The following is a 70,789-nucleotide window of genomic DNA, read 5'->3' as shown; positions in this document are numbered from 1 at the left end:
TCATGTAAGAGCGCAGTCACAGGATTCATCAGCACTGATGGTGAAAGCAGAACCATTTCATGTGCACAGTGACGCAATCAGCGCAGTCATCACGCCACAAGGCCCACTTCCCGCATTCGTCCTCTTCCTCATCTGTTAAAGTGCTTCGTGTTTACGCAGGAAGACATCACCACAGATGCCAGCTTTGTACGTTTTTTTGCTACATCGACTTGGTTTTGTGGCCGAAGAAATGTGAAATCACTGTCTGACACGCTGTAACACCACAAACACCAGCGCCACATCCCACGTGTGGAAACAACTGTTTCTTCTGCAAAGTGTTTCTATGAAGATTTGATCTCTTGTTTTAATCTTTTCAATTTGCTACACGCTCTTTACGTGAACACTGGTTTTGATCCTTTCACTTTTAGGTTGTTCCTGAAGAAATCCATTATTTTTCATTTCTATTCTATGTTTCATAGTCAAATTGAGATGTTAAACCACTATGTAAAAAATATAATATTTGGAGCAATATCTATTTGACTAGGCCCATGTGTTGCATTAATTGTTTTTTTCTGAAAGCTTTACTATTTGAAGTTACACAGCAAGATGTCAGTGGTAGTAAGCTTAAGACAAATGAAGCCAGACTGATTAAAAGAGCGACCACAGTCACTTCACTAAATAATCACTGATGACTTTTTTTCTTGCTAGCTGAGTCTTGCTGTGAAAAGTCAATAATAAGAAAAGTGTAGTATTTTAAAATGTTTCTTCTTTTTTTTTTCAAAATGTTAAAAGAAGTTGATTTACAATGGGACCACGTGAAAAACCTCATCATGTTGGTAGAATGCTTCTTTGAGCCAAAAAAAAAAAGAAGAGATTTTTATTTCACACTGGTGTTGTGCAGATGAGCATCATTCGACCGGAGACACACAAGTATTGATTTCGTTCTGTGCAACGTGTTAAATATAATTGACAAAAGGGGGAGAGTTGAACCTCTTAAACTCTGCTGGCTCCGTCTCAGGTTGTGCTGCCAAATGTGAAATCAAACTAAGGCTAACAAAGTGGACATTTAGAGAAATATTTGGCATATGTTCCATATCTTTTTCTTTTTTTTTTTGCATTGTGTAAATCGGATTACAGTAACTCCACTCGCTTACATCCAGGGTTCTTGTGGTTCCTGCTGGGCCTTCAGTGCTGCAGGGGCCTTGGAGGGCCAGTTAGCCAAGACTACAGGGAAGCTGGTGGACCTCAGCCCCCAAAACCTCGTGGACTGTTCGAGCAAATACGGCAACCACGGCTGCAATGGAGGCTTCATGCACAGAGCCTTCCAGTATGTCATCGACAACCAGGGCATCGACTCTGATGCCTCATACCCCTACATAGGACGTGTGAGTCTCTGGTTTAATCCTGCTATTTGGATTTGGAAAATCTATTAAACTCAGACTCCAGGCAGTCTGTTTAGGACGTGTGGGAAACTAAGGGAAAAATAATTAAAACAAAATGTCAGCCAATACACATATTTGAATGCCATATATTGTGTTATGCGATGTTTCCAAAAAGAATCTCTCATCTATGATGTTTATGACCGCTTTGGCATTTGGCTGTCAAATCGCAGTGTCCTCACACCAAGCAAAGAGGTAATAACACAAAGTCATCACAGGCAGCACCTCGAAGGTGCAAACAACAGCTACAGCTTCAGTTTCACCGTTTCATTTCATGTAAGCAAAGCCAACGTCAGAGGGGCGCGCAGGGTGAGACCAGCGTAGCTGGAAAATAAGGCAAAGTGCTAATATGTGACAATGTTCAGACGTGACTGATTTCAGCTGACTTAACAGGAGATGTCAGATAGTCGGAATCTGTCGGGGACAGGGAGTAAAAGAAGTGTATAGAATATTAGTATACACACATCTTTGATGGTGTTTAGTACCCATGAAAACTCCATCTGTGTGTTACTACTTCACTTTGATTTTAAAATGTAAATATTTGTGGGCAGCGGAGACCTTTTCAGGAATAAGCTAATAAATGATGATTAAGAAGCTGCTCGATCATGTCAGTAGATCTCCATCAGCAGGGTTAGTTTTGCAAACTTCTCGTGGAATTATAGATGTTCAAATTCTCCCTTTTTTTTATGAGAATTAAAAAGACTAAACGGCCACCACCTTCTCCTGACTTAGACTTAGACAGACATACTGTGGCTCCCTGAAGATGATGGTGCACTTAATTGTCCAGAAAATGAACCGTTGACTAATCGATAATGAAAAGACGTGTCAGTTGCAGCCCCAGAAACTCCACCAGATGATGTAATGCTGCCTTAGAGCTGTTCTTTAGTTACATGGCTGAAAACATGAAAAGTGACAGTTTATGTATATGGATTTGGTCCAGTCAGTACTTACTAGACATGAAGGGATGATTGGTTATTAACTATAAGTATAAGGAATGATTATTGTTAGACAATAAAATGTGACACTGAGTACAGACATTGAACTGCGGAAACAGGAAATTGAGCACAAACTCCTGTTTACAGTTAAGAAATTCCTGTATGAGACAACAACGTGGGTGTACAAGAAGTTAAGTCGGACCCTTCAGGCTGTAGACAGCAACACTCTTCTCACTTGTCTGTGGTCTGCTGTTAATGTCTCTTTGGAGCAACAACAAATTAATCGGAGCGGACAACATGTTTGTCCTCCAGGCTTCATCTGGTCCGCTGTTTGTGTTTGTGTGGAGGAGGAGGGCAGTTGTGAGCAGATCTGACAGACTGCTTCAGCCTCGCGGAGGTGTTGTGGCTGTAATTCAGCCGAAAAATAAATAAAAACTCCGTCTGCAATGTGAAATGTTCTCATAATAAGCACAGTGGCTGGCGTCTGTGTCTCAAATTCATGTTTTGGCTCACCTGCCAACAACTGAAAAAAGTAAAAATCAACTGTTGAGAACAGGTTTTTAAGACCCAAAAGAATAAGTTAACATTCTTCATACATGAGCGTCCCCCTGCTTGGCCGGTCAGTTATGCCTGGTGCCAACATGTCACATCGGAACACAAGAACAATCTAACAAATGACTTTAGGCATCCCTCTTAGGTGCTTTTTTAAAACTATCAGGTGTATTTCACACAGGTCCCGTGCTAAATCATCACTTTTAACCTGTTTGTCCTCTCCAGTCACAACAGTGCCGCTACAACCCAGCGTACCGCGCTGCAAACTGCTCCCAGTACAGGTTCCTGCCTCAGGGAGACGAGGGGGTTCTGAAGCAGGCGCTCGCCACCATCGGCCCCATTTCAGTGGGGATTGACGCCACGCATCCCAGATTTACTTTCTACAGAAGTGGTACGTTCCACACGCTCAGCTGCACGGGCTCTTATCTTTACACACATGAGTGGGAACAGATGCAGAAAGATCCTGAGAGGGGGGGGGGGGGGGGGGGGGGGGGGGTCAAACAACAAACGTTACTGGAGGAGTTAGATTTTTCATGAATTCATATGAAAGCTCAAATTCAGACCTCTAGAAATCTTGTCTTAGCTCAGGTCCAGTGGTTTAACTTCCCACCTCACTGCAGTGATGTGCCGGTGTACTGTAGGACCCTGTGACATCACTGCTGAGTGTAGTTAAAGGTGCAAAAGAGCATTATTGTGGAAATGTTTAACCAGAGAGGGCAGCAAAACTCTGTTCTTCAGCCTGCTGTTCTGCTTTCAGGTTTTCTTAAACGCATCACAAACACAAGTGGATTATTAATAAATGTAATTGTGAAGGTTTACTAATATATATATATATATATATATATGTGTGTATATATATAAGGTTTACAATAATAAGTTACATGTGTTGATCTGTTATTATTTTGACCACCGTCATTTCAGGAGTGTACAATGACCCATCCTGCACCCAGAATGTGAATCATGGGGTGTTAGCTGTGGGCTACGGCACGCTGAACGGACAAGACTACTGGCTGGTGAAGAACAGGTGAGACATCTCTCTCTGTCTCATCATGTCGGTGTCTCAACACTTACTGCATTAATGTAGAGGTTACGTGGTGACAACACCTGAAACATCCACATGTTCCTGTCGGTCGCAGACTTTATTGCTCAAAAACTATTTTTTAACAGAGAGAGGACACTATCCTTTCAGTAGGAAAATGTTTTAATCTGAATTTTGAAGCACCTGTGTTTTATATCCACCTTATGATTGTGGACATGCAGCTGTGAAATGGTGGGAGGGGTCTGTCTGTTACATTATTGCGCACTGGGGAGGACTTGAAGCCTTCAGCCCCATATGATTAATAAAGTTGTCAAAAGCATTTAGACATTTTAGATATTTTATGAATGTGTGATTTTCTCTTCTTTTAATTTAATAAAAAATAATAATATTCACAAAAATGAGAGAAGAATAGTGAATAAATGACACGGGTGAGTCCTCTGGTCATATTCTTGGGTGTTTGCTGATGAATCAGTATCACAAAAACCTCAGTGTGTCCCTTTAAATTATATTATCCTGTTTTCTGCTTTTTTCTGCTTAGCTGGGGAGCTAGATTTGGAGACCAGGGCTACATCCGGATGTCACGGAACAACGACAACCAGTGTGGCATCGCTCTGTTCCCCTGCTACCCCATCATGTAGCCTCAGAGGGACCTGACGTCGCCTCCTCTTTTTTATGTATACAATATATTTTTACAGTTTTAGTTTCACACACATTATAACGTTTTTTTCTGTTTTGTTTTTTAAATTCCTTCTATTACACCTTTTATGACAAAAGCCAAAAAGGGAAGTCTTTGTGTGTGTGAAGTGTGTGTGTGTGTGTGTGTGTGTGTGTGTTTCACTGTGTAATAAAGTGACAGATGTACTCCTTCCTGAGGCTCAGTAGTAGTTAGACATGCCAGGGCTGGATCAATATATTGCTTTACCGAACAGTCTGGCCTTCAGTAAATATCAGGTCTGTGCTGTAGGTGCGATGAAGGTGAAGGTTTGATTTTACACCACCAGTTTTGGTTTTGCCACTCTGTTAAATCTGCCATGAAAACTGCCTGAAAAGATTCTGCTGACTCTTTGGGAAATTGGTTTGTTGGTCAATTTAGCTTTTACATGTTGCGACAAGAGAAACGCTAAAATCAATGCCTGTATGTGTAGTCGATATCTCTGTCCTGTGCACGTGCTGATGTGATAACATGTCCTCTGCCAGCTGCCTGCCGGCCAGCAACACTGTCCTCTGTGAGAGGGAAGCATGTTGGTGCATTTATAATCTCTACTGAGCCTCTCATCAAACTTCAGCTACTCCTCCAAAAGTCCATTAAAAGGAATAATTCTGTATTTTGGGAAAGGTGCTTATTTTCTTTTTGCTTAATGAGTTAGATGAGAAGATGGATGACACCGTCATATCTGTCTGTCAAATAGGAGGCCAGACGGCAGGTGAACAGTGACTGAACGAGATGTGGACAGAGAAAGTTTAACAAAATGTGCCGACGCTTGTAAAGCTCAGTAATTAACATGTCATGTCTGTGTTTGTGTGTTTTGTCTGATCGGTGTAAAAGCGAGCAGCTGTGATTCTACAGATGGATGATGGGCTGTCTCCTGACTGGAGTGTTGGGGTGTTGGTAGACAGTTTGTTCTTTAACCATAAGACAGAACCAAGTTAGCTGTTTACCATTTTAACCAGTTTTTATGGTGAGCTCTGCTAAGATAACCGGCCAACCGAGGAATGCGAGTACTATGGGTAAATATCTTTGAATCAATGCCTTGATTTTTTTAAAGGCTCCTTCATCCTCGAGGGAGTAAAACATGGAATCATTTTTACCTCTTCATCGCTGCCAGTTCCACCCGTGGTCCATCATCAGAAACTCATGCTGCGTCGACTTCAAGTGCTGTTTAAATACTTTACTAATTCTTTGAACTATTTGTGTATGACTTTGAACTATGGATCTAGAATTAGAAAAAGAAATAAAAGGACGTCTAGGGTTTGAATATGTTCGTGAAGCATCACTGTAGTGCTGAACGAAGCAGGTACTAAATATATTCTCTAAATAAGGCTATTTTACTTTTAGGGGAACACCAAGGCTCCTGAGGGTGACTTCTTGGTGAATGTAATCCAGTCTAAGAGTACGCTTTGACTGCAAGACAGCAATGTATTGGATAACAGTGTCAGTGTTGGCCTTTAAACACCCAGAGAGCCTCCCCACTAACGCCCCCGGCAAGGTCAGAATGAAGTCCACAGAGGACAGTGGTGGGTTACAAATGAGTCAGTTTTATTTTTTTAGTGCAACATCACAACAAACAATTTTCACATGAGGTATTCAAAGGGATTTTCTTTAGTTGTTGATACAAAATGTCCCACCATGATTGACGTTTAAAGTGTTGTGTATCTTTTTTTTTAAGCCTTTGGTTGGTTAGCCACATTCATTAGTAAGTCTAACACATGGACAAGAATGGCACGATAAAGCATGGTGGGTCGAGTCTAAGCTGAGGAAACTCAGACTCAATCAAATATAATATTTCCCTCAGCTCTTCCCCGTTTAAAGCTTTGTGTATGGATTTCAGTAATTCCTACTTACAACAGTGGGATCAAACAGTATTCAACTACACTAAACATTTTGGAAGAAAAAGGGGTGGGAGGGGTGGCTTACAAATGTGGAAAAATAGCTTCTGTCTCCTCCGACCTTTTTTTTTATTTCGGGGTGAGTGCTTGATTCTTGGGCTTTTCTGTTACAGCAAGTCACATGATTCTAGTTGTCGGAAAACAAGGAATAGGCAACGTTGATTACAGCAAGATCCTCCTTGCTTGGATTGTCACCTCCTTCTTTTTTGGTCTTAAGAATGATTTTATTTATATACAGAACATGGATCAATGGGACACTCTAGCATACTGGACTTAAGCTTTGGCTGGACGGGGGCCTCCGTCGGCTCCTGTTATGGATTGATTCCAGCACATTTGGTTTGGAGTAAAAGGCATGAAGAAGAGACAGATAGACAGACAAGATAGATAGATAGATAGACAGACACCCTGACAGGATGGATTCTTTGGTTAAGGAATATCTTTGCCACACAACATCTCACACAGTTGAGGTAGATGGGTAAAGTCTTCATGTACACACGGGATGGGGCAGGGACAGACAGGGGGACACTAGGGTTTAGAGAGTCAAAAGACTTCTATCTGAAGACACTGCCTCATGTCAGTTTCTCAGTTCCAGCTCAACATAATACTGTTTTTATGCAACATAAATAATCAGCACACAAAACCCCACTGGTGCTATTTTGAATCCTCTGAGTGCTACGGTAGCTCTGATAGGGAACTGCTAAAACTACCCATGATACATAAAGATTCAGCAGTTACCCATCAATCTTTGGTTGTTTTTTTGGTTTAAACATTATCAAAAAATGCAATTTTTTTGTTGTGTTTTTTTCTTTTTATTCTGAAAGTATATATTGGCTTTCAGTTCTGCTATTAAATTATTTCAGCTCCCCACAGAAATGCTCTGCATCAGCTTTGGCTGCCAGACTTGTTTCAGGGTCAAGTTTCTAGAAAAGCCACTAGGGGGTGCCGCAGGCTAAGATGGCAATGCGGATCACCTGCAGCAGCCAACTTGATTCACTCCCTTCCCTCTGTACAGACGGGGAAGAGCTTTGCTGCCTGACAGGAGCAGAAGGTGGCTCAATACAAAAAGCTCTGTCTCCATTTTAAGCTCCCAGTCAGAGAGACAAAGGGGAACCTGAAAGGTGTCACCTCAGCTTTGATACAATGACAGTAGTGAGCAGGGGTCGGCAGAGGAGCCTCCAAGCTCTTTTATTTTTAATTTCCCCCCCCTGTACAGATTCAACTGCACACCCCACCACTTGCCCCCCTTCGCTCTCAGCATGCTTACAATTGTTGCTCATTAAACTTTAATTCAGCTCCATGCCCGGCTACTCCAACACCTCTTCTTCCTCAAACAACCCCCTTCTTACACACACACACCACTACCACCACCCTCATTCAGGATGATTCAGCCTCCTCTCTGATCTCCCCCCACCCCCTTGAATGCCCCCTAAAGCCCACAGGTCTGGCCAAGAGCGGACCCCAGACCAGATACCCAGAGAGGAGACGGGATGAAAAAAGCCTCCCCTTTGAAGTCAGCGAAAAAGTCGATGGCCTCTTTCATGACCGCCCGTCTTTCAAGTGCACGCTGTGAAGGGGGCCCGGCAATCCGCCCCTTGCACTATTAGAGACAGACCGAGAGAGAGAGGATGGAAAATGGCCAAGCAAGCCTCGCTACAGTTTGGCAACATTTACACGAGGGTCAGAGAATCAGATCTTGGGTGATTTTTCTCCTGATACAGGCATCCACAAAGCAAAACACTGACAAATCAAATCACTTGTGCCTGTACAAATTGCTGGGGGAACCCTAAGAATGTAGAGGACCTGCAACATACCCTAAGAACCCCAGAAGATCAAGAATGAACCCTCATGCTCTCAAAAGGTCAGTGACAAACCCTATGATCCCCAAGATGCCTTGCAACAAAATCAAACATTCCTACAAGATGAGGAACAAACTCTTTGACCCTTAGAAGACCCCTTAGGACAAAGCCTACAAGCCTAAAGGCTAGGAACAATCTCTAAGATCTTCAGAACGGCCATAACGTGATGAGCACTCCTTAGTAACCCCAGAAGACCAGGGATGAATGAAGCCCAAGACCTTCAAAACCCAGGAAACAAAAACCCCAGATGCCCAGAGGATAAGGAGCACACCTTAAGGACCCCCACGGTCCAGGAACGAACCCTAAGAACCCTCTTGGAACTGAGACAACTGGCAGAAGGGCTTGGCATGTGGAGGATGGTGGGATCACACAGAGTTGGACATAGAGAGGAGTGTCTGCACTGCACTGGGGAGGGGGGCAAGTGAGGAAGATGGGGGGTCACAACCATGCATATCCCCAGGCAGACACACAGCACACATGTTTGCATGTGACCCAGAAGGACTCACACTCAATCGGGCCTTCAGACAGCGCTTTAAGTGGGTCCCCAGACACTTTATGCTCTCCGCCAGATGGCAGTGGTCTGAACACAACTTTACAAGCAACCTGTGAACCTATGGGATGCCACATCATAATCATTATTATCATCATTATTATTCATAGTATTATTAATTATAAATATTATCACAACATTCAAACAAGCTTTGGCCTTGGCGTTAAGAGCTGACCGCAGAGACATTTGCAAGAGTAAAGAAATCCCCATTATTCTACAAAAACAAAAACAAAGGCCAGGCCTTAAAGATAGAGAGATACGTAACATCACTGGGTGGGTCGGGCTGGATCAGGTTGGGATCGGGTACTGGGTTTGGGGATTCAGGCCGTACATTCAGGGAGGCAATGTTAATCTTTGGTATTACGATGGGATTCTACAGCTAAAAGTGCCCATCAGAAAAAGTCTTCAGTTTCACACAGACATACAGAGCATTGTTAAATAAATACTTACAGTATATAGATAGCATAAATAAATAACCAAATAAATAGAGAGAGGAAAGAAAAGGGAAAACAATAAATACACAAATGCAGTAATAAATACATTGATCAGATCAGCAATTGCATTTGGAACGTTCTTGGTTTGATTTAACTATTGGCTATAAGGAGGCATGTTAAAGCCTTTCCTTTGTGGACCAAAAAATGACCTTGTACGTCAGCAGGGCTGAAACAAACTGCCCTGCACCTCCAACATGGTTCTATAAATAGAGCGATGTGCTTGAAATCTGTACAAAAAGGGCTGAAAGAATCACATTCCTCCATTTTCTAGACATCTGTAAAAAAAGATTTTGTAATGGAGCAGAGGTGTGTACAGTTGTTTGGAAATAAGTGGAAAAAAAACACTACAATGTCACTATACATTGTGTCAGGTGTATCTCTTCCCCATGGAGCCTTGTGTTCAAGGGCTGTTTTTCATTTTTTCGTTTTTTTTTTTTTTTGGCTTGATTTTGAGTCGAAAATGGCTGTTGAGCTTTCATTTGGAAGCTCAGTGAGAGTCTTAAAGCTAGACAGTTGCACCAACAAGTCTGTTTCTGCGTCCTACTTGTGTTTATTGATTCTGTCCTGGCGTATGGCGAGATGCACTGCGGTTCCCCCTCGAAAACTCTGATTCATTCAAGGCGGGACCGTCTTCACAAAATACTGGAGAGGCTTCTGTTGATGGTAAATGATTGACAGCTGGGAGTTGCCGACGCAACAGAGCCCTCACGATAATTCCAGGCTCCGAACTTGGAACAACGCCATACAGTCCTGGGAACCATCACCATGGAAACACATGCTAAGAAAGGGGAATTAGGCTCTTCAGAAAAAAAAAATGGGAAGTTGAAAAAAATGCCTTGTCTTCCTCTTTCACATTGATTCTTGAGGAAAAACAGGACCATAAGAACAATGGGGGGAGGATTGATGTCTTTGGACGATGGTGAACACTTTTGATTAGGAAGTAACACAATGGAGCTCTCCAGCTGTGAGCAAACGGCACCTCTTGATTCTTCACGTTTGGAGAGATGACTATAGATTTGAAGGTACACCAAAATATGCATTCTCCTGATTTGTAATACCCTCATTATCTCTAATCTAGTTAATCAAAATAATGCAATGAGATGGTGTCTATGTAAGGGTGTGACCCTTTTTTGAGTCAAATCATCTTTGCACCCTTGTCTATACAAGCAGGACCTCACATCCTGCGATCATATCACTCTGGGTATCACCCCCTTCTATTTCAAGGGAGCGATCAACTTTGGTTTGGGAAAATGCTTCATCTTCATAAAATCATCTAAAATAGCTGGCTCCGTCGCTCCTTCTGATAACGAGGAGGACATTTATTACGGCTGATCTCTGCCTAGACCAGTCTATGTGCCCCCTTGCTCCCTCGGCGCCCTCCCCACCGCACCTACTCGGCGGTCCGTCATCATGCCGTGCTGCAGGACACTGCAGAGGAGGAAACGCTGGAGCCCGAGGACCCCGTGGAGGAGGGACGGCCCTCGTCTGCCCACTTGTTGATGTTGCGTCGGCGGGCGTTCATGAAGAAGTTGCTGACAGTGGAGAGCTCCAGGCCCAGCTGCTGTGAGATGGTGACCTGCAGCTCTTTGGTTGGGCGATGGTTCTCCCTGAAGATGGCCAGGAGCGTGCGCCGCTGCAGGTCTGTGAACACGAGTCTGGTGCGCTTCGGGCCCTGGTTTCGTTCCAGTTTGCTCTGCTCCTGCTCCTTCCGCTTGCAGGCTGTGGGCAGATGGATAAAAGATAAATTAAAAAAGGAAAAGAGAAACGGGTTAGCTAACAGACTGGCTTCCTAACTAGGACAAATGGATTAAGCTGGAGGAAAGTGGATTTGTTGAAAGAAAACAGATTAGCTAAGCAACTTTGATTAGTTAAAAGAGATGAATCAGCAACTTGTTTCATTGTGCAGTAAAGGAATCAAGATATTCAACCTATCACATCTTATTGCCAGTGAGCTGCTGTAGGCCGCTGGGAGAAAACAGAAAACTACATCCAGGCCAAAGCTCTTCACGGTTTTCATTAAGCTCTTCATTTCCCTTTTGGAAACAATGTACATTTGTATCAAGACTGAAGACAAGTGTGTGATCATGAACTGACGTCTTCCAAAAAATGAAAGGTCTCATTTAGCAAAATAACCAATTAAGTCAATAGTTTCTTTGGCTTTCATGTAATTTCTGCATCGTATTTGTTGCACAGAGGTGGTACTAACGTCTGCAGTCTACAATCTACATTCAGAGGCGCAGAAGAAAATAAGACGGAGGTCAAAGCAAGACACGGATCATTCACTTACACATTTACAAAACTTGTAAATACATTTAAAATAAATTGATCATGAAAGCATTTTAGTCAGACTCTGCCCTGCTTAATATGCTGTATTTCTGTATCCGGTTTTTATATTGCCGTCCACAGGGGATAAAAACAGTCATTATTTCTTGCTAAATTAGCTCAGAGTCAAAGTTGGACATATTCAAACTTTTTAAGTGGTGATAGAGGTGATGAAGTCTTCTGGTATTTTGTGTTTTTATGTCAGTCTTGCTTACACCAAACACAAAATAAAATCTCAGGGTCTGGGTTAAACACCACTCCAACTGTGGCAGCCAGCCCAATTATATAATCAATATTTCCTCATGAAAAGTCTGAAATTAAAAAAAAAAAAATAACCCTGTAAAAAAGAAAAAAAAAGAAAAGGAAGAAAAAAGCCAGATTCGCTCAGTGAGGAAGAAAAATAGCCTGCTGTGTGTGGGTTGAGCTCAGATCCATTTTGAGAATCAGACGAGCATTTTGAATTCAGGCTGCATGTTCCTCTGCATATCCATCGCTGAACCTTTCACCTCAAACACGCTGTAATTCTGTATTTACAGGAAACACAACACCAACCTCTGCCTTTGTGCAGTGAGCCAACTTCCCATCCCCTTCCTCCCCTCTCTCTCTCTCTCTCTCTTACTCTCCTTCTCCGTCCATCTCCTTCCACTTCCTCTCCTCCCTTTCCCTTAGTGGACACTTCAACATCATTAGTTTCTCATAAAAGTCATTTACATGTGGCGGCAGTGAGTGAGTAATAATCACTTTAGGGGGAACTAATTTATTTTCTATTAAAGGCGGGTTACGTCAGGGGTGAGTGAAACAAGCAGAGTCGGCATTGCCCAGGGTGTTTAGAAGCCTTAAGTGGACTAAAACATATTTGGGAGAGTTGTGCAATTACCTAAATGCACACTTTTAAGAGGTTTCAATCAGCTCTGTGCGCCTGAGCGACTGTTTTGCTGATGGTATCAAATGTGGTTTCTAAGTGTAAGCATTGGTGTACGTGCACGCAACACAACAGAGCATGCACACACACACACACACACACACACACACACACACACACAGTGGCAGGACCAGAGGATTGGTGCCGATGCTGGACTTTTACTGAATACTGACCCTGAGGTCTGGAAGCTGGAAACAAAAGTGTGTTTGCTTTTTATTTTGCACTAATTAATATGATTGTGCTATACTGCTTACGATATTAAAACCATTCTTTTATGTATATAAAGATAAATTCTAATGTGCCTGACATGCACGTGTTTGACATGCTGCTCCACAAGCTTTCATAACCTTAAAAGAATAAAAATGTGGGGATAACAATGAATCCTTTAACACTTTAAGAGTCATTTTTGCGTTAAAAAAAACCAAATCTCTAACTTTCTCATAATGAATAAGGACGTCTGCTAGAACAGTGAGATTATTTCAGCCCGTTTCCTTCTCAAATGAACTTTTTCTAGAAATGAATATCTGTATTTGATCTGAAGCTGCTCTCTCGTAGAAACTGGAATGATGTTGCTGCACAGGCAGATTCTGTCACTTGTTTTACGCAAACAAGGTTCAGTGAACTCCATCATTGACAGAAATGACTTGATTAGATGGAGATATCAGTGAGCGATAACCTTGAAATCCCACATTTCAAACCCTAACACACACACACACACACACACACACACACACACACACACAATCAAACCCACACAGGCTACAAACACACACATTGCACAGACGCTGCCTTTTGCTCTGACGAGTTCGGCTGATTGGCTTACACCTTCCCATTGAGAAACACCTCACACAGCGAGGGCTGCTGCTGATGTTTACTGTATGACCGGCTCTTCAGACTAACAGTGGCAAATTTCTCTCAGCTTGAGATATAAGCATGACCTTACTGCCATCCTTTCCACACGAGTGCCATCACAACAGCAGCATAAGAGCCGGGCCAGCAGCCGTAAACGTGTGTGTGTGTGTGTGTATGTGTGTGTGTGTGTGTGTGTGTGTGTGTGTGTGTACAGCACCGTCTGACAGTTTCTGAAACTTAAGCACTCAACTGGACATGAATACATTTTGCCATGATTTCCCAGTGTATGCTGGTCTCTACGATCATTATGTGAAGGAAACTCTGGGATGCAGTCTTGTCATGTTGAGATTACAGGTGCCTGTTAGCTTTCGCTCATTTGCATTTCTGAGAGTTATTGAACCATGTCTCATTAAAATCTGCACAGGCCAAGATGTATACCGCATGTCAAAAGTGAAATACACACACACACACATATACATATATATATATATATATGTGTGTTTGTGTGTGTGTATATACATGTATGTATGCTACATTTTTCACGCGCATTACACCATCATCACCATCAATATTTCTGGGTTGGGGGTTGGGAGGTGGGCTGCAGCTTTAGAGGGTATATACAGTGGTGCACTCTCAGCTCATGTAGTAATGAAAGGAATGACATGATAGTGCTGGCTACCTTGCTTGTAGTGTGGATTTATGGTTTGTTGGAGGAGTCAGGGTGTCCTGCCGCTCTCCTCCTCCTCCTCCTCCTCCTCCTCCTCCTCCTCGCCTCCATCCCATCCTCAGCTCTCTCCCTTACTGACGATCATAACGCCGACCATTAAGTAAATGCTTCCTTATGCTGTAATCATGTGTAAAAGGCTCACGATTACCATGCTATAAATCCCCGATGCCGGGGCTACTCCTGGAGACATAAATATTCCCCTATAGGCTTCTTATGATCGTGGGAACAGCCCCTAATCATGATGTATGCCCCTGTCTCGTGTTGCTGAAACGTGATCGAAAGCCCTTTCCCTACCCCCCGGCGTCTCAACCTACACCCCCCCCTCCCCTCCCAGCCAGAACAGCCCCCCCACTCCTCCCTCCCCTCAGCCCCCCAGCCCACCCCCTGCTGATTTCTTGGGCCAGGGGCTGATAGAAATTATTGATTAAATCTGTGCAGCTCAGACTCCTCGACCCACAGAGGCTGGTTAACCCCTTCAGCGCCAGAGTGGGGGGAGCTGAAAGCGCCAGATAAAACAACAAAACAAAAAAAAAGAACCCTGTTTGTTAGGTGTTGCGCAGCTAAGGCCACGTCAGCCTGTTTACAATTCCTGATATGCAAATGGCGTCGGCTTTGACCTTTGAGCCTCGCTAGTAGAATGTGAACTGTACACAGCGAGGGGTGGACAAGGCTTTGTGGCTTTCATTACTGTGGGGGTGGTGCAGGCACTGGAGCCGACACGTAAACCGCATTGACCTTTCTTATTCATTTAGACCTTTAGTCAAGGGCTTCGGCCATCATCTTTAAAGTTATAGTCTCTGATCCCCCCCCCCTTGACTTTAAGTGTCGGAGCATAGCTGTGTGGTCTTTATCCTGCCTTCTTCTCCGACTAAATCCTGATTGCCTCCTCCACAGCCTGAGGTTGGGCTAGAGATGCATCTCATATACAGCACAGTAATCCATAGAGTATACACACACACACACACACACACACACACATAAACAAGATACTGCGGATAAATCCGAAGGATCACCTCCTCCGTGTTTAGCAAAATGTCTCTGCAGAAAGACAATTATTTGAAAAGACAAAATGGCAGCAACTACGTTCCATAATTATCGTGCACCTAGACTCACCGAGAGATCTGCGCCCCTCCGTTTATAAGAGACATACTTATGGAAATAGCACAGTGCTGACACTGAAGGGCCTTCTATGTATTTAAGAGAGTGCTGCATTAAGGAGGATCATCCAAAAACCTGAGGCGTGAAGTAGAGAGCACTTGAGCTATCTTCAGACTAGGGAGCACAGGGCACCGCGCATTCTAATTCCAGTCTCGATTTGCCGATGCGGCCGAGGTGTGTGTGGGCAAGGCGTGCTGCTCTTTCCCATGGAAATCAATAGAGGCTTGTAATTAAACAAAAGGGGGTTGGCTAGGGGGGGAAAAAAACAACAACCCCCTTCGGAAAGTAGGTTATGTAGAAAAGTGCCGAGCTGTCCAAATTGTGGCTTTGCCAAGAACTAAATATGCAATTTCAGAGTGTGTGGGAGCAGAGGGAGAGAAGCATTGTCAAACATTAGCACACTTCTCTGTGTAGGGACTTAAATTTTTTATGAGTCCGATTGATCGGCTGCTCGGACTTGGAGCACTGACTCGTTAAAATAATGTTTGTGTTTGTAAAGATGAAGAAACAAGGATGCAGGAAATAAAAGAGGAATGATTGATGATCAGAAATCTGCTCAAACGAACAAAGGGCTGTTTTATCATGAGGAAGATTAGGTTTTTGGAGGATTAGGTTTCGACAGGAGCCGACGTTTTGCATACAAAACATCTACACGTCGCAGGATTGAATCCTTCGAATAACAACACCTCTGTCAAATTACAGAACAAACCCAGAGATAACTCATCTTTAGATGAGAGGTTTGGGTGTGATTGCTGTAACGTTTTACTGAATGGAGGATGTACACATGTGCTCTCAGAGCCAAACAATCAAAGATCAATAATTGTGAAGGGATTGCAAGAGTGCACAATCATTACCTATGAACCCTATTGTGTTGTTGGGCTTAATCAGTCGAGCTGCTGACAGAGAGCGAAAAGCAGTGATCAACTGAGCAGGCTCACACACACGTACTGCTCACAGACCCCCGCAGTGAGCAGACCACTTGCAGATACACACACACACACACACACACACTGGTCTCATATTACTGTGTTCACTCGGATCTCTTTCTGTGCTGCGTGTATCAGATGGGCCTTGGTCCCTGTGGGGGGACAACACTGTAACACGGCACTGTACAGCGTGCTGTCGTGTCTTCAATCCACATCCCCAAAGAATATTAAATGTCAAGCAGCAGATTACAATGTGCCTTTCAGAAAAAAATTCTTTACCCCGAGAAATCTGTTTAGCACTGCTGGGCCTGCAGTGAGTGGCTTTGTAACTGTCCGTTCAGTTCTTTATTATTTTTACAAATATTCCTGAGTAAAGTTTATGAAATTAGATGGAAAAAATCAAGTTCTTTTAGCCCGAAGTGAAATCTTCAAATTGCATGTTTTGTCTGACCAACAGTCCAAAACCCAAAAATGTATTGAATTTGCAATTATAGAAAACTGAAAAAATTAGAAAATTCTCACATTTTGAGAAGCTGGAACCAGCAAATGTTTAGCATTTTATTTATTGATTATCAAAGTAAATGAGTCGACTAATCCACTCGACACTAAGGACCTTCAGTTAATACTGAATACCCTCATTTTACAAATATGGAGATTCTCGCTGATCTGCGCGATGCTGCCTCGGAGCAGAACAACATTTGTATTTAGCCTCGCAGTAATTGCCTCAGTGACGACGTTGATAAAAGATGGCTGGCAAAAGCTCAAGTCTAATTTGCATCAGCTACCTTGCCAACTCAACTTCAGCCGTGCACTGAGCAGATATAAATCACTGCTCGAATTAATCAATTGTTCCAGAATGGCATATCTGCACAAATTATTTCGTGGGCTCAAAAGCGATTAAATTGCCAAACGCGGCTCACCCTGATCTTCATGCTTCATTTAAGAGGAGGGCAAATGTCTGTGGCTTTTTTATTGTAGCTACTGTACAAATCAATAGGAGCTGTTTGGGAGCAAAGTAAACAAAGGAACGGCACATATGGCCCTTTCTTGCTCAAACTGTCCTCAATGTGCCGCTAAGTTCTTATTATCCAGGCTGTTGAGACAATAGACAAACCAGTGGTACATTCACAGTGGTGAGAAGAAAGGAAACATCAGTATGATGCGTTTGCTTTTCCTCATGTCTCAACCTGAGCTGCATACTGATTGCTGGAGAGGAGATTTTTTTGGAAGACATGGAGAAGGAAGGTGTTTGGGGAAAACAAGGGGAGAGAGTGCATCTGTTTGTTGTTGTGGTTTCTGTATGAGCATGAGTGTGTACATGTATGAATGTGTGTGTGTGTGTGTGTGTGTGTGTGTGTGTGTGTGTGTGTGTGTGTGTGGGTGTGTGTGAGGCAGATAGAGAGCAAAGCCAGATCTTACCCTCTAGCCGGAGTGAGGCCATTCTTTGAAACTCGGGCTCCTGGAGCCAGCGGGACATCCTCTTAAAGGTCTCGCGGCCAGACTTGAGCTTGCCCCAGGGCTTGGGGTTCCTCAGGAGGTCAGACAGGGTGCCCTGTGACCTACACAGAACCCTCTCGGCGAAGATGGCCTGGGGGATGCTGTACCTCTTCAGCTCTGTGATGATCCTCTGGGCCACATCCCTGGTGTTGATCTCCTCCCCGCCTCCACCTCCGCCGCCCGGCAGCATGCCCTCGCCGGGCGAGGATGAGGCGGAGGATGAGGAGTGCTGGTGCTCGCCCATCTTGGAGGCCTGCTGGCTCGGGTGATGGTGGGGCTGGTAGTGCTGGCTGTAGATGTGAGGGTGGTGGCTGGGGGCGTGCTGGTGAGCATCCATTTTGTTCAGCTGATGCCCCACTGACACGTCGCCCCCTCCAAGGCCCGGTGGAGACATCTCACGGCCAAAATCCGATGTCCGGCAGAAGAGCCCCCCGCCATGGACATCGTAGCCGCCGTGGAGCATCTGGCCACCGTTGCCATTGGTGCTGTTGCCCAAGCTGCCGTAGCCGTGCATGGAGGAGCCCAGACCCGAACCCGTGGAGGGGGGGGACAGGCTTTGGGACATGGCCAGGTCTTTGCCATAAGGGTTGTAGAAGTTGGTGCTAAGGTGGGCTCGGTCCTCGCGCATGAGGGTGAAGCTGCCAATGACGTTGCTGACGGGGAGGCAGGGGTGGTGATGGTGGTGGTGGTGGTGGAACTTGTCGTCAAATGGCTGCAGGGGGGTCAGGGTGGTGTAGGTGCTGCCGGTGCTGGACGGGGAGTCGCCGCTGTAGCCCAATGCCGACATGGAGTGGTCGAAACCTGGTGGACGGGGCTCGTGCTCCAGAGACACGGAGGGGCCCCCCAGGGAAGGCCTGGGGAAAGCAGCTGAAAGGTCCCGGGAGTGCAGCATGGCCCTGCCATCCTGGCTGTGAGCCACGTCTGAGTGGCTGTGGAGGGACATCTCCCCTAGACTCCCATCCATCTTCAGTTTCAGCAGAGAAATGTGTTTCTCGTCCCTGCTGCTCTGCTCTTGTTATTGTTGCTCAGCAGCCGGGCTAACAGTCTGGAAGGTCTCTTGTTACACCAGACTATGGATTTATTGATTTGTGAATTAATTGATTTCCGGGCTTATGGGGTGTCTAATTAATTATCTGATAACGTTAAGTACTGTCTTCAAACTCCTCTGAAAACTCCCAGAAAACGAGTTTGCAGCAGCTTCAGGAGCTCGGACTGTGATTTTATTCTCACTTGTGCAGCAGCACTCTGCTCTCTGGTCTCTTCGGTGCTCAGCTGTTCCTCGGCAGAAGCCCCTGCTTTTGTGCCTGCGTGAGACAAGACACAAGACACAAGACACAAGACAGGCGCCGTTACCCCGCTGCATTTCAACTTTCACCGTTTCAGAGAAGCAAAGCAGCCAAACACACCGTTTCACATCCTCACATCCTCCAGTGTCTCCAACACTCGTTCACACGCGTGCAAACAACAACAGCGATGGAAGCGTGAGTGATTTTTTTTTTTTTTTTTGCCTCACACATCCCGCGGAACACACGAGAAAACACCGACATCAGTGTTTTAAAGACTTGATGACAAATCTCATTTAGGAATAAGGGTTTTTTTTTTGTTTGTTTTTTTCTCATGCAAAGTTATGAATGCAGAAGCAGCTTGCACGAGGATCGCTGGACGTGTTTGCACATTCACACCACATGGACCGAATGTGAACGCTGCGTTAATTAACTACCGAAAAATGTGATGTGGATTCACAGACAGGAACGTCGACGTGTGTCGGTTTGCAGAGCTCCAAATAAAAAAAAACAAAAACCCAACCCTACCTTGATTATCCACTTCTCAGAGCGCGTCCGCGGCTGTTGTCCGTCCTGTGCATGTCTCCGATTGTGTCGCCGAGCAGCCCTGCAGATTCACACAATTGGTCCGCTGCGCCCCGGGGTGCTACATTCACCAAAACCAGAGTGCAAAAAAAAAAACCATCTGCGGCAACAGACCAAAATCTCTCTCGCTCCTTTCCTTCCCCTTTTCTCAGTCTTTGTTTTCCACTCCAAAATATCTCCGGGTCTAGCCTCGTTTTTCTTTTTTTTTCTTTTTTTTTTTGCTCTACACTAGCAGCTCTCCTCTTCTTTCATTATCTCGTGAGATTTTCCTCCTCCCTCTGCCTGCCACTTCATCGATCTCACCACCAACTCTTTCTCCTTCTCCTCCTCCTCCTCCTCCCCCTTGCTCACATTGACTCTCTGCTTTCAGTGCGTCACGGCCTTAAAAATCTGACAGATGTGCGATGAAATTCCTACTCCAATTAACCCTTTCTCTCCGGGGGGGGGAGGAGGGAGGGAGGGGAGGGGAGTTGGGAGGGGAGGGGGGGGGGCGAGCGGGGGAGGTGTGGAGGTGGAGATGCTCCCTTTCTCATAACCCCACAGGTTAAGCCTTCTTCAGCTGATTACATGCACAACTTATGAATAATGTGCGCACATCCTGCGCTGCGCTCTTTATTCTATCTGATCAATGGATTTTCCCACTAATGTCGTTTAGTCCTTTTTATGTAACAAGTGATGCTGTTGCTGCTATTGTCACTGTGAAAAATGGCCTAAGCTTGGGATGGGAAGCAGCTTGATAATACTGCATTTCAGGGGGTTTCTTCTGCAGTTCTGATTTGTACTGTTATCAGATTCATTTTTACTTTCATCTCCTTTTCCCAACACCAGCGCAGGGCTCCACCAGAAGGCCGCGAGCCGAGTTAAAAACGAATTAAGGGCGAATATGCAATTATGCAAATCGCTTCAGTAACTTATTGACTCCTGAAGAAAATCCATCATTCCACACGGTGCCGCGCGCCATCTTCACACCGGGACCCGGCCGACACTGTGCTTTATTAGAGCCGAGCAGCCCGGAAGGACCGTGTGTGTCTTTTACGCCTCTCACTCCTCTTGTTCCACCTTTCAGGAATAAACGCTGTCAAGTGACGCTCGTGTTTAGCTCGGCTCTTAATCAGCACTCAGCTCGCGGCTCCATTCACTCACACCGCCAACACTTCAGTCTGGAAAGTCCCTCAACAAGATCAATGCGACCCTCTTTTTTTTTTTTTTTTTTCCACAAGACCCTCGACCTGCTGCTGCAGCATCAGACACGCTGCAGCCCGGCCTGCTGGGAGCGCGTCCGTGCGCGTGCATGAGCAAGAGTGTCCACTGAATTTTGTGCAAATGAAGGTGCACTTCATGTGTTCGAATGTGTCTCTGATAAGTGAATGTGGGTGTGAGGAGCGCGCATGCAGGCCTGCTGCTTGAGCGCGTACATGGCTGTATAGCATACATGAGCGGAATCCGTGCACGTGTGCACTGGCGCCTGTGGGTGCAGATAGGAACCCTAAATATACATGTGGTCTGCATGGCCAGGCCCGTGCGTGCACGTGTGCGCGCGGCGGCGGCCTCGGAGAGCCAGAGACAGAAGCAGGGAGGCAGAGCGCATACTAATCATATCTGTCTGTCAGTTTAATTTTCAGAGATGAGCAGTTCTGGCGTTTGGAAACAGCGGAGCGGTGCGCGGTGTGGGACCGCCGGCTTCCCGGAGCAGATGCTGCCCTATCGATCCGCCCCGCGCGCAGCCAGCACGGAGGGATGCGTGTATGGATGGCGAGTAGCTGGAGGTAAAAAATGGTCAACGGCTACAGAGCGAAAATAAAAAGGTCCTTTTTGGAGGTCGGGGTGAAAGTTCACCTTCTGTGGCTGGAAAACCCGAGAAGGGAGGCTGACATCGGAGCTGCGAGGCCCCCCCCCAACTTTTTACACTGCGGACCAGGAGGGAAGCTGGCACCCGGCGGGGTGTTCTGCTCCGGGTCTGTCAGCACTGGGTGTTTCCTTCAGCCACAGCCACTCGTGTTTAACAATGAAAACACTCTATTCCTGCGTAATGATGAGTTATTATGAGAAATGCGTTCACATTCCATCCGTTTTACTGATGAATTCAGCTGCACAATAAACCCCAGACGAGGTCTCCAGTAAGCCCTTTTTTCCCTGTTGGGGGCATTTAGCTCTTGTTCTCATCCACAGTCACTTTCCAGCAGCAGCAGCAGGATCAGCAACATCACAGCCAAAACATTTACATTTCAGCCATTTAGCTGATGCTCTCTGAGGGACTTACAGTGAGAGAAGCCTCACCCCCCCACACACACACACACCCCTCCCCACCCCCATTACCGACACAGGCCATAAATATACCGAGGAATACTCTCATTTTAGCCATTTAGCCACAGCTCTTATCCAAAGTGTCTTTCAGCATGGTGGATGTGGAATAAGCTTTTAATCTGAAGCCATTATTGAGCGTGTTTAGACTGTCACCATTTAGCTGATGCGTTCATCCTGGGGGGCGTGCAGGCCGCATCAAATCCTGCATCACCGCCATTACAAGCCAGCCAATAGCGAGGAGGTCAAGGGTCAGAGGACATCGCAGTGACCTCGGGAAGAGCCGTTCGTGTGCCGGAAAATGACCAGAATCAAGTGAAACGAGAGGCAGAACGGGGTCTGATACTCTGGTGTTGCAGTGGAAAAAAGGGGGGAAGGAGGGAAAGAGAGAGAGAGAGAGCACACAGGGGTGGCTCTTCTAGATTCATAAATTCATATTTTATTGGAAGAGAAATAAGCAGACGCGCGGTGTTTTTCTGCAGCCTTTGGCGCGCTGTGCACGATGGTCCCGGGGCCTGCCAGCGTCCCCGGGCTGCAGCAGCATCAGCATCAGCATCAGCATCAGCATCAGCATCAGCAACAGGATGGAGGAGAGAAACCCAGTCCGGCATCATTCATCCTCCGCTTTCCACTCGCCCCCAAATCTGCAGTTTAATCACCGAGTAAACGTGATCACTTATTGGTAAATGGTTACAGATGGGGCGCGCACGTCGGGCTTCGCGGGTTTGAATGAGATATTGACTCCGCGTTCACAGCAGAGAGGAAGAAAGAAAAACAAGAGTGTAAATGAGGTTTTTTTTATGCAGAGAAACAGGATGAAATGTGAAGGACCCAAAGAGGGAAGAGCCTCCTTCTGCCCCCGACGTGTGTGTTTGGCTGCAGAGACTCTCCCACACATCAATCCAATTATTTATTCATTTGTAAAAGCTGAGAATAATCACGTGGCGTCATGCCCATGTTGTGATTACACACTGACGATGATGATGATGATGGTGATGATGCAGGGTTTTGATCTGGTCTACAAATGGGCCGTTTGGTTTTCATTTAACCTCGATATCCCATGCATTATTAACACACACCACACACACACACACACTGCAGCGGCAGACTCAATATGCATGATTTTAGTGTCAGATGTCAAGTTTACCGGTGTGTGTGTGTGTGTGTGTGTGTGTGTGTGTGCGAGCGTGCGTGTGTGTGTGTCTGTAGATAGTACAGTAGTAACCACACACACGTACATACAGTCATAATAACACACACACACACACAACACAAGTTATTTTTCCTCCTCATTTATTGTCACATATAATAACACACATGATGATACAAATAATACAGGCTCTTATTTTGGAGGAGAGCGACGTGAAAAAGCATGAAAAAAATATTTCAACACTTTCCAAAAAATATTTACAGTATAATCATCTATCTATCTATCTATCTATCTATCTATCTATCTATCTATCTATCTATCTATCTATCTATCTATCTAAATACATATTTATATAAATATATTTATATACAGTTATGTATATATATATAGACACACTGACGCACTTCTTCTCCCATCGTGGCTGAACTCCTCGTCACTTCCGTCACAGTGACTTTAAATGTTTGTTGCTTGTGTATGACGTCATTTAAACCAAATCAGCTCTAATTTTTGATAAAAATACAAATGTACTCTGGAAACATGTGTCACTGTTCTTCTTCTTCTGTTGTTCAGGGAAACATTTCTTTTTATTTCCCTTTAACTATTAGGGTGGAAACCACGCGCACATCCTTCCAGTCCAGGAGTCCATGCTGGTAAAACAATACAAACAGTAATGGCATGATATCATTTCAAATGGAACTTTATTTACCAGCAGACGGGACTGTGGCATCCTGTCACTCTCTGCAGCTCTGACTTCTTTTATTTCACGGAGCTGGTCGGACAGCCTGTCACATCTGACCACAGAGGCTCCACAGCAGGACAGTGAAGCTTTAGTGGACATTCAGAGACTGAAGGAAACTTTTCCAAACTCTTCAATCATTCCTCACACCCAGCCCACACACACGTGTGTGACCAGGACTGCTATCATTAAGGTTTCATGTCCAGCTTTAGCTTTCTTCAGAACACAGTGGCTCAGCATTTAAATCCATATTTTCTATTTATAATAATATAAAAATATGTTTTTAGAATTACATGAAAAAGGTAACGAGTAGTGCTTCTATTTATTTGTCAGGGATGTTTTCTGAACATATTCAGGCTGTTGTATTTAGGGTTTGGACGCAGAAAAGACTGCAGTAATGATACAAATAGAGGTATCAGAAATAAAAGAAATTAAATATATATATATATATATATATATATATATATATATTTCGATTTAGGAAATAAACCTAAAATTGATTGATGCATTTCTTGACAGTGTGAATCGAAAGCAGCCTCACACCCTCTTACAGTAATGTCATTGTATTATCAGAGAATGACACTGCGTTTCTCTGACACTGTTGTGTTTTTCTCTTCCCTTTTCTTGTTGTCAACTCCCTTTTTTTTTTTTTTTTTTTTTTTTTTTATTCCTCTCTCACCCTTTAACCAATCGATAAAATCAATTATTACCACGAGACCTGGCGTTACACAGATCACAATGTGAATAATCAATACCTGAATTAATTTGGCCGGATTAGGAGAAAAAAAAAAAAAGTTTTAGGAGTAAAAAATGATGAGGATGAGGATGATGATGATGATGATCTGGTATTAAATGCGCTGGTAGTTTTCCACTGGAGCTCATCTGAGAGTGACGCACACATTAACCTGATGGGGTGGACCAGAAATAGAGCGTTAAAGGATCTTCAGTCGCTCTCATCTGATCTGTTGTGCAGCATAAAAATTAGAATAACTAACATGATTTAAACGGATCTTTCTGCGGCTCTTTTTGTGTGTGTGTGTGTGAATTCTATCTTTTTAAAAGGCTCCATTTAAACACGTAAAAATAACCTGCAGGCACCATGCAGACTCCATGCAGGCCTGCGGTTGATCTGCATCAGCAGCGTGTGGCCTGCTGCACGAACACACACACACACACACACACACACACACACACACACACACACACACACTTCTACCTGAACACTTCCAACAGAACACACACTCTGACACTGAAGTGCATTTTTTTTTTTTTTTTTTTTTTTTGCTTATAGGAAAATAAATAGAAGAGAAGCATCATTTTATATTACAATATCTGAATAGTTTCACAATTCACAAACTATTCTCTTTTCTTCATGTACCTGACAACAAAACAGATGAAAAAAAATCAAATCAAATCAAATCAGAAGGCGGAATAAACATGTGGAATACTGTAGCTGCTGCCGGGAACGTGGAGCTGCTAAATGAATGATAATCACATTATTTTCCTCCTATTATTTGCAGGTTTAGTCGCAGTAATGACCGTGTACGCCGTGGTGTGGAACTTGACTTCTCAGCGTGAATAATGTTATTATCGATCATATCTGGATTAATGCAGATTCTCCCGTTTAATTCACTGGATTCGCCTCTTGTGCAGATGAGCCGATAATGCGCCACAGCAGCAGCAGGCAGAGGGGAAAACTACTGAAAACTAGTTTCACCTGCAAAAATCACAGATTACATGAAGGGAAGTATCTGTAAATATTTAACTGATGACTTTCTTATTTTTCATGTATTTTTTATTTTTTTTTGCTGCACTATTTTGGTATAATAATCTACTTTGGAATAAATGCAATTGTCTAAAATATTGCTGCAGGGATATTTTGCTTTTGTAAAATATATTTTTAATAAGTTTAGAATTAGTGTGTGTGTGTGTGTGTGTGTGTGTGTAAGCCACTATCGATCCATGCATTTTAAACAGCCTCCTATTTGCCCTACAACTATTTTTCATATAAAATGTAAATATCTCCCTCTGTAATTGGCCCCGCATTCTTTATGCAAATGAAATTATCTGCTGGCCAGAGCCGCGCCGTGCAGGAAAAGTGGTTAATTTATGCAAGAATCGAGCTCAAGGGGGTGCAAAGGTCGATAAGTTGCAACTTGTCTGAGTTCATTTCTTTTCTTTTCTCTTCTCCCTCTGTCTCTTAGCTCCCAGTCAGTGCTCATTACAAGTTTCTAGAAGTTAAACAATTAGCGTTTTCTCCATCAGCAGCTCCTCTCAGTCCATTCCTGCACATGTATAGGCTTTGCTACAGGTGGACAAGTTTTTACATGTGAACACGCGTCAGGGACACATTTTCTTCTAAACCAGCAGGATTTCTGCTTTTATTTTCCTCACAGCACGTTTAGTTACATTTTTGGTTTATTTTTCTATTTGATTTGAGTTTTCAACACTCCAATAATTCAACTCCAATACAAGGAAGTCCAAGGATTTGTCATAAATAATCAATAGAATTTTTTCTGCAGTTGGGTGTTACACATACATGCTGCCACATCATGACCATAAATATAAATAGCGTTTTCTGTTTGATTCCTAATAAAGATAATTTGGCTGCGAAAGCTGTATTTTTCAGGTCATTTTAAAAGATTCTTCATCTCAAATAAAAAAGGAACAAGTGAGTAAGCAATTAAATAAATAGGAAACCTATAAAAAAAAAGAAAAAGACCTCTATAAATCAGGGAGCTCGAATGTGAATTAGAAACGCTGATGTTGTGTTCCCTGTTTTCTAATCTAAGACTGTAAAACACGAGCTGAGTGACACATCTCCTGCGCAGGTTCAAACTGAGAACACACACATGCCACAGACAGACAGGAGCAGGCCTCTGCAGCCACCTGCCCTCTCAGGTAGCTCTGTGGTCACATCACTGCACTGAGCACAGCAGGAGTCACCACACCTGCCTCCAAATTACACTGCAATCTGTACACCGTGCCTTTTTTTTTTGCAGATTCTGGTCTGATTCTGCTGAAACACTCCCACACCCACCCCCTCCCTCCCTTCCCTCCTCTGCCATGCAAAACCACTGTCAGAACACAGAGCAGACACGCCTACTCAAACGCTTCAACACAAACACACGAATAAACAAGTCTGCATCTTGCTGCATCCTCTGCCTTCCCTCCCTCCCTCCCTCCCTCCCTCCTCATTTGCCCTCCACACCTTTTGGTCCCTCTCGGAATAAAAAAACGCCTTTCTCGGAAAACCTTGGCATGCATCTTCAGAGATCCCTCACCGCACGCTGCTTAACATGGTCACTTGCTGATAAAAATACAGTTTAGAAAGCCTCCATATTGATCACACAAACACACGCACTGAGCTATTTTCTGCCACAATAATGCATGCTTCTGCCTTGGCCTGTCAGCCTAGCAGTGTGTGTGTGTGTGTGTGTGTGTGTGTGTTTAAGTGAGGGTGCAGGTGTGTGTGAGCTCCTGAGTGTGTGTGGGTGTGAATGTGTATGTCTCACAGCCAAAAAGTGTGTGTCAGTCTCTCCAGCCAGTCAGCCAGTGTAACTCGGAGGGGGATCAAAGGCAGCAGGGTTTCTCTCTGTTTCCTTCCTTGGTTTTCCAGTCAGGTCAACTCCCCCCCTTTGCATCCACCCCCCCCACCCCAACCCCCCCTTCGCCTCCTCACCCCCCTCCTCTTCCTCATCCTCCTCCTCTTCTCTTGCATCTCGCTTCCCTCTCTCCTCCTCTTCCCAATTATTCCCTGATTTTCCTTCCCCGCTCAGCTGTTAAATCCACTCTGCATCCTTTCCTCTTTCTTGGCCGCGGCTGCTGTTTCCTCTCCGTCCGTCCAAGGCGAGGCGAGGAGTGTGTGTGTGTGCAGCCTCGTCCGCCTCTCTTTCACTCCCTCTCCCTCTCTCTCTCTCTCCCTTCTCTCTTTAATCAGCATGTTAATAAGAAAGGTAACTAATCAATACATTCAATGGCCTGGCTTGGCGATTGATACCATCTCCATCCACCTCCCCCCTGCTCTCTGCTGCTAAACACACACAGTGTGACACACTCACACACACAAATACACAGCTGGAGGACTGTCTTGGGTGCAGGGGCCCTCGGTAGTAATTTAGTCAAGTTGTTTTATTTAAGAAGAACATTTTAAAGCAGCAAAGTTAACCAGAGAGATTCACATTTTTAACAATATTCAAAGCGAGGTTAAAAAGCTGCCATGTGCGAACAAGCAGCATAGATGCAGTAGATGCAGATAGTAAGACAAGCCCAGATACAGGGGGCTGAAAATGACCTTTCAGGCAGGACTTGAAGGTTTAAACTGGGGAGGCTTGATTCACTTTACCTTCTCAGCGAGACTGTCCTCAACAGAGGAACAACAGCACAGGTCATTTGTTCACCAGAGCAGAACACCTTGTGGCCATGCAAATGATGGCAGAAGCAAAGGTGGGAGCAGCACACGACGCCACAAACACAAGAGTTCAGGTTGGATGGACGGGTCAAAACAATGTGAGGCTTACGACCTACCAACAGTCAGCACGGGTTTCTTTTAACCTTGACCAGGCTCTTTCCAGAACATTCTCCAAGTAGCTTTTCAGCCAATAAAATCAGACAACAGTCGTATAAAAAATAATATATATATATATATATAAAAATATATAAATATAAATGTATAATATAAAAAATTTAAACAGTCATTTGTAAAAAATTTTAGAGGGAAATGACAATTTTGTTTTGCTGGCATGTGGGTCAAACTATTGATTTAGTCACGTTAGTCAACTTATGAGGACTTTTAGCTTCAGTCTCAAACGGGGAACATCCAAAAGCTTCAGGTCAGAATACGAGGTGACGTTAGGGCTTAAAAAGTCAGAGATTAAAGAGGCCACTGAAGGCCTAAAAAACAAAACGTTAGAATTTAAAATCAACTCTATGCTGAGGAAGTCGAGCAATGGCATTTTGAACAAGTTGCAGGACAAGGAAGACTGACTAATACAGCAGATAAAGATTTCCATCCTGTAGTGGTGCAGACAGGGGGCGAGACGAAAGACTTTTGATTTTGGAGACTGTCCATAGGTGAGGGAAACTGGATTGAACCAACAATTTGATTTGCATCTCAAAGCTGATATCAGAATCAAAAGTGACACCAAGACTTTTGGTATCAGACTTAATATGGTCAGCTAACTTGTCAAGGTTTATAGTTATTGTCATGATTGAGTCTTGGGGTCATGATAAGCTTTTGTAATAAATGTCCCAAAAGTTTGGGACTCACTTCACTTTGGACTTTTGCTCTTTTTCCTTTTTTTTCCCTCTTTCACTCTCTCCAGCCATTCAGGCGCTAAATCCTCCTGTTTAAAAATTTCGGTTGCCAGTTGCTGTTAAAGGTATGTGGAAATTTGGCCAGGGAGGTCCATGCAGCCCTTTAGGGCAAGAGATAGTTTGGAGTCACAAGGGAAGGGAATATTTAAGAGCTGAATACTCACACAGCTTAAGGCTGCAAACAGAGAAACATCTCGCCTTATACCAAAGCAAACATCCACTTCTATCTCCCTGTCTCTCTCTCTCTCTCTCCCCAATATTATTAATAGATAGGAGGGAGGAAAATACACAGGCGCACACACAGAGACACATAAGTCCTCCCTCCTCAGGATATGGAACTCCAACAGACATGAAAACACTCAGGCTCCTTCTGAGGAGGACATGAGAGGCATGGCACAGGATGAAGGGAAATCCTTCATACAGGAAGAACACAGGCAACAGCCAGAATGCAAGGTGGCCTTTCAGGGTCGACTGGATGGGTTTCTCCCCGTGACCCTCAACCCGACACACACACACACACACACCGACACACACACACACACAAAAATCCCACCCCCTTCTGTGCTGCTTCTTTTGCCTTCTGGTAACTTCTCTCTCAGTGCAGAGCTTACGGTGTGATGTAGATCCTTTTACATTTGTCTCCCAGTTTATATCCACCCCCCCCCTCTCCCCTCTTCCTCTTGTCCTCCTCCTCCTCCTGCTGCTGCTGCTGCTGCTTCTTCTTCTTCTTCTCTTTTGCCCTCCGTATCATTTTTCACTCGCACAGTGGAACAATCGATATGTAGAAAAGCGCTACGGTATCATGTATCATTGTGGAATATGTGATATAGATTATGGCCAGTTCATGTTTACAGTATTTTTCTTTTGAGCTGTTTGGATCATGGGGGGGGGGGTTGTGAGGAGCCTGCGTTCACCGAGCATTTATTCTTCTCTTAGATTGAAAGGTTTCACAGAAGATTATATAAATAGAGATATATATATATATATATATTTTTTTTTTATGAGAAGAGGTTTTGTCATGAGTCATACTTTAGTTTAAAAAACGTCAAATGTTCAGCTCGTATGCCTGTAATCAGTCTGTGAGCCAAAGCACCGTGTGTTTGAATGTGTAGAGATCTCATTAACAGGACTAATAGGAATGTGTAGAGATCTCATTAACAGGAATAAAGCACTCTGTTTCATGCACTGCGTTTCATTTTACAATGAGGAAGCACAAATGAAATATTTCCCTACTTGCTGTAGAGCCGAAATAACTCAGAGCTAACATATTTTTTCTGACAGTAAATTAAATAATAAATATGACAATACATTTCTTGACCTCTTTTGTGGTTTAGCAGATTGCACATTAGAGTAAATTGCTTTGCTCCCGTGATGAAAACAGCAGTGTGTTTTTTTACTGGGACTGTGAAAAGGCAAAGATGTCCTTCATGTTCGAATGTAGGCAATATGTTTTGGACAATGGCTATTTGAATAGCCCTTTGTTTGTCAAATCAATATTTTCATATATGGCTAACGTCCCCTCTGAATGGGTGTCATAAATATATTCTGTTTTTTGTTGGGTTTTTTTTTTTTTTTTGGGGGAAAACTGTGACGTGACAGCTGAAATCTGACATTATCTCCATAAAACAGACATACACAAACATAAAAACAGCTGCTTCCCATTTTTATTTGTAATGTCATAAACACACATGCGGAGCTGTGAAGTGATTCGCGGGCTCTGCATTGATCACGGCTGAGCAGGACAAAGATGGTGGACAACACTCTCCTCTGAGATACTGTCTTTCTGTATCGCCGCTTTGCTCGTCTCTCCCTGCGAGTTGAGGTCCAGTTTCATTGCATTATCTGCATGTCCGGAGCGTCCCAGAGGGGCTGCAGAATGACCAGTGGCCCCGCTGACCCTCAGAGCTGCTGTCACCCTTCATCACCCCGCTCTCCATCTTGGATGGTGTGGTCACCTAGCAACCAGGGCCAGGGTTCGCCGCTCATGGACCAGAGGCTATTGGGAAATCAATCGATACGCCTCGGCCCAACCTAGCGAGCTGCCTGCCTGGCTGGCTGGCTGACTGCCCCCCTCTCCTCTCCTCTCCTCTCCTCTCCTCTCCTCCCTTTCCCTCCCTTCCATACACTCCTCCACCCCCTCTCCCTTGTTATGGCCAAATGAAGACGATGCAGTTCTCACTTTTCCACACCTCGTCGTATGTGGATATCCTGTTACAGGATAAGAAATGCCTCTGCTTGCCAGGGGCTTGCAGCTCTCGAGGCTGATGTATCTGTCCTGTCAACTGGCCTCCATTTCCACCAATGTTTGGATTGAGAGGCGGAGAGACAGCAATTAATCAAATTTCAGAAGAGGATTTCTTTCCTATCACGGTATTGGCCATGAAGAAGTGCTGACCAAAGATTACACTGGAGCACAATTGCAGCCCACCCCAACCCTCCACCACATTTATGAATTTCTTTCAGCACGTTGGAGCACTCCTGTGTTTCTGAGAGCAATAACTCCACCACTCCAATCCTCCCTTGGCTCATCCTTTGGATCATTTCCACATGGGTCTATGTGAATCTAATTAGAAACCTATCAGACATGAACGCAAAGATCACTTTCATTAGCAGAACAATGATAAATGCTAAAAGGATTAAAGAATTCCCCAAAATAAAGACAGAGACTTTTTAAGCTCATAGAAACATCTCGAAGGTCAGGTCTGTTTAGCAGGACCTCTATTTATTATGGAGGTTCCCCTCCACAACCTTTACAATCAGGCTGGGGTCAGCAACCTTTGATCCCCTTCCGGCCACATTGGGAGGATGGGCAAAATTCGATCACCTTAAACAGTTTAAGACAGAAGGCTCGGTGAGAAGGAGGGGATGATTAAAGAATGGGGGAGGAGAGATAGCTGTGGATGAAGAAAGAAGGGTAGGAGGAAAAGGAGGAGGAGGAAGGGTGAGGTTAGCACAGACAACAAACCAGTGCTAATCTGTTCTCCGATCAGAGCCATCAAAGTGAATGGCTCAGCTAAAGGAGAATCTGCTGGTCCATCTGGGCATCTGAGAGCCCCCTTCTGTTCCTCTGCACGTTAAAAAGTTCCATCTAAAAACACCTTTAACCTGTCAGGGGTCCCACCTCAGTAGTACAGTTCCACGGATTCAACGGTCATCTCATTTACTCATTTTCAGTATATAGACCCATGGAAGGAAGCAACAGGAAAAATGTAAAAAAGTGTAAAAATGAATTGATTAACCACATTTTCAAATCTGTCAAATTTCTGTGACATTGACAGAAAAACAACAAGTGAACAGACCAAATATTCTCCGGTTGGAACTTCTCAAATGTGGACTGTACCGATTGTACCTATCTATTAAAAGGAGTTGGCAAATCAGGCAATTTAAAGATGTCATGTTGAGTGAAATTATGACATTACGACATTTTTGGCAATTTTCTGGCAGTTTATTGACTAAGCAATTAATTGATCAATACATATATTGAAGCTAATCATCTGCCCCAACCCAAACTAAATATACAGTAAGGGACAGACTGAGCATATCTGCAACTGATCGACACGATCAGGGCACTTGTAAGATGCAAAGACAGCGATGCATTGCATTAAACAGCAGATGCGCGCCACACTTGATGCCAAACAACAACAGGCAGCTGCCATTTCCCCCCCCTCCCACCTCTCTCCAGATTAAGCTGACAGATTTCTTGACTTTTGTTGTTTTTCATCTCTGCAGCTCAGAAGCTGATGCTACCTCTGTTTGCCAGATCCCCAGATGGTCATCCAGCACGTGGCCGGAGGTGGGCTGTGAAATGACCCCCCAGCTGGACACTGTGGCCAGGTCACCGATCTCTGAGCCTCCTGTGACACTCCTCCTCCTTCTCCCTTTTTAGGGCCAGCTGCCATCGCAGCAGTCCTATCCTAATGGTGCTGGATCACCCCCCCCTGCAACCCCCACATCAGTGGCTAGCCAGACCACGGGGAGTGTCCAGCTGCCCTCTACCCCTCCCCTCCCTGAATCCACTGGCCTTTCACTGGACACTGGAGAGCCTGGGGGTGGGGGCAGAGTGTCAACGGATGGGATTGTCTGATCTGCACCCCCACGCCAGTAAAAGACAGGAAGAGGGGCAGATGAGTGCAATAGCCACGAGGATGAGCCATGGCCACAGAGGCATGACATTGACACGGACGAAAGAAAAGAACCTTTTAACCATAAAAGTGGAATAGTCGCCTCTGGAAATCAGAGGCGACAGTAAATGTGTTTGTGAGTGCCAGGGTGTCTCGCTCATTGTTCCCATTACATGTCCCATGTAGTGCAGGGGAGAAGAGGGGGTCGAGGCAGAATCTAGATGGGCAGAGGGAGGGGTTGATGCCTAAAAGCATTCTCAGTGACATACGCAGACATGCATCCACACAAAAATACTGTTCGGCTGTGTGCAGTTAATGCGCTGCTGCTTCCAGAGAGTGCGGTACAGTTGGATGACTTGGCATGGGCTCACCCGTCGCAGGGGGGGGTACGCCTCTGCTGGGTTGGAGCCTGGCTGCCTACTGAGAGAGGGGGCTTCTGGGTTCGCTTGCCTGGAGTAATGTCGATAAATCAATAGGACACACGTCACTGCAGGCCCAGAGAAGCCACATGAAACTGTCATTGATCGGCATAAGGTGGGTGTGAGTGAGTGTGTGTGTGTGTGTGTGTGTGTGTGTGTGCGTGCGTGCGTGCGTGCATGTATGTGTGTGTGTGTGCTGGGATGGGATGGGAGGGGTGAGGTTGGTGGGAAGGGAGAATCCAAACACAAGGAAATAAAGGGTCATCTATCCCCCCCCTCTACTCTGCTTCTTGCTCCTCTTTCTTCCTCCACTGCCTCTAACAATAGAGGACGGTGCATGGGTGTGCAGGTCAGAGGTCAGTGCAGTGGCCAGTGGGCCCTCAACAATACTGCAGAGCCACGTGTCCGTCAATAGCTGGCTGTCACAGCTCACAAAACACCGAGTGTCTCTGGTGCTTGAGGGCGGCTGCTGTGCCGTCCACCGCGGTGCAGCTCGCCAACACGCTGCGCTCGAGCTCCAGTTTCACTCCGTTGTCATTCAAGCAAATCCACTGCGGCTTGTGATTTGTCATTCATGACTGCTGCATCAAGAGGCAAGAGACAAGAATACACCAGCATAGAGGGAGAACACTGGAAGAAATTCATGGAAGCTGGACGCATTGCACTGGCGGTGAACAAGCCGCCATTTCTCTCTCTGCAGCAATGTCGTCAGCCACAGCAGCCTGATACAGGACCACTGGCCGTGGTGAGAAGCCACAGCTGATTGCCTTCCCTCCCACTCTCTCTCGCTTTCTTCCTCTCAATCCTGCGTTTTCAGCGGTAGTTTCGATTGGCGATCAATAAGGCGCATGATCAACACGGGCCCCAGATCATGATATCCATCCCCTTCACTTAGGGCCGACCCAGCTCAGCGCCACGGCACTGGAGCCAAAGGAGGTTGGAAGTTCAATGCCCATCACGGTCAGACAGGAGGAGAGTCAGTGATTGTCTGGGTGTCAAGTTCTCCTGACAGTCTGTCTGGCTCGACCTGCTGGGTTTTGATGTGCAGAAACCCACAGCTAACCTCGACCAACAGCACTGCTCCCTCACTCCTTTTCTGTATCCACCCTGCTGTATTTCTCCGCTCCTGTGCCTACAGTTGCTCATGGTGAGCTAATGGCCAGCACATTGATCATGCTTGCTCGACCTCCAAATTGGGGTCAACCACAAAAGAGGCCCGGTCTCTACTCAGTTCAGGAAACAACTGCCGATTTCAAACTGTCATCTGTGCATGTTTTGCTGGAAATAACCCAGAACCCAGACACCCGGATTTGCACCCGATTTGCTGCAACCTAGTTTGCCTTCGAGCGTCCTTCAACCCACATCAGGGAAAGGAGGAGGTCACCGATATCCCCCCCCCCTGAACCCCCACCATCACACCCATCTTTCACCTCTTTTTTCAAGCAGGCTATTAACCTTTATGTAATTTCTTTAATTGTGGAAGTTGACGCAGGGCCGGAGCCCCACATCACCTTTGCATTCATTTCCCTGACACTTTCATTATCACAATAGGTATATGAAATAGACAGGTGCAAAATGCATGGCAGCCCTATGTCCTTGTTCGGCTGGTTGCCATGGAAACGGCTGATAGAGTAGGTTATCGATCGCTGTGTCCAGTCCCCCTCCGTTCCCCCACCCCCTGAACTGACTTTTTTTCTGCAGTGATGGGCGTGGATCAATAGCCTGTATATTGTATGCTTTTCTCGCCATTCGTCCTCCTGATAGCAAAAAAAAAAGAGAGAGAGAGAAAAAGAATTGTAAAATAGAAATGTAAGTGATCATATTTAACGTAAAAAGAAGACTTGAAAAAAAACGAGGCGATAAAAATGAAAAGGAAAAATGAAGGACTCTGACATGTAAATACAGTCAGTGTTTTTGTATTTTGAACTGTATATTTTATTTCATGGATGAGGATGGAAAGAAGGAAGAAAGAAAGAAAAAGGAGGTTGCAGAGGCCCTCAGCATTCCTTCTGTCTCTCTGTCACAGTCACTCTACAGTCAGCCCTTCTCTCCTCTCTGGCAAACTGTTTGCACATACATGACAAGGCACATTCAGCCACATATGTACGTTTTTTTCATCAATTAATCTAAATCTTCTCTTTATAATTCAAATACATTTTATAATCAGCCATCAGAAAAGGGCCAATTCATGTCTTTAAAAACGCGATGGTGAATAGAGGAGCCGCTGCGGACCTGGGGGAGCTCGTTTAAATCTCGCCTGAGGGATCCCTCCAGCGAGGGGTCATGGTTGAAGTCATGGAGCAGCGGATTTAAAGGTGGGCGCTCCTCAAGGTGTCTCTGTCGCCCCAAGGCACGGTCATCACAATTCCAAGAGAGGTGGAAATAAAAGTGCGCTGAGGACACAAAGGCTTTTGGACACTTCTGGAGAAATTAGCCGGCCGGCTCACTGACGGTCAACAACCTTGGCTCAGCTACAAACAGCCCCCACACCCCGGGTCTGCCCTTCTAAACGACTTAACACCATACATCACAATTCATCTGACCGTTTCTCCGTACAGTATTGATATTACACTGACAAATGAATGTGAAACAGACAGTTTAGCTGTAATGATTCCAGGGCAGCAATCTCAAAAGCCAGAGAGCAAAAGAGAACAGGATATTGCATGCATTTTTACTCCGACCTGCCAAGCTCTCCATACATGCATCATGTCGGCGCACACATTCTCTGATTGTATCGCCATATTTACAGAAAAATGGGAAACACAACACATGTAGACTGAAGAGTCTATATGGAATCACACTGTCCATTTTTCTCCTTCAGCACCAGGCTGATATTATATACAGTCTCTCCCCCTACACACATATGTCAATATGTTTGGTCTTCACTGGGAGGAATGTGCCCTGAGGCTCCCATACAAAATTAGCAGACCATTCCCATGTTGGATCCCTTTCATGCCCCCACTTGCAAAGCGGCCAACGCCACTATATCAATAATTCAGCCACAATTTAGTTGCAGTTGGGCCACATGTTACGGGTCAGTTGAAACGGGCGCTCTTTCCACAGGATGCCCGATCTGTCCGACGGGCTTGTTGGATGTTTGTGGTCAAATGGCCTGATGTCCTTCTGTTTGACTAATGTTGGCCTACATGTAAACCTGCTGAACTCTGCAAAGAGCCTCTCCAAAATAAAACGGTTACAGGTTGGGGGCTGTGTGGAAAGTAGAAGAGAAGAATTAGCAATAATCCAACAGTGATTTAAATGGTCGGTTCACTCAAAGGACAAGAATACACTTTTTTTTTTTTTATTTATCAATGTCAGTGTCTCAGCATGCATATAGCTTTAGTTTTATTTACTGGGCTTTTGGGAAATCACCTTAAAATGAGAGAAGATTTGAAAAATGTTAATGTTAAAATTAGGAATAATGCCTGGAGTCTGATGACATAAATACTGGAAAGATGATTTTGTATTCCCTACTATTTTATGGACGCGAACGAAAAGAAAGAAAGAAAGAAAAGGAAGCCACAGAGGCCTTCTGCATTTCAGTCACTCCAAAATCAGCCCTTTTCTTCACACAGTTTCCACATAACTGACGTGGCACATTCAGCCACATGCTTTTCTTCTATCAGTTAATCGAATTTTCTTTTTAATTCAGTGTCTAAACATATATTTTTTTGTTTCATTTGCTGAAATCTGAGATATTCTTCAGTGCATGTAAAAGGACTTTTGTTCGTGGTGCTCAAACAAAGTGCTGCTGAAGAAAATGTCCCCATTCGAACTGTCAGCCTGTTCTGGGGATCATCCAGAGGAACACAGATTGCGGAAAAGGATGCCGCTGATGATTTATGAATCATTTCAGCACAACAAATGAAATTGGATTCATCTACACTGTAGGCTGTAATCTAAGAAATCTCTCTGGAGATCTCAAAACTAAAACTAGATACCAGGTAAAGCAGCACATGAAATCGTTTACGTAGGATTTTAAGTCTCTGTCCTTAGAATTAATTCATAGCAAAATATGAAGTGAGCCTATAATTAAAGGAGCAGAAGACGGCCTTGGGTTCAAGATTTCCCTGGTTTTCTCTGACCTGTACCCGTGGGCAGCGTGCAGAGCTCGCTATACGTGAGGCCGTCCAGTTGGCAATGAATTGTCACTTCTTAACACAAGCTCGTTCAAAACAACCACATGTGTGTTTTGAGGATTCATCTGTGGAATTCACAGAGGCCTTAGACAAATCTTCAGGGATCTTCTCCCCCGCACGCATCCCACCAACACCGCTGGATGCCTGCCCTCCTGTCTTAAGCCAGCCTTGGGGTGGTGGAGCTGCTAATCTGGCGCTATAGCTGAAATGGAAATCCGTGTGTGTATGTGCATGCTGGATGGGAGGAAGGGGTTGGGAGAGGACAGAAGTGGCTGCCCTTGCACCTTGGCGAGATGAAAAGCCCTCAGAGCCCGGAGAGGAGGAAAGCACTGGTAGGGCAGAAGTCAAACTCCCAAGGCCGTCAGAGAGAGAGAGGAAAATCTACCAAACTTTCTTCTGCCCTCCGGCAGATTGTGTATGTGGTCAAACTGAAGACCTGGTGAGGAAACTCTGAGCTACTGTATATGAAATGTACATTCAACACTGTTGCAAACTTCTGTGCAACTTGTGAATCGCTGCAAGACTGCAGTGACCTGGTTCTGTGTTTCACTGTATATCCACTCCAGTAATATCTTATTTATTTGCCCAAGGCATTGCATAATGTGGGAGCCTATTTCTTATTTAATTTTGGCCAAGCTGATGATAAAATGTTACTGTTTCGTATGTTTACCATTTTTGTAGGCTCTTCATGGACACAGCATAACCTTCTAAAGTTAGAGCCATATTGGTTGGAGACCTCTCTGCTTTCCTTTTTTTCTGTGCACTTCTGGTGGTTAGGAGCGGACGCCGAGCCTGTTGGGAAAAGGTGAGGTTATGCTAGGTTAGTGGAGATGCACCAATCAGAATTTCACACTTTTCCAGTCATTTATTAGGTTGTGTAGTGATGTGGCTGAGGAGACCGCTCAGTGTGTGAATTCTGATTAAACCACCCACCACAGTGCTGTTTAATCTCAAATACTTCATGTTACAGAGACGTACTTAAAGTCTTACTCCACATATTTTGTCCAGTAGCAGTTAAATCTTTGGAACAAAAAAATAATAATTTGCATATTAATAGATTTTGGAGGGAGAATCTTCTAGGCAACCTAGGCAGTCGGACTTTTTTTGTGGAGAACTGTGTGAGACTGAAATGATTATTTAAATCATTTTTAATGTCTGGAGGATAGCGTTCTGATTTGAAGCCAGGTTATCAGGCACTTCAGGCTGAAGCTGCTGAAGGTTGCTGAACAGTTGTAGGTTCGGCTGTGTGGACGACCTCTGCCTCAGAGTCACACCCGGGCAGGGGTATCGATACCATATCACAGGAAAGCACATCATGACATATCACATTATTGATTCTTTGTCACACCCCTTTAGTAATTAGGGTTGAAGACTCAAGAGAAAATTGAACATTTGCGCCTCTTAATGGTCGTTCCTGTTCCTGTTCTGACACACTGTGAATATTCTCTCTCTCTAGAATTTCATCCCAGTTCTGACAAGTTTTCATGTTTTTTTTATTGTTAACAGCGGTGGGAGCTGTCATGTGAGACGCTTACTTATATATTAGTTCTCAACCCCCTCAAAAATTGCATCTCAACCTGGTGTACGACTTATTTACCTAGTCCTCACACTTCTGCAGTGCCCGATGTTCCTGATGTGGTTTCTTTCCTTGGACTATTTGTTCAAAATAGCAATTACTGTACATTATCACTCCAGTTCAAGAAGAAACAGCAGAAAGGTAGAGAAACTGCTAAGGTAACTACATTCCCCAAAAAGCCCTCAGCGTACTCTAACAGAAAAAACACCCCCCTACATTTAAGCGCTGTTGTGCAACTCTTACAAATGACTTCATTAATACTTAACGACTGGTTCACTTGCTTTAGTGTTAAAAACCTAAAATTATGATTCATGCCTCCAGCTCTGGCAGTGTTCACCATAATAATTTCTTTGTCCGTTTTCTGCGTTTTTCAGAAACTACAGAAAATTCACCCATTTACCACGATCAATACGGAGTCGGAGGGAAAAAAATCCACCACAGATGCCTGAAAAGCTGATGCTGGAGGTTAAGTGTTCCTGAGCGCTCAGAGGTGTGTGTGCTAAAAAAAAAAAAAAAAAAAAGCATAAAGCACTGAAATGATCTATGTCCGTAAGCACCTCCGTGTGCTTTGCTGGCACTCTTGATGAGTTGTCGCTGTGATTGGGTGGAAAAACAAGTCTAAGTGATGTGGGCCCCTCCAGTCACCTGACCATCACTGCGGCGTGTCTGCCATTGCTGGCCCCCAGCTTGCCCGAGTCTGCATGGCATGGCGACGTATTGCGCAGGTATACAGCAGTCAGTAGTTATTCATCATCCATAATGTTAACGATTACAGCATGTCGATAGCAAACCCAGGAGTTAAATGAGTTTGTGCACTCAGCTACGCCTGCACCTCGGCGGTTCAAGGTCACTCCCTCCCGTCCCTGACAGGAGGGATGATTCCCGCGCCAGGCTGCAAACACACACATCTTGTCTCAAGGTCAAGTGTGCCACTATTTAGAACAAATAGATACATAAAACACTCAATCTTGTGGGTGGGTTAAGTATGGGCCAAGACCTTGGGCTGGGATAAAGTTTGCCGGCAGCTCGTATATTTCGTCCTGTACTTGTATTTCAGCTTGACACTTTGTCACCCCACACCTCATCCCCTCTTACCTGCTTTAACGTTTTGAAGTCCCTCTTATGTGACTGAACGTAAAAAGTTAGCATTGATTTTTGTCATGTAAGAGCTCACCGGAGTGCAATGTGGACAAATCTGGAGCGTCTCAGGATGACAAACTGTGTTTATCATTCAGCCCGGTGGCCAGCTGAATTTAGACTCTGCAGCCTCCTTTAAGCTGCTCTGTCAAACATACCATGACCAAAGCTGCTATTCACCTATGGATGGGTGAAAAAACAAAAACACAGAGGGCCTTTGTGTCTGAGCAAGAGCAGGACAAGGCTCGGGCGCGTGGCGAGAGGATACACTTGATTTGGAGTCAGTTAGCAGCTCATGCCTATCGTAATGGACAATGGGGCAAGGGCAAGTGTCTCCCTCCCCTTAGCTTTCCTCTCTCCCTCTCCCTGTCTCTTGGCGTGCCTCCCCCAGGAGACACGAGCCGGGGGCTGGGCGCTCTGATGGCCAAGCGTGACATTTAAACCCCTGCCCTCCGGTAGCTTCAGGGGGGCTTTGTGGAGGAGATGGGGGGGGGTTCAGAGAGGTCCATCTGAGCACGGAGAAAGAAAAAAGAGGGTACGGACAGAGGCTCAACCTATAAACCCCCTATCCTTCGATGCACAGGAACCCCCCCCACCACCCCCTCCCACCCCCGCATCCCCTCCACCCTCCCCTGCTTCCCCCTGCAGAAATCCTCAGTGTGTCAGTGCGGTGGGGGCCCCATTGTGCGCGGGCCTGCTGCTGAAGAAAAGGGCCCTTTGGTGGTAAACAATTCAGCTGTCCACTCTGATCACAATGGGGGCACATCCCATTGCTTTGAGCATCTGTTTCGGGTAGGTATCGGTCCCCTCGCCACTCTGCAGCGCTGACCATACATACCCAGTGAGCGACTAAATCCCTGAATCTGCTGGCCCACTACCACCTGCTCTCAGCCTCCCCTTCTTTTATCATTCCTTATTCGGATCAATACTGTTGACTCCACCGCAGTGTCTCTCAAAAGACAAGTTGAATAGCCTCGTGTTGGCTGTTTAGTGGGATCGCATGCTTCTTAAATTGTGTACAGTGAGGAGGCCAACTGTACGAGCTGATTAAGGCATGCAGAGAGAAGATGCCTTTCTGTCATGACACAAGGCAGCAGGAGTTATCTAAGGGGAGGGGGGGGCTCGCTCTTCCAGCTCATTCCATGGCTGCTTATCGCCCCCCTGTGGCTGTTTGGGATATTCCCCTCCAAACTGTACATCCATCCGCTGCTGTGATAAAAAGGTTCTTACTGTCTTTGTGATCCCACGGCAGCTAAAACTTCCCCTGTGGAGACTGCCTCCCTTCAAATTATAGATCTGCATTGAACGGTAAAGGCACAGTATTTTAATTCTCTTGTTAAAATTGATTCTTTCATTTTTTTTCTCCTTTATTTATTTTATTCTTTTTTTTACACACTTTTTATGTGTCTTTTTATTTCGCCTCGTGTTTTTTTTTATATGCCTTTTATGTCTTATGGACAGAGCTTTAAACTGGCTTGTTGTTAAAGAGGTGGGACACAAGTGTCCGAAGTAAAAGTATTCATTATGCAGTATTTTTTTATTATTAGTAGTATTATTTTCAGATATCAGATATTTAATTATTCCATAAATATTATTATTATTATTATTATATTAAAATAATATAATTATTTTGATGTTGTGATGGAGACAAGTCTTTTAATCAGTATCAATACATTATACTTTATTTATACTAGACAGGTACCACAACATACTGTGTAAGTCAAAGCCGTGATCTGCCCAGTAACTAAAGCTGCCAAATAAATGTAGTGGAATAAAATGTACAATATTTTCCTATGAAATGCCGTGAAGCAATGCAGAATAAAAGGAAAAAAACTCAACCAAAAGAACCTCAAAATGCAGCACATAAGTCCTTAATCACTTTTAACCTCCGGGAACCTTCAGTGTGCTGCTATTCTAAGTGGTGTATAAAACAGCTTAAGAATGTTTCATCCTCTTCAGCATTTATTAAACACATCTGAATTATCTTAATTACGACTGCAGTTTTCCCAGAAAATATTTGAATGACATACTTTGTGGATTTCCTCCATCACCTCCGCCCACTGCCTGATTCCAAAGGGTTAACAGTGAGCAGGGTACTCTGCTGGGGAAGCGCTAATCAGCACGGAAACATTTGCTGCCCTTCTGGCAAGGTCAAAGGGGTCAGGGTCCCTGGGCTGGATGTCCACTCCATCCCTCGCTCCTCCCCCTCCTAGTGTAAAGCCCAGCCCCCCCTTGGGGCCTATAGGCCCTGCAGGCACAATCACTGCATGGCGACTATAGGCTCACAGAAGCTGGCTTTAATCTATGTGGAGCCCTGGGATGGACTGCGGCTGTCTGTCCATCAGTCTGTCAGTGCGTCTTGCCTTGACCGTACCTCAGCGGCCCTGGACCGAAGCTATCAACGTCGCCAGGCTGAACCCACATTTCTGATTGGTCTTCAGAAGCGTCCAGCAGGCCCCTCCTGCTGTTTGGTCAGCTGATTGATCTGTTAACACTGGCCGCCGGACGTGTGTCCCTGAATTTAATTTCAGAATTCATTTCTGGGAGACGTGTGTGTACAGACATGATGCGGAGTCCCAGGTTCCGAGTGAAGGATTGAGGGTGGAGGCGAAATAAAATTGCAATTTAGATTCCTTTCCTCCTTCCATCGTTGGATATTTGGAGCATGTTTGACAGGAACACTGGCCGACCCTTAAAACATGTTTTTGTGTTGTTTTTATGACTGTGATGAATAGAGGATGGATGGGTGATATTCAAGTCTTTGTGCCTCTAAGCGTCTCATCTCCAAGGGTTACAGAGGAGACTAATTCTCAATATGTGTAAATTCCAGTTTCCATATATTTTTCCTTTCCATGCCACTGGATACAGTTTGCCTTTTGGGCACAATTTATTAGTAGTATATAGCAGTAGAGTTCATTTCTGTGATACAGTGTCGTTGCAATGTTCTATAGCAGAGATGCTGCATATTGGCAATACATGACTACACCTGCAAAGGTACCGTGCTTCCACCACTCATCAATACTCTGAGAACGCCCTGCCATCAAAATAATAAAAAGTGTTGAGAAATGCTGTGAGGTTAGGTAACCCAGATTCATTTCACAGCTCATAAAGCGTGTCGATGCGTTGCTGTGTGGGTATTGTCCACCGTGGCCCATTCTGCTTTGCACTTCTCTGTTATCAGAAGTACCCATAAAATACACCGAGACAATGAAATAAATGTGGTGGTCAAGACAATGCTCGTGTTAGGAAGTGAGGGCTGATTTGATGGAGTCTCTTTCTCTCTCCCCCCTCTGGCCTGCTGCAGACACCGAGAGGTGGGGGCTGCTTGGATATGCATCACAAAGGCTTCCTGCAGTATTGATCCGCAGTGGGTTAAGGCAGTCTATCAGCAAATGTCCCTCTCTCTGGGAAAAACAATAGGAGATTAAAAACACACAGCTTGCCGGGCGGGAGGCTGCTGATGGGCCCTTATCTGGGCCCAAAGGTCACTGTGTACAGATATAATCCACTTTCACTTAACAGCTTCATTTAAGGCACCTCACATGCAAATGGTGGCATTTCTGGGTCTATTCAAGATGGAGGTTTATTTTTCAGGAGGCAGGCAAAGTTGAACTTCTGTTCCCAGAGGCAGAGCGGGAGGTTTTTTACTGCCACGAATCTGAAACTGTGAAGGACGACTGCATTTCCTTTTTTCAAGACACAAGCACAGGTGTCCTATCTATCTATCTATCTATCTATCTATCTATCTATCTATCTATCTATCTGGCTGATAAAAAACATGACGTGTCATACACTGCAGCACCACATTGGAAGCATTTTTGTGTTTTATTCCAGTATGAAAAAGGTGCTCTGTAAACAAGTGGCTCAGAATGGTAGCAGTAAAACGAACAGAACACAAAGTCCAGCATTTTCATTTGTAAATATGTAAATTGTCCCCATTTTTTGCAGTGCATTCCGATAAACTGAAGGGAAAACATACAGTTGTATCACAACCCACGATGAACACTAAAAGGAGTGGACTCCCCTTTAAAAACAGTTACGCAACTGGTTGTCATCAAAACTGAAATTTAAAAAAACACCCGTGTGAGTCAAAGCGGCGGTGTTAGCAGTGGGGTGGACGGTCAGAAGCGCTCTTTGGGTTCGCTGAATTTGCGTTTCTTCTTGGGCGCGGAGGTGGACGGCGTTTCCTGGCTGTCTGGGATGTCGTACTGAGAAACCTGAAGACATCAGAAGGTATGGCCAGCTGAAACGAGCAGCCCTCCTGCACATTTGTTTTATCACCCTCATTTAAAAATGCTGGTGTCTTTTTGTCAGCTGAAGCCAACTTGTTTGATGAGCTGATCGTACTCTTCCATGACACGCGGAGTGAGCAGTGCTTTGTTATTTCTAGATTCTATGTGAAGCATTTTATTATTATTATTGTTCATATTAGGCAAGGATCGGATCAGAGTTGATAGATGCTGTAAGGATGAGCTTCTCACCGTTTTGTCCTTCATGGGTGTCGGGTTCTTGTTGTTCACAGTCAGGTTTGTCTCCTGTCCACACACACACACACACACACACACACACACAGCTGTCACCAGAGAACAATCTGCTGTACTAATGGGCTCCTTTATTTTTAATTTCCGTGTTGATTTCTAATTTTCAACATATTTTTAACCAGCGTTTTCATATTAAATAAATATTTCCTTTCTTAAACTTCTTTTCCAACAAATGGCACATTCCTGAACCAAGTGGACAGTATTTCTGAAGAATGATATTCACTATTCCATCTGCTCTAACTGACCACTGTGCTGTTTAAACACAACAGCCAGGTTGTAGGCATCCAATGCATCTAAACGTGCCAAGTGATTTACAATGACCAGACAGAGCTCCTTCTTAATAGAGAAAACTCTAGATAGGAATTCTGACTGACCCCGATAATAAAACACTCTTCTTACTTATAGGTCAAAATACTGCAAACCCAGAGGAGCGTCATGGGTACGATCAGTCTAACTGGTGCTCAGTCCTACAGAGAAATATTCTCCTGACTGTTTCATTAACAAAGCAGAGAGACCGGAGAGAGAAGATGCTTTCAGCTTGAAGAGGTCGTCTAGCTGTGACCGTGTGAGGGGAGAATTGGTGGCTGTTGAGTTTTGAGAGGCGCACTAACCGTTGTGGACTTGATGATCCGTCCACTCCTGGTCCTCTTCAGGCCCACCTCCATGTCTGAGGTCCTCTTCACCAGCGCGTCCATCTGAGAGAGGACAGATGGACCGTAAACGCCACTGGCCATTCAGTGCGCTCTCCTCGGTGTATGCACAAAGCAGTTTTCAGACTGCTAAGAAACCCTAAACCTGTTTCTCAATGAAACACTGACACTTTAAATAAGTGAAACAGCTTTGAAAAGATTTTCTTTGCATTGCAATTGTGTCTCTGCTCCTGTCAGTTGTTAGGAAAAAACTAAGAATGCAACAAACGAGTGATGCATCCTCAGCATACCCTGCTGCAATATGTCCTTCCACCTCTTAACAAAAGCATTATTCCTCTTTTCTCATCTGTTAGGCTGCACATTTACTTGCTGTTGATTAGGAAATGTTTTTCTTTTGCTTTATTATTTTAAATTCGTCAACATAGATTTCCACTTGACAGAGAACAATGACAAATAAAAATGAAAGTATTAGTGTATCTTAATCTATAACTCTTGCCCTCTGCAGCAGAAGTGTGAAATGGTTTAATGCAGGGGTGTCCAAACTATGGCCCGCGGGCCAACTGCGGCCCGTGGTCCAATTTTCATTGGCCCGCAGGAAATTCTAAAAATGTATTGTAATACGGCCCACACATGGAACCTGCGCTGGACTGTGTTGTACTTCTTAGTCTCACCACTAGGTGGAGTAACTGTCTTAAACGAGGCAGCTTCTCTATAAAATGAGTAATAGAAGAAGAAATGTGCTACAGGTGACCCAAAATGGCCGAATTAAGGAAACGTAAGAGAGCATGTGAGTGTAGAAAGTTTGAGACGCGGTGTGCGATGAGAGCTCAGCTGATAACTAATGAAGATCACTTTAGCATTATGGAGGAGCTGCTTGATGTTAGCAGTCTAAAGAGCACCACGATGGGTGAGGATGTTTTTGAAGCTGTGCCAGGTGCAGTTGGCATGATGGGACTTAAATGGGACGAGCTGTGTGGAGGTACGACGGATGGAGCTCCAGCTGGGACAGGCCAGCACAAAGGAATCTACGGTGTCCGCCGAGGAGCAAGAAAGTGGAGGTAAGGCTGTTGATTCGAGCACCAGGGCTCTAGCACAGACTATTTCAAGCTTCCCTCTCTGACGGTGATGCTGGTGCTGGGGGGCTGCTCTACCATTCCCATGTGCTCTGGCTGAGTCGTGGCTCTGTGCTGCAGCGGTTTTATTCCCTGAGATCAGAAATGGACCAGCTTTGAAGAGAGAAGGACCTCTTCATGAGCTCAGTGATCCTCTCTGGTTGACATGTTTAGTGGATCTCACTGATCACCTGAACAAGAGCCTACAGGGCAAAGACCAGCTTGTACCACAACTAATAAATGAAAGCCCACTAATGGAAGGGCTGAATCATATTCAGTTATCAAGCAGAATTTACCTACATTTGATTGAATTTGCCAACTTTAATCCACTAGAGCTGAGGCGATACACATCACCTCTAGTGGATTAAAGTTAGCAGCATAGCTCACTTCTAGTGAGTGGCCCAGCCCTTTGGATGTTTGTCTGTGTGTGGCCCTCAGGGAAAAAAGTTTGGACACCCCTGGTTTAATGTGTTGTTTAATGCTCACAGATTGTTGGGATCAGTGGAATTAATGTTGCACCTACCTCTGAAGCTTCCTCACAGCTCTCGATCTTCTCATAGCGGCTCATCTGGATCTCTATAGTTCATAAAGAAAGAAGGTGGTGCTGCTCATAAAGTTTCACCAGTCTGCTCCAGTGATCTCAGTGATTCTTTCTGCATTAGGAGGATCTCTGTGAGTTTAACCTGAAGGAGAACTGCCACGTTCTAACATCGTCGTGCAGAATGTCTCAGTAAAATAATATAAAATCAACACTTTCACAATATTCCTAACAACATATGTTAAAATTCTTTTTTAAGGACCTGATGATAACTTATACACTTCACTCTAGTCGTGTTTAGGAACTGGATGTTCCAAACTGAAAAGCTTGTTTTTAACCTCCTGCAGTTATTCTGGAGAAATTATAGGCCAAAGTGACCCCTGCAAAAGTTATTATGTACACAGCCGAGGAGAACTGGGAGAGGATTTACCAGTGTTGTCCAAGTCAGTGTCCTCGTTGTCAGGCTTCTTCTCCTGTTCGACCACATGACTCTAAATATTAAAACACACACACACACACACACACACACACACTGACTTGTATGTCTGACATGTAGCCTCAGCTGCATTTACAACATTTGTGTGTTTAAGCCCCTTCATGACTATATGACTTTGGTGATCATTTTGCCCTGCTGAGTGTAAACAACCTTCGACAGGACGTCCTCCTCCTCCATCTTAAGAACCCACTTCTCGGTCACATGAACACTCTCCTCCACCTGCAGTAGTTTAGCAACAAGCACAGCTGTCAATTAACGCTCACAGAAAGTGCTGACTGCAGTCAACATTGTTGTTTCAGAGACAAAGGTCGAAACTGTGTCCACTAAAGACAAAAGAAAACAAGGACTTAAATACGCTCTACGTATTGATTAAAGCACATAGAAAAGGTTTAGATAGAGTTTCACATATACAGGCTTTTATTTCTGTCCGTCTGTCTCATGCTTCCTTTCATTCACCTGCTCCAGTCTCTGTCGCTCTGTGGCCATGTCCAGCTTCAGAGTGTGGAAGGGAGTGGCCACCTCGCCCATGTTCAGTTTCACCGGCTCCCGTTCGAACTCCATGGTGTCCCCGTCAGCCTCCTTGAAACCTGGTGGTTGGTAGTCCTGAGGAGTGACTGGAAAACAGACGACAACAGAGGGAGACGGAGAAAGAAGCAGTGAGACTGAGAAATGTTTAATATAAAAGCTACTATCAAAGCTTGGAGAGTGAGACAGTTCATGTACTCATGACAACATAAAACAAATAAATCTAGTTGTTGGAATATTAGACATGTACAACACTTTAATTGATGATGCATCTGATAAATGATGCACTAGATTCATAATTCCTTCATAACTATGTTGTGTTTGTGTGTGTTACCATTGTCATAGTAAGCCAACTTCATGTTGAGGCAGACATTGTCTGGCAGTGGACCCAGGTTCTGCATCAGAGTGTAGAGCTTCCTCACCAGCAGGATGCTGGCCTTCTTAGTGTTGCCGCAAGACATCGACACCTTGTTGTTGTTGTTGCTGATGAAAAAAGGAAACGGGATGAGAAATGAACACAAACCATCAGCTCAGTGCTGCTTAAATGTAACTGCTCTGTCGGTCACTTGGCCAGATAACCACTACCGTAACTGGTCCAGTTCAGCATATTAAGGTTTTTGGCACGATGAGGTGAACCAGCCAGTGTGATGCTGGACGAGGAAAAGCTGTCTCACTACAGAGGTGCTAAGGTGGAGGTTGATGGCGGGAGAGACTGAAAGTACTGTGATGTTTAAGTGTTGCTGCGAGTCCAGCTTGCTGAATTAAATATTAAACTTTTTCAGTGCTGCCAGGATACAGGATTTATGGCAAATTATCTTTTGAAACATTACTTATTTCAAACTATAGTTATAGCAGCTAAGCTACAAGTTTCCAAGTTGAGTCACAATTAGATAAACTTCCTGGTATGTGCGTGTAAAGCCAACTTATGGATGATTCATGCTTATGTTTGCCTTTTGTTTGTGTCCTGCATTGGTATGAGGTTTATTTGTTGTCTTGTGAAAGATCTTACCTTTCAAAGTCCATCTGCGCTCCTTTTGCAGTGTACTGGATCCTAAACTGGTAAAACTCAGTTACTTTCTGAAAGACAAGACAGGTGCTGCACATGAAATAACCAATAATCACGTTAACAGCTAGTCATCTGTACAGTAGCTGAACATAACTAAACATCAACTATAGCAAGAAGACAACCTGCACATTACCTGGGGGTTCTCTGGGTCAGTGTAGATCTAAAAAGGGGCCAAATGGACAAAACATGAGCAATATGAATATTTTGGGAGAGAACTAGATGCTACACAACATCAGCAAAAGGTATTCTCAACAAGTGAGCATAGGTAGGTTTATATTCTTAGATCGGTAGATTGCTCACCCCACATGTATCACAATTCAATGTTCAAAAAACACATACGACAGTTTAAAACAAATACTCACAGACATGATAACTGTCCGCAGCTGGCGGGGAAAGAATAAGTAAAAAACAAGTACAACAGTCATTTAGACTACAAATGATATTATGAGACACCGTAAAAATGTAAGGAACAACCTTCTTATGTTCGTTTATGTGGTCTAATTCATAATGACTCAATCAGAGGTACAAAACAAATCTTCTGACTGGTGGAAAAGATACAATATGACTTACATACTTCTTCTGAATGGCCTCAAAGCATCCCTGCATCCTGTGAGAGTTAAAACAAGTTTTTTTTCTATATATCTAATTATCAATGAACATGTAATTATCACTATGGCTGTTATGATATGGTAGACTGTGGTTAGGGGTGTAAAACTCAGGGGAATAAAATAGGGATATAGATGCAAACCTTTTAAACCTAGTGTTAGTTAGTTAATTAGTATTAGTCATATCTGAGTAGAAGGAAAAAAGCTATTTTTGTGTTAGTTGATGGAGCACTAGGGAACTTTCATAAGAACATTCCACAAGTCATACCACCAAAGATTTAAAAAATAAATCTCCTGTCTGCCCCTCCCTTTGAAGAAAACTAACAAGTGGTCAAAACATGAACGTACAGCTTGTGTGTTAAGAGAACAGGACACCCAAAATGCTGTTTTACTTGTGACCCTGATTAATGAGAGTGGCTATGTTGTAACTAACCATTGAACTATCTGACTGGCGCCAGGACAGCTGCGCTCCTCTCGAAGAATCATCACTTTCTGATCTGCGGGGAGAAAAAAAGAGGAGGTTAGAATCTTCCTTGAAACATTTCCAAATGACAAATAAACCTTGATATTTGCAGATATATAAGTTTCTATGTGTAATCGAACCTTCAACATATTTATTCCCGTAGGCTTTCTCTGGGAAAAGGCCCCGCAGGTATGTGATGCCAGACACTGCAATGGCCAGAAGCTTCTTTATAACAACCAAGGACTGCTGCTCTGACAGAACCTGATTAGGCAACAGCTGAGTATCCTGTAGGAGCAAAACAAATTAACCTGATACCGAGTACAGCTTACTCCTCACAGTAAACACAGACACTAATGAGCAAACAGCTACATTTGAATGAATGAGCCGAAAACATACAGTATTTTATAACATAAAAAACAGATTTCAGTGAAAATCTGCCAATTTAAGAGAAATACAACATTTTAGCAAAATATTAATGACGGAATTTTTTGACGATTAGATGTAGATGACAGTAGCAGAGGGCAGCATGGTGGTTGGCACAACTGCCTCACAGCAAGAGGGTTCCCTGTCTGAAACTGCTGGTAATTAGCAGTTTTAACCTGGGGCCTTTCTGTGTGGAGTTTGCATGTTCTTTTCTTCGGGTGCTCCGGCTCGCTCCCACAGTCAAAGACGTGCAGGTTAGGTTCGTTTGAGAGTCTAAAGTGCTCATAGGTGTGAATGTGAGCGTGAATAGTTGTCTGTCTGTATGTGTTGGCCCTGTGACTGGCTGGCGGCTAGTCCAGGGTGTACCCTGCCTCTCGCCCAAAGTCAGCTGGGATTAGTTCCAGCCTCCCCGCGACCCTTAAGGATAAGCGGCATGGCCAGTGGATGGATGGACGGATGAAAATTGTAGGCTATTTGAGCAAACAATTAAAAATTAAAAGAGCCAGTCCTGATGTTAGGAAACCCATCTTATGTAAAGATGCAACCAGAACATACCAGACAAGTCTTCCTTTCACCACCAACCCACTGTAGCTTATGATGATGTGTTTTGTATCTAAAATCTGAATCTGCAAAGTAATTAACACAAACACTCAACCTAATGCGGGACAGTAGAGTGTAGATTAATGGAAATACCATGAGAACTAATCTGGAGTACAAGTGCCTCAAAATTGTAGCACATGACTGAATGTACTCATTTTGCTTTCAGTAACTAAAGTTATTGTTTCAAACAGTGAGAAAACACTGCATAGATAGTCTAAAGCTGTAAGTTCTAACTCTGTGTTCTGCTTGTAGCTAACACTAACCAGCTATCGCTAACTGTGACCTCCAGTAAACCTACAGTAGTTCATGTAAGTCAGCTCAGTCATTTTACCTGTGAAGTTCTCACTTGTTGTACACATGCCATGGCTGTGGTGGGACAGCACGAAAAGCTGAAAAGAACAGAGAAATAATGAGAAGGACCAGCAAGATACCACTGTCATTACAACTACAACCAGTGAGCTGACGTGTTAGCTAACTTTAGCTAATTATCCTGATACATTAAACAGCTTAAGCTTCTGTGCTGTTGCTGGCCTAGCCTGTTGATAATGAGCCTGTACTTACATGGTAACAACAAAAGAATATTCCACCAAAACAAGATAATTCAATCAGTTTTTCAAAGTTCTTGAAACAAGCTAAGCTAACGTGTTAATAAATCAACCGTTCCCGCTGATTGTTTGATTGACGGGCAGCAACGCAATCAACAAGTAGCCAATCACAAAGCAGGTTGCTTGTTCTAGGTGTATAACAAAACACAATTTAATGGTGATGACAACGATCCTCTTGTTGAACTGGTTTTTCATATATGGATATAAAAAGGAATGAATTAAACAAAAAGCATATTGCACAAATAAAACTGTATATCGTGTGTGTTGATCAGGTGCTTTGTGTTATGCAGTGCGGCCCCCGCATCGCCCCCAGTCTTCATTTTGTAAAATCATTGGCCGACGTGGTGTCAATCACACAGAATAGGGCCGTTAAAGACATCCCATTGGCTCTATGTCAACATTCACTGCTCGCCTATTCGTTACTGTATATGTCAATCACACGTAGACCCCTCCCATCCAGTGGTGATGTCACATCTCGTTACGCCATTTTTGTTGGGGAGCAGTCTTGTCCAGAAACGGAGGATTAGATCCAGTACAGGTACATCAAACGGTACCTCGCATATCCATCTCTTTGAGTTGTCTGGCAAACGGGACACTTGTTTGTCTATCACACTCACACCATGTCGTCAGAAAACGTGGACTCGGACACTCAGGTCGACTACGAGGACGAAAAACAGGTGGGTTCCTGACTGCTCTGTGGATGTTGTTGGCTAACCACCGAGCATGCTAGCTTGAAGTGGCTAACACCAGCTAGCACAAGTGAAGTGTGTATGCTCAGCGCTGCACCATGGCAGGGAGGACTCCTGGAACACACGCAGGGTAATGATAAGCTGTTCTTTTTGCTTAAGAAGGGGTTTATCGCAGCTGTCTCACCTTACAGAGCACCTTGCTTGTGTGTCACTTTGTTTTGTCCCTTGACTTGTGTCATTGGCTGGACACTCTACGGCAGCTCGGGCCTCATTGGTCTGTTCTGGAGGGGCTAACAACATGCCACGGAGAGCCGACAGTCTTCAAATACAGACATAACTTTGCGATTGCACTCCCATGCACCGAGAGAATCCAACAGAAGTCGTCGTCCTGACTCGCACATGGCTTGAGATTGCTGATGGTCTCCTCCTGACAGTGACAACAACTGCAGTGTGACAACGCTTCCGCATTTCCACACGGTGCCACAATAACAGTGGCGATGTGCACATAGTTCAATACTCGGATCAATGCTTTATCTAAGATTTGCTGACATCAGTCTGGGTCAGACTATGTATCAGGAGTGATGTGTTGTTTCCAGCTTTCTGTTGGTGGTTTCTGCTGCTGACGTTTGCTGATGTTTGATATTATATATCAACAATCTATTATTTGTACAAAATGCATGTCAGAGTGTAGGATTGTCCTCATGGTGGAATACACAGCGATTCAAAGGCAGATTCAAATATTGACATCGTGCCAAGCCCTTACATGCACCTGTTTGGCTTCACTGCAGGTTAGAAGTTTCAAGTTGACACTTCTGTTGACAAACCAGTTGGTTTTTATGATTAAGCTTGGATGTGTGCTAAAATACCTGAAGGCATTATATAGTGGTAGGTGGGGCTTACACCACATTACTCATGTAGTCACTGTAGTCACACTTAAATCAGCTCTGTAATATAAAGGACACTAAAACCCACTGAACTAAAAGCATAGCGCTGCTTAAAGCCATTTAACTTGTTGCAAAAAGTTTGTGAAGATACAAATGTATCAAGAAGACTTATGCATTACATTTTTGAGATTCTTTAATTAGATTTAACAGTCTGAGTGAATGACCTCACCCACTTAAGTGTGATACAACTTTAATGAAGCAGATACATCTATATGTTGAGGTAATGTGTTGGAAATGTTAACTGAAACTTTGACGCTGGGGATTTTAAGAGTTCTGCATATAAAAGTTAGAAACTAGTGGTTGCACGAATGCGTCGCCCTGCATTGGCGCCGAATATAGTAGCTCATAAATTTCTCGTCATGGACCCAATTGAATCAGCACACTTGGTGCCATACGTCTCCCCTCCTCCTGAGGGAATCTGTTCATCGGCTTCTGTGTCCTGAGTCACATTTTATCCCTGCCCCAGCAAGCTTTGCAGGCTGAGTGCACTATCATGTCTGCACAGTGGAAGTAGGTCTACACTATGCTGCTCCAGGTTTATGTGCAGGGAGTGCTTAAATGGCATTTGGAGTTCATCCGCATTAATCCTGTGTGCACTTTACACTTACTGTTTTCCTCAGATAGTTTAACATGCTGTAAAAACACTTGATCCACACTGTGCACACAAACAAGGTGTGTCCTGTTGGCCCAAATTACCTGCTTCAGAATCTAGCTGCCAGGGACTTGAATGTATCTGAGCAGTTTGGCTTGTGTTAGTCAGTGCCAGCAGCACAAATACTGTCTGCACACATTTCCACTTCAGGTTTCTGTAACCCTTTGCAGGTGTTGTGAGAGCCAGTTTATTGTCTCTTGACATCAATTTCTAGATTTTTTTTTCTTTAAAAAACACACACAACCAGGGAAGTCACGTGAAGACAAAATGGAATTGTGACAGTAAACGTTGTTATTTATGGCAGCCAGAGCGTGACCCCTACAAGAAGAAGAAAATAGGTTTGTTATGTCTACATCACCTGAAAATGTTTTCTTATCATTTACATTTGCCTTTAATTGTATCACAACTTGTGCTTATTCCAGTTTGGAATATTTAATTGCTTTATAATATTTGTTTACCATAAGAGGATTTGCTGAACTTGTATAGAGCTTTAGCTTTAGCAGATGCATGCATGAGGCTCTTTGTACAAAGTCCCTCTAAACATGAATCCCAAAGCGGCCTTTAGTTGTTTGTTATCAACATAAGTTTACAATCATTTAGACCATTTTTTAGATCTCAGGCATGATGGTGGAATTAGAGACTGTAGCAGAAGAACTTTCATACTGTGACTCATGCTATCATAAAGTATCTTCACTTCCCATTAGTCATCGTCACTAGTTTTTAGCCCTATCCACAGCGGAGATTTTCAAGAGCAGTTTTAGTGTTTTTGAAGAGTGAAGCGGCCATGTTTACTTCAGTAGTCTTAAGTGCAGGAATTCAGCTGTTTTTGTAGAAGCTGCAGCATTTTTGGAATTGTAGGGTGACCATAAATGAGCGCCTGTCACACAAGCAGCTGTTCCAGTCCTGCTTAAATTTTCCTGAAGATGTATCGGCTGACATTTTGACCAGGCCATGTTTTTTTTGCAAAAGAGGAGTGTTTATGTCAGTTTATCCCTGCCTCCACAGGACTCCCAGGAGAAGAATGCAAACCCGGTGAAGGCAGAGGAGGCCAAGCTGAAGGCCAAGTACCCCGGCCTGGGCCAGAAGCCAGGCGGCTCGGACTTCCTGATGAAGAGACTACAGAAAGGGGTAAGTGACCAACCTCTGCTGACATTGTCAGAGAGGAGAACAGTGAGGAGACAGGACTGTGTCTCATTTAAAAAAAGTGAGATTTGATCCCCATAGCAGGCATGTGTCTGTCAGCAACCGCCTGAATCTCTGCTCCTTCATACATAACTTGCTGCATGTTCTGTGAATTCTAAAGATCCTTGATCGCATCAATGACGCTGAAAAATCAACATGAAAAACTTTGGAAAAGCTGCTACTTGCAACATATCCTGCACTTAATTTTCCTATAAATTGTCACGTTACATTAAGATGTTTTGCCTCTGTCATCTAAAACATGACTGGTGAACATTATGTGTCCCTCACAACCAAACAGTAGGGGTTTCTATCTAGAACTGCCATTTTTCAGTCCATTCAGCAGTCCTCTGGGGCTGAACCCATTGAAGCAGAGAGAGAAATAATTTCTCCAACGACTGAACCTCAGTACACCAGAAGGCAATGCAGCCACATTGGTGGCATTTGAAATACAACAGCTTGTTTGATGGATTATTTGTATTTGTAATTAGAACAGGAGGGCAGAGAACACAAAGGCATCATTGTCTCTCCTCTCTCATCTGGAAAAACTGTTGCCTTCTCCACCTACACGTCCTGTGTATGTTACAGAGAACTTCGACCTCTGGAGATGGGTGAAAATCATTCTGGGAAATCACTGACTGGAGTAGGAGTAGCTGAGGCAGGCTGAGGGGAAAGCTAAAAAGTAAATTGCAGTGCTTAATCATAAGATAACTCCCAGAATGGACATCATCAGAGTGAGGATATCAAAGAGTCAGAGAATCTGAGAGTGGAGTTTTCCCTTATTCTTTAGTATTTTTACGTTTGACAATGCTCAATCCAACACTTACCTTGATCTTTCCATTAAAAAGAGAACTACTTGAATCCTGTCATCTTTTGTCACTAGCTGTGAAAAGATTCCCTCCTAATAAGATTCCAAATTAAGAGATGGGGAACAAAATTCATCTTCCGAGATCAAAATATAAAAAATACACTCCGGGGACTTTCATAATATAGAGATGTAAACAACTTTGAAACATAACAACTTACTTGGACTACTTTTGTGCATTCTTGTACGAGTCCACAGTGGAAGAAGAGAACAGGAAAAACTGCATGTGACAATGCTTTGTTAAAACGTTTCAAGTGGCTGTAAGATGCTACAGTATTTGTCTCATTTTCTCCCGGCTTCCCTGTTCTTCTCATTTTTTCTAATAATAATTAAGTCTATTTATGTAGAATTTATTAACCCAGAGATTACAGAAGGCTTTACAAGGAAAAAAGACACTGAAAAAAGAGAAACATACATGTTGTACAGCCTGTTTTTAATACGTACGTGAGTATAAAAGACACATTAATCCAAATTTAATAAGAGTCTTATTGAATAAGATCTGAATGACGGTGTGTTTTGGGAGAAGGCGATTGGTTTGCGGGCACCACAAGCCTCAGACTAACAAGTCCAGTATGAAAAGCACGCACCAGGCCTAGCTCAAACTCCTGATGCCTCATATCCACATCCACATAGACTGTGGATTTTGTCCTCCGTCTTACATTGAGAGTGCATGAGGAGGGCTCCTCCATAGGGTCAGTAGGGACAGGAGGAACAGTATCAGGGACTGCTAACTCTTTGAGGGTACATATGGGCATGTGAGTATTGTTGTGACACATTTCTGTCTGATTGAATCAGTAAGCTGCTGTGAGCACTTCCTGTCTGTTTTTTTCCACACAGCAAAAGTACTTTGACTCGGGCGACTACAACATGGCCAAGGCCAAGATGAAGAACAAGCAGCTCCCCGTGGCGGGGCCCGACAAGAACCTGGTGACAGGCGACCACATTCCCACGCCGCAGGACCTGCCCCAGAGGAAGTCCTCCTTGGTGACCAGCAAACTAGCCGGCTAGCCTCCACCATCCAAGAAGCACCCTTACCCCCCTGGGGTTCCCGGCAAACGCCCTCCTCCTCCTCACCCGTGTCCCCAATATGTCCACCCCCTCCCCTCTCTTCCCTTTTCATCCCCAGGCACCACTGGCTTTAACATGTCGGGCAGAGTTGTATAAGTTAAAACTCCATTTGCTTGTATGTGGGTGGGGCGGGGTGGGAGGGATGGAGGCTCAGTGGCCTGTGAGGTCACGGCCTTCTCTGCCTTCCCACCATGCACAGCTCTGCCCCCTCTGCGCACTCTGCTCTACCGCCTCCCTTATGTCTTGGTTTTCGGTGTTCCAAGATGCATCACAGTAGGTGTGTGTCATCGGGCAGGGGTTGGATGGGGTGAGTTAATGCACTTTGTAGTCTGTATAGTATGCTCTGTTCTTTTTTGCATCCTAAATGACACCAAAATAATGTGTGTAAGGGAGTTAGGAACCATGATCGCAGTGCGCTCTCTGATCTTTATGTTCCCTATCTGTGCTGGTGGCTGGCTTCGGCGGGAGGGGTTGGAAGATACATGTGAATACTTGCATACCAAATCTGTGCGGGCAGCTGCCTAGCTTAAGAGTTCTTTATCACTCACTGACACAATATTGGGAAACTGGGGAAGCGAACGGAGGCTTCCTTTCAGCTCATCCCTCGGTCACTTTTCATTGAACAAAACCCGAGATCATCTGCCGCAGCTCAGCCAAAAGGATTTGAAACGCTGTTTTTATTCCCTCCCTCTGCTCATGTTGCTTTAATTCTTGACTCCCTTCGCTCCTGTTCTCTATAAATATGCTGCATGATTGTAACATGTAACAAAACAGAAATTGAACATGTTTTTTTAACGGGAGTGGGGCATCTGCTTTGTGATAGAAAGTATCCAAACAAACACACGAGCCCTAAAAACGTCCGCAGTCACATTTCCTTCCCTCCTTTCCTGTTTGCTGTCCTGACAATCCATGTACACAAGCTCCAGTGAGGGGCCCAGGGCAAGAGCCAGCTGAGTATATCCTTGTATTATTTTTAATGGCTGGGAACCCTGCCAATCTCTGAGTTCGGGCTTAGTTTGGTTGCTGTTGATTTGCATCAAGACGTGTGTTTACTATGAGTCTAAAAGATTTGTGGGGGGATCGAAGCACCTTGCATAGAGTATATGCTTCTGTAATTAATTCTCAAACAAGCACGTAATTCATGGTAAGCTTAGCGCTTTGAGGACCAGACCAGCTAACATGCCTGAGATAAATGGTAGTGCTAAATCGACTCACTTGGGATTACATCCTGGGATTTCTGGCTTAAATTCTATGCTTCACCAGCTGAGCCAAATTTTACACTGAGCTATCAGGCCCAGAGACTGTGGGTACCCTTGTCTTTCCAAAGCGACTCTTCGCATCGACTCATCCAGCTCATGTTATGAAGCGATGACTTGGCTCACGGTGTGTTGAAATGACAGTGATGTGACCACCATCCAGGTACCTAACCTTCCTGTCATCTTGTAGACACACCGCTTAAAGTTAGCGTTCAGTGTCACGTGTAAACATGGATTTTAACACGACTCCTACATCCGATCACTTAAAGTCCCATTGACGAGGCAAAAGTAACCACAGTCGTAGCCTTCACAGTTGCGTCCCACAATGGCACATTGTTTTCAGTCATTTGGGACCGAACAAAAGAATGAATCTTGTTGTAGCTAATTGTTTAAGCTAAAATAGTTTTTTTTGTGGGAGATTTCTTTCTTGATGTTTTAACACTCTCAGAATCTAGATCACAGTCAGACGTAGAGGTTCTCTTGACATCTTGCCTTCTTTGCCAATTCACATTGTGATACACTAACTGTAGTAACGGAGTACTACTTCTTCACTTCCCTAAAATCTTAGCTGGAGTATAGACCTACTTCTACTCCCAGTGCCCCGTAGAACGTTTTTCCTCTCCAAACTGACACGCTACACAGACTGATCTTTGATCTCAGGGGTGTCAGAGGGTAAACAGCAGGCAACTTGATAACCACAGGTGTCAGTCCAGCTCCCAAGATCGTCATTGCGGGCTTAAAGTGGGACACTGCATGCCTGCAGGGTACACTCACTCCAACACTTGGCAAAGCAGAGAGAGATTTTATAACACACGGTGAGGGGGCAAAGTGTGAGCCTATGCTCTGCGCTCTAGTTCCACCTGTTGATGTGGTTCGACCTCTGAAAGAGGTGAACAACACCATAAACAACCTTGCAGACTTTGAATGCGTGCCGTCCACACCTTCAAGAATCTGAACTGGATGCCGGCGCTCACTGAGAATCAGCCTCCTTGTATAATACTGCTTCAGGGAACCCTCACAAACGCACACTCCACCATGTAGGCTAGGTGATAGGGTGCATGCACCATCACAATCTCAACCTCACTTGTTTTTCACTGAGACTTCAAAACGTGTCAAATTTGCAGTGGGCGAAAGAGAACTGACCTGTACGTATGTGCTTGTTGTGGTGTTGTATGAATGCACTGCTTTTCTCTGTTCCAGCCATTGTAAATAGTCTTCGTCAGGAAGGGATTTTTGTGTTGTTTCCCACCTGCTTTTCACTCTTTCATAGCCTGAGCTATTTTCTGATTCAATGGTTCCTCTCTCCTTTCAGTCAAACACTACTTCTGCTCTATCTTATTGAATTGCAGAGGCTATGTGAATCTGTATCATATGAAAATATGTGTAAATGCTGCTGATTCAAAGACAAATCTAAGAGATGATACCCTGTAAAGAACACCTGTCCTCGATTCTACCAGTCCAGCTCTCTTCTCCCCAAGTATCTCTGTGTCAGAGTCCTCTAGCTCCTGTGGCAAAGTCCATTCAGTTGACACTGTGGTAAACCTCAATGTAAATTCTACCACAAAATTGTAATGGTGCATTGTTGAATTTGATCCAACGTTTGGTCCAGCCAGAGCTTAAAAGAAAAGTCTGCAACGTTTATTGTCACTTTGACTGACATGAACTGACCATTCAGCATCATATTGTCTTTAAAGGCCTGCAGTTTCCTGCTGGAAGAAGTAAAGAAAGCTAAAATAAATGGGTGAATAAGCTACAAACATGTTCAATGAAACAGCAGCGGACAGGAGTTCTCGAATGCTACTTGATGTTTGGCTTTGCACGGAGCAGTTTAGCGAGAGGAAATAGCAGGGTATGTTTGAAACCCAACACACAGGGTGTCTCTCGTTCAGCTATGATAAACACGTGCCAGAATGTATAAAGAAATGACAGGCTGTGTGCTCTGAAGTACTTTTGTGCTGCTTTTACCTTATCTGTTTCTTGTTGTTTTGCAAGTAAATGTTTCTTTTTTTTCATGTGTTCTCTTATTGCATAACTAGTATATTTCATCCTGGCCCAAGATAACTGCAGGGAAATCAGAGGCACCCTCGCTTCCAAGGAAAAAAGGGTTTACACGATAAAGAGGATGACTGGAGAACACAGGAATGATTTTAAGACAGTACAGGAGTACTTGGAATGTTTCAGTTGTGTGGGAGTAGGTGAGAGGATTTTTGTCAGTATTTGAAATAAACTTTTACATTAATAAGATTTCCTAATTGATTTTCATTTCTGCACGGTCTCTGCTCTGGTTACTTCTACCAGTGATGTATTTGTTGGTAGCTACATGCTCAGGCCTGCACACATGGACTCCAAAGCTCAAGTGTAAAAGGTTGAATCTTCTGCAAGAGGCCTTTGGCCACTAGGGGGAAGCACAGTCATTTATTTCTGACAGGCCACCCTCTGAGGACAGGAAGTTGGTTTTCTTGAAACAAAACATAGAAACGTTTACATGTGTAAGAAAGAACCACGGCTCTAAATGTATAAGACTGGGACGACAGAAACCCCGTTGGAATTAAAGTTGAGGAAATGTGTCAGTACATCATCGTAAAATGAAGGTTATCTGTACTAATGTACAGGTCAGTGATAAATTCTATATATTTGTCATTTTTAATAATATTCTTGTGAACGTTCGGAGTAGTGGTTCTACATATCTTTATTGTTGATGCAATGGAAGAAAAACACAAATAAGACGTTCCTGTATTTGTCCCACAGCGGGGAAATTCACTAATAACCCACAAATCAGCCACAGTGTGCGACCCTCCTGTTTTTGTTTTTTTTTTCCAGCCTCCCACCCATCACGACCCTCCGCCGAGCTCTTGTCACATTAGTTCATTAGTTGGAAACAAACCTAAACAAACAAAAAGCAAACCAATTCAAAATTACGTTTTTTTTGAGGAAGTGACTGTTTTCATGACGTACGTGCGTATTTACGTAACATGTGACGTTCATCGTCCACTTAAAAACCCAGACCTGCCTGTCATCGCTTCACTTCCGTTTTTTAGCGGAGCGTCGCCATGTAGTAGTGCGCGTTAGGGCAAGGCTAGCTTTTTGTTTCTCACAGACTAGCTTCAACTCTTTTACTCTTCTTTTACGTACTCAAGCCAGCGTGAGCTTGATTTCCGGGCTAACAATCCAAATGAATATCATTCCGACGAAACGGGCTGCGTTCAACTTAACGACCGGAGTCATGAGCTATATCCTTCCTCAAAATGGAGTCGTGGAGGGATCCATGCACTACGGCACGGGAGATTCGTCCCCGCAATTTGCGGTGGGCTCTTCAATAGACACTCAAAACGGGAACGTCGGTCCCATCGATGCCCCCAAACGGCCCAAGAACCTGGGAGTGAACTCCACTAACGGGTATGCGACAAAAAGCCTTCGGGAGGACGACGACGCCATCGCGGACAGCTCGCTGCCGTGCACCCCGGAGATGCAGTCGGACAGTGAGCTCGACGTCTCCAGTTGTCCAGCAGGGGACTTAGTCTTGGAGAGCGATACGAGGCAACTCATTAGCCGCTTCCTGAGGGACTCTACGGGACTTTCTAAATCGCAATGGAATGAAAGCAAAGAACTCTCGACAATGAAAAGAGTTGTGCAGGACGTTTTGGAGAAACACAGATACGCATACAATGGTAGGTAGTGAAGAGGCTAGCATAGGCTTTACCTGCTGTTACAGGCTGAGCTGTTTGGAAGTGCTGTGGGGGCCATTTTACTCTCACAAGAACTACAAGGAAGCTATACTTCAGTTAGGCTCAGTCAGCAGTCATACATTTCTAATTAACTTCAATGGACAGAGGGTGTAGGAAGAGTGAATGACCTCAGAAATGCTGTTTTCTAATGTACAGGAAGGATCTAACCATGACTTTTTATTTATTTATTTATTTTTGTTATTTGAAGGTATGATCAACAAACTGTCACTGGACGAGAGAGGGGACGACACGAGGTTTGTCAGCGCGGTAGCAAAGAGCCTCTTCGCAGACGGAACCACCAACTGGGGTCGTATTGCCAGCCTGGTGGCCTTCGGGGCAGTGGTGTCTCAGTACCTGAAGGAGCGGGGCAGGGAGAACTGTGTGGATCTGGTGGGACAGGAGATCTCCACGTACCTGCTGTCTGCCCAGCGGGACTGGCTGGTCAAAAACAACTCCTGGGTGAGTTATGACTGCTGGTTGAATCACAGGATGTAGGAGGGGGGGAAAATTCCACTGGTTGCATAACTGCTGTCATTGTGTAAGAAAGCCTTACACGTCCAGTGAACACACGTCTTGCTTTAGATCTCATTTGAATGGTGTTTTTATTTTTATTTTTTTCTCTCTTCCCAGGATGGCTTTGTTGAGTTCTTTCGAGTTGCAGACCCAGAGTCCACGGTGAGGAACACACTCATGGCCTTTGCTGGATTTGCTGGCATCGGGGCAACACTGGCCCTGTTGATCAGGTGAATTTCTTGGACACTCAGAGACTTACTATTAACATCCTCCAGTTTGGATTTGGCACAAAGGACATCTCTCTCTTGGGCGCCCTTCCACCCCCAACTGAATAAGTGAAATATTTGCTGTTGATGTAAAGGGCCTCTTTGCTGTCTTTACAGTCAACCTTTAAACAACAAGGTTTTATTTAATTTTGAAAGATTTATTTTTCTAGTGTAAATGTGTTCCTATGCAAATTAAACTGGTTTTGGGCAGTCAGTTGACCTGATTTTTGCTTGATTGTTTGTTGTTCATAATAATATAACGATCCCCTTGTGGTAAAGGAGAACCAGCCCCAGGCCAAAGCAGGGAGGGAAAGCTTCATTTTTTTCCCCCATGTCATGCAGTCATGAAGCCCATTTCCATTGAACCCATTCATGATCCCTGGACTCCTTTTGTATGGACACTTCAGCCATGTGGGTGGAGGAGGGGGGGTCTATTTGCATGAGTGTAGGTCTACTTCCCTGTTATGAAAATGTTGGATCTGTGCTGGGAGACGAAAACCACATGCAGGACTTTTGAGCGACCAGTCTGCTGGACATCATGCACAAGAACAGTTCCTCTCTGAGAGAGAGAGCAGACTGGTTGATAGCGGGGATCCAGCTGTAAGCTAACATCTGTATAGGTTGAAATAAAAAAAATCTATATAATTCACATGGTTTGACCTGTTTTGATATGGTCTCTCTGTTAACGTAATTTTGCAAAAGCAGAAGATGGGTTGTATCCACACTCTTCCTGCTTCTGTTGTGTTGAAATGAATCGCCTCGCTTTGAACTAATTTTCACGCCTCCGCTCTTGATTTTTTTTTTTTTTATTCACACCACAACCCAAGAAAGGGCAAGACCTGCTGTTTCCTAGAAATTTGAGACTGACAGCGCCTCCATCACTCCGAGCACTCAGCTGCATCCGCAGGTTTGCACGCTGCAGTGGTAGTGTGTTGATATCTGCACAGAGCTGGTGCACAGCAGCCGAATGCACCAGCGAGATTGTGAAACTGGGGTAAACAGTTCACAACATCCTCATTGCATAACACTGTCTATTTCCTGGGTTGACTTCTTCTAATCCACTTGTAATCATTTAATCTAATATGTGGCTTGATATGTGACTGGGTACTTGTGCTGCTCATAATGTGCCTCCTTGTTTTGCAGCCTCGGTGCTGTGATACAAAACTGCAGCCAGTTTCTCTCTCACCTACTTGCACCCGTGGTATGGTTGTAGTCACGAAGGTTAGACTAGAACTTAAGCGCTGCTGCTGTTTGCATTAATATTTTGCCATATTGTCATGTTAAACCCTAAACCTTGGTGTAGACCACATCAAACCAGAAGCAGGGGAATCCTTGGCGATGTGTGCCTGCGCCCTTGTTTGTTCAGATCCTCCCGTTGTCTCTGGTTACAGGACAAACAGAACACTCATTGAGGTCTTAGGAGGAAATGGCGTAGGGCCCTCTCCATGGAGATGATCCACAGCAGACCTCCCCATGTCCTCTCCTGCAGCTAATGATGTTAGCCACCGCGCTGGTTACCTCTGCACAGTTCACTGTGAAGAGTAGGCTGCTACACAACGGGGAATTGAGGCTGAGGCAATTTCATAGAGCAGCTTGCACCATACACAAGTGGTTTGGGGGTTGCAGAAAACAGGCAGCACTGCAGTGTCTTGGGGCTGAATATGCAGAGCGCACCGAGTCTTTGAACAACCTTGATGTTGCTAACTGTGGCTTGTTAGAGCAATACATTATTTAGATCTGTGTGCATACATTATTTTCTCTCTTATCACTATTAGTATTTAAGCTGTAATGTTGTTACTCTAATCCAATGTCTATCTGTATGCCATAGTTGAAATTTAACACACAGAAACATTAGCTGTGACAAAGTAAACTAAAGCGATTTGGGTAACCAAACATGATAACTTAATAGGGATGTACATTATTGGAAGGGAACTCATCACGAGGCTGGGTCTTTGTGTGCTTTTAAGCAAATAACAGCACATTTCCCATAAAGATGGTCACTTGTCTTTCTCAGCCAAAGAAACTTGATGGGGAAGCTGTCAGAAACGGTGCTCATTCAAGAAAACTACAGAGCTCACTAGGCTGTTTTCTAGTTTATTCCACAGTTTTTCATGTTTTTTTTTTTTTTTTTCCTTCTGAGTGTAAATCTCAAGTGTGGCTGAGGGAGTTCCTCAGATGGATTTGTGCAGCCTCTGCACTGGGAGAGCTCGTAGAAGCCCTTCAGCAGGTGAACACATTCCTGTCGTGGGATAGTTTAAGGAGTGGCTTTGAAGCTATTGTCCACGCGCATACTAAACATTCAGATACTGGAGAGTATCGAATGTGTTCATCTTGGGTCCCTGCCCACCCCAGAGGACACCGTGATGCAGGGCGAGGCTTATATTCAGCCTTGCTCAGGTAATCTAGTGTTCCTCTGAGTCAGAAACCTGAATCAGAAAAGCAGCTCCGTGCACACTGGGGATGTGGACCACTGGTCTTGACACACATTTGAGAAATTCTAAAAACTGTACAAATTGCTCAGATTAGTTTCAGAATGAGAGATGAAAAAAAAATCCCTTTCATCATGTTTCAAGTTTTCTTCATACAGAAGCTTTCCACACAGACCAGCCGAATGCAGTTTTGGAACTTGAGCTTTGAGGAACGGCCTTTTCAGACAGACAGAGCATTGGTTGTGGGCCTCTTCACTTCCTCATAGCAACAGCCCGCCCCTTGATTTTAAAAAAAGCAACAGTTTCTGGGAAGTCAGCTGACGCACAAGTTTATCTTTAACAGAACTACTCAGCTGCAGCTTTACTTGTTAGAAGCTGCGAGTACTCAGAATTCTGGCCCTCAGATGCAAAGATAGGCCATGTATTCGCAGTTTGAAGTTGCGCTGTGCAAAAGGAAAACCAAACATGTTAAATGAAAAAGTTGAAGTGTGGATATCTTACCAGCAAGATGAAAACAGAACAAGAACAGACTGTAGAGCTGCTTCACTGGCAGAGAATTGGAGGCTTTGCAGCCCTTTGAGTTTCAGAATGAGTCTTTATCTGTTGGCCTACAGTCTTTATTCTATTTAAATATACAGAACTTGTTCATATACAATGTGTCTCCAGGCACTTCTGTAAAATAAGCATGTAAATCCTGCTTTCAGTGCCATTTTTGTCTCTGTCTGGTGCCAAGCAGTCATTGTGGCATCTGCACTACGTTTCCCAGAGATCAGTCGTCGCTCAGTTTAGCCCAAAGTGTCAAGTTTTTGTGTTTTTCTTCACTTGTCTTTTGAGCTCACGGTTTAGTAGGTGGCAGACTTTTCATTGCAAAAGCCACTGCTGCCTGTGTGCTAGAGGCTTTTTCCCTGGAAACCCACATCCACAAAGCGATATGCAAAAAGTCTACATTTGAATTTCTACTCATTTCCACATTCATCTATAAAAGGACATCGACGCCTTCTCCTGTTGAATCTAGTTTGGGTGTGAAGCGCACACATGCTGCACCGGTCCCGGTGACGTCCGTAAAGCCAAAGCCAAATCAGCTTCGGACTTGATAAGCTCTGTATGTGCTGACCCGGCCTTGAGTATTAAAAGTTCTGAGTCAGTGGATGCAGACAAGAAACATTCTAAACAGAAGTTTTAATAGTCGGATCACAGGTCAAAGGGCTCAACTCTGGACTTTAAGCTGTGGGTGGCGTGTGCACACGCACCACAGGCCTCGTTTAATCCACTGGATGATGTGTCATGTTCCTATCTGAGCTGAGTCATCCTGCCTTTTGAAACTTTACTCTCTGACTGGTGACCACTGTGCAGTATTAATAGACAGCTTATCCGTGTTTGCAGTTGTGATATTGTGCGCTGCAGCCCACAGCTGCCGACCTCATACAATCTTCCCTTTGCTCGGTCTGTGTGTTCACATTGTGATCCTAAGTCCTGAGAAATACAAACTTAAAACGGGGTTCTTCTATCACCTCATTTTAAAATGGATATTTTTGCGTCGCTCTTCTCGGTAGGCGTCGCCTGAACCCCTGTTCTTTTGCGTGAAGTTTGAGTAGCGTCATCAGATGGTCCAACTGTTCCAATAATCAGAGCTGATGTGCACAGAAAAGCACCTGTGGCGTCCTGAGCAGGTTGGGTCTGTCATGATCCATTATGCTGATATGCAAACAATGTAATAGCTGCCAAACCTCACAGTGCAGCTGTACAGGTTTAGGATTCAATCCAGAGCTTGGAGCTTTTTCACTCAAGAATTGTGTGTGTGTGTGTGTGGATGACTATTGTTTTATAAACCCTTTATGTTCTGTTGTAGTGATTCCCAACCAGAGGTACTTGAGTCAGAAACCTGAGTCGGTTGTTGTACCTTTTTTTTTTTTTTTTTTTTTTTTTTTAAATGTTTTGCACTCCTAGAGAGTGCATGACATCTATCCAGCAAGCAAGCCGAGGAGTCAAAATAGTTTACTAAAATTGCTGCATGTTTTCAAGCTAAAAGTAATTTCTACACATTTGAATTATGCACAAATGGATGACCAGCTGAAATAATCAGCTAGAGTTGGAGAAGCCCAGCGTCTGCCACTTCAGGTGGTGTTGGCACCAAAGCAAAGCTGACCAAGCTGGCCAACACACTGATAACTGAATTCAGTTTTTTTTTTTTTTTTTTTATGGGTGCTGGAAGATCAGAGGGTTGAGTGCTTGAAACTGCTTGAGATTGTAATTGCATCATATAATAGATCATTATCTGACTGAAGGTAGTTTTAGATAAAGAAGTCAAATCGAAGCCAGAGAGAGCCTAATTAATTAAGTTAGCCATTAGGTACTGTGCACCTTTTTAGAATGCTTGAAACGTGCTTGTGCAGGAAAACGGTGAACATGCACCTTGAAACCTTTCTAGCATCATTTAGAGAATCTCTGCTACATAGTTGACCTCCCTTGGAAAGCTTCAGTTGTATTAATGTAGGTTTTCTGGTCCTCCATCAGGATGCAGCTGAGCTGAGTTGTTGTTGTAACCGTCTGCTCTCTCTCAGCACACGGTGTTCTCTAAAGCACGCTGTTGATCCTGCATTAGGTCATTGGAAGCCTTCCATGTTTTGTTTCACAGAGGGAAGGGCAGTTTGGTAACAAGGCCGGCATTCTGTCTGAAGGGCAGTGATGTTTCCAGCAAAACTCCCAGCTTGTTACAGATGGTAAGGAAGTTGCAGGACATTCGGTCTAAAAATAAATGCGGCACTCCTAAACAGGCACTTGTCAAGTCATTTTTCCTCCCGAGCCAGAGGACTGCCTCGTTCTTACTTTGTGTTCCTCCCTATTGTTCTTATTCTGGTTTGTGGGTGTTGGCTTTGTTTTATTTTTCGCTTTGATTCTCAAATAAAACTTGACTCTGAAGTTCTTGCATAGACTCAAAAGTACACAAGGAAGACGGCTGGAGTCTACGAGAACATTTCATACTTTGATCCACTTCAAATGGGATTTTAGTTCAGCTTAAACGTTTGACAAAAATAGGGAAGAAATCTTAACTCAAGATCCACACCCAGGCTTGTCTGGGGAAAAAGCTTGAGGATTACCAGCAGATGCCCAACTGTAAAATGGGACTGAAAGTTCCATAAAACGGCACCTTGAGTGAAGACTAAAATGTAAAAGACTCCAGCTGTTCAAGCTGAAGCGCCGTCACACTAACGGTGTGCCTGCTTTGGTGTAAAAATGTGGATTAGGTCAAATGTGATTCCTGACCAGCTGAGTTATTGCAGTGGCAGTAAACAGGCTCTGGTGTCCTGCACTTCAGATCAGATTTCTCCCCATTCTTCTGCACATGCAAACAAACTATGCATACCGTGTCCTTCAGTTGTTAGGGAAATGAAACAAACATTTGAGAAATAGGTCACCCATTTCTTGTTTTTCACTTTGAACCTGCATGAACTGACAGAAGACTCATTTGCTCTGGAGCCTCCCGGGTGTGTTTGCAGAAGCATCGTGACTTCGCTCCAAGGCATCTCTCTCGGCTGGCTGCTGGTGTTTCAGGGTCAAGCTGTGTCAGGCCCAGACTTGTTTGACCTGAATGCTCTGAGGTGTGATGTTATGTCTGGATAAACCATCAGGTGGGTGGAGGGTCAGCTGGTCAGTGTCAGTTACAGCTCTTTGCCCCCCCCCCAACCTGCCCGTTTTCACCTTTTGTTTGGAAACCACTTGGCGAACATTGCTGGTGGTTTGTTGACGTCTGTAGCCTCTGACGTGACACTTCCTGTGGAGCTCAGGGGCTCAAAAGCCATTGAACCCAGCTGAATAGGGGGTATTGTGTTTTAAAACAACAGTGCTGTTGACTGTCACCAATTCACATGGACATTTGGAAGAATCTCTGCATGTTGCTGCGCATAATTCATATGATCATTAGTTCACCATTGCAGACGTGGAGTCACGCATCTCTGGATCACATGTTTTTCACCATGGCGCTCTCTGAATGGATGACTGTGTTGAAATCCTTATTTTAGCTGGAGCGTGACTTGAGGAGAAGTTCAAGAGATGACCTCATCAGCAGCATGATAATTATATAGCCCCTCTTTTTGTTTTTTCCCTCATCTGAAGCTGGGATCAACGCTCGGTCAGCAAAAAACTAACACAGACCTTTTTGGAAATGAATCCTGACAATGCATCTCCCGGTGTTTGGGACCAAAAGTTTCCATTCAAGCAGAGCCACAACTCTTTAGGTGGTCGGCAAAAGTTCTGCAGAGGTTTTCAAACGTGGAGACTTGTATACTGACAATTTGGACACCATGACCAACCTCCTCTGTTGTAGTCAGTTACTGTTAAAGGCTGTGTTCAGACCCACTCTAGCCCTGCGTGGAAAGGCACAGTCGCCTCATTCAGTAGGGCGTCTGGTGTGCCAACACAGAGGCTTCGGCCAAAAAACAGTAAAACCAAAAGCACAGGTTTGTTTAAGGAGAAAAATAAGGATTAGCTGTCATAGCACAATCTGGCTGAACATTGCGGCCAGTCTTACACGTTCTAGTGCATACTCTAAGCACATACCCTGGTGTGCACACTTTATTTCTGTTGTTTACCTTGCGATGTTTGCACTAAAATGTTCTGTGACACTTCCCCGGGCACCTTGGTCCCTGGCAACGTTTGAACAGGAAGTTTTTTTTTTTTTTTTTTTTATGATTAAGGATTCTGATCGAGACACGAACCTACTGAGAGCAAAATAGACAGAATAGCAGAAAAAGATCTGCTATATGTGTGTTTGGCGCCGCTGAAATGGAGGACAGCTGGTCGAGGGATGGCTGGAGACTTTAGCTGTTCCTTTTCACATAATCTAACGCAACACCCCGTGTCTCTGTCTACCATCCGACAAACAGTTGGTGTTTTCACCTCAATCCTTGGTCCTTTTTGAGAAATAACACGACTGAACATCAATTCTTTCCCACCTGTTCATT

General features: G+C 44.3%; 5 protein-coding genes across 5 annotated transcripts in view; 3 read left to right on the top strand and 2 right to left on the bottom strand.

The window, feature by feature from the left end:
* Positions 1-5,920, top strand: part of LOC139204984 (cathepsin S-like) — a 7,842-nt gene extending 1,922 nt beyond the window's left edge. The window contains exons 4-7 of the mRNA XM_070835038.1: positions 1,140-1,364; positions 3,131-3,296; positions 3,827-3,929; positions 4,483-5,920. Coding sequence (XP_070691139.1) covers positions 1,140-1,364; positions 3,131-3,296; positions 3,827-3,929; positions 4,483-4,582 — 594 coding nt within the window. The 3' untranslated portion in view covers positions 4,583-5,920. The remainder of the gene's footprint in view (positions 1-1,139; positions 1,365-3,130; positions 3,297-3,826; positions 3,930-4,482) is intronic.
* A 4,939-nt stretch (positions 5,921-10,859) lies between these two features.
* On the bottom strand, positions 10,860-18,819 carry onecutl (one cut domain, family member, like). Its single transcript, XM_070836108.1, has 2 exons — positions 17,778-18,819; positions 10,860-11,170 (listed from the first exon to the last, which is right to left on the bottom strand). The coding sequence occupies exons 1-2, from the start codon at positions 18,817-18,819 to the stop codon at positions 10,860-10,862; spliced, it is 1,353 nt and encodes a 450-aa protein (XP_070692209.1).
* A 25,688-nt stretch (positions 18,820-44,507) lies between these two features.
* On the bottom strand, positions 44,508-52,001 carry hormad1 (HORMA domain containing 1). Its single transcript, XM_070834913.1, has 15 exons — positions 51,984-52,001; positions 50,755-50,899; positions 50,585-50,648; positions 50,117-50,153; positions 49,909-49,929; positions 49,680-49,706; positions 49,490-49,557; positions 48,815-48,963; positions 48,412-48,569; positions 48,106-48,174; positions 47,890-47,950; positions 47,445-47,497; positions 45,771-45,854; positions 45,100-45,153; positions 44,508-44,835 (listed from the first exon to the last, which is right to left on the bottom strand). Exons 1-15 carry the CDS (start codon positions 51,999-52,001, stop codon positions 44,740-44,742), a joined length of 1,104 nt encoding a protein of 367 aa, XP_070691014.1. The 3' UTR covers positions 44,508-44,739.
* Positions 52,002-52,733: 732 nt separating this feature from the next.
* On the top strand, positions 52,734-61,137 carry ensab (endosulfine alpha b). Its single transcript, XM_070835128.1, has 3 exons — positions 52,734-52,919; positions 55,533-55,655; positions 57,409-61,137. The coding sequence occupies exons 1-3, from the start codon at positions 52,863-52,865 to the stop codon at positions 57,577-57,579; spliced, it is 351 nt and encodes a 116-aa protein (XP_070691229.1). The 5' UTR covers positions 52,734-52,862; the 3' UTR covers positions 57,580-61,137.
* An 800-nt stretch (positions 61,138-61,937) lies between these two features.
* Positions 61,938-64,048, top strand: mcl1b (MCL1 apoptosis regulator, BCL2 family member b). The gene is made up of 3 exons (XM_070835568.1): positions 61,938-62,563; positions 62,829-63,079; positions 63,251-64,048. Exons 1-3 carry the CDS (start codon positions 62,068-62,070, stop codon positions 63,365-63,367), a joined length of 864 nt encoding a protein of 287 aa, XP_070691669.1. The 5' UTR covers positions 61,938-62,067; the 3' UTR covers positions 63,368-64,048.
* The last annotated feature ends 6,741 nt before the right edge of the window (positions 64,049-70,789 follow it).

This window comes from Pempheris klunzingeri, chromosome 8 (assembly GCF_042242105.1).
Source record: "Pempheris klunzingeri isolate RE-2024b chromosome 8, fPemKlu1.hap1, whole genome shotgun sequence".
Lineage (NCBI taxonomy): Eukaryota > Metazoa > Chordata > Actinopteri > Acropomatiformes > Pempheridae > Pempheris > Pempheris klunzingeri.
This window is presented reverse-complemented; position numbering and strand designations above follow the sequence as displayed.

Excerpts from the sequence above, each read along its gene's own strand:
- onecutl (XM_070836108.1), bottom strand. The coding sequence starts at position 18,819 with ATGGATGGGAGTCTAGGGGAGATGTCCCTCCACAGCCACTCAGACGTG. Across the intron at positions 11,171-17,777 it reads GGCCTCACTCCGGCTAGAGG|CCTGCAAGCGGAAGGAGCAG; the intron begins GTAAGATCTGGC and ends ATCTGCCCACAG.
- hormad1 (XM_070834913.1), bottom strand. Across the intron at positions 48,964-49,489 it reads GCGCAGATGGACTTTGAAAG|CAACAACAACAACAAGGTGT; the intron begins GTAAGATCTTTC and ends TTTTTTCATCAG. Across the intron at positions 47,498-47,889 it reads CACTGACTTGGACAACACTG|AGATCCAGATGAGCCGCTAT; the intron begins GTAAATCCTCTC and ends TATGAACTATAG.
- mcl1b (XM_070835568.1), top strand. The coding sequence starts at position 62,068 with ATGAATATCATTCCGACGAAACGGGCTGCGTTCAACTTAACGACCGGA. Across the intron at positions 62,564-62,828 it reads ACACAGATACGCATACAATG|GTATGATCAACAAACTGTCA; the intron begins GTAGGTAGTGAA and ends TGTTATTTGAAG. Across the intron at positions 63,080-63,250 it reads TGGTCAAAAACAACTCCTGG|GATGGCTTTGTTGAGTTCTT; the intron begins GTGAGTTATGAC and ends CTCTCTTCCCAG.
- ensab (XM_070835128.1), top strand. The coding sequence starts at position 52,863 with ATGTCGTCAGAAAACGTGGACTCGGACACTCAGGTCGACTACGAGGAC. Across the intron at positions 52,920-55,532 it reads ACTACGAGGACGAAAAACAG|GACTCCCAGGAGAAGAATGC; the intron begins GTGGGTTCCTGA and ends CTGCCTCCACAG. Across the intron at positions 55,656-57,408 it reads TGAAGAGACTACAGAAAGGG|CAAAAGTACTTTGACTCGGG; the intron begins GTAAGTGACCAA and ends TTTTCCACACAG.